At 33.0% G+C, this 72,089-nt stretch overlaps 1 protein-coding gene and 4 pseudogenes across 2 annotated transcripts; 2 read left to right on the top strand and 3 right to left on the bottom strand.

The window, feature by feature from the left end:
• Nucleotides 1-750: 750 nt before the first annotated feature.
• LOC120211368 (zinc finger protein GIS2-like) lies at nucleotides 751-4,722 on the top strand. Of its 2 annotated transcripts, none has more exons than XM_039209912.1 (4): nucleotides 751-859; nucleotides 2,412-2,609; nucleotides 3,379-3,471; nucleotides 3,946-4,722. In XM_039209912.1, the coding sequence occupies exons 2-4, from the start codon at nucleotides 2,497-2,499 to the stop codon at nucleotides 4,496-4,498; spliced, it is 759 nt and encodes a 252-aa protein (XP_039065843.1). In that variant the 5' UTR covers nucleotides 751-859; nucleotides 2,412-2,496; the 3' UTR covers nucleotides 4,499-4,722. The 2 variants fall into 2 exon arrangements, with proteins under 2 accessions (XP_039065843.1, XP_039065842.1); XM_039209911.1 differs by having other exon boundaries at nucleotides 756-855; nucleotides 2,402-2,609.
• Nucleotides 4,723-6,914: 2,192 nt separating this feature from the next.
• LOC120211367 lies at nucleotides 6,915-10,795 on the top strand (annotated as a pseudogene).
• A 969-nt stretch (nucleotides 10,796-11,764) lies between these two features.
• On the bottom strand, nucleotides 11,765-12,380 carry LOC120211277 (annotated as a pseudogene).
• Nucleotides 12,381-27,033: 14,653 nt separating this feature from the next.
• On the bottom strand, nucleotides 27,034-30,076 carry LOC120211366 (annotated as a pseudogene).
• Nucleotides 30,077-34,475: 4,399 nt separating this feature from the next.
• On the bottom strand, nucleotides 34,476-35,731 carry LOC120211281 (annotated as a pseudogene).
• Nucleotides 35,732-72,089: the final 36,358 nt, after the last annotated feature.

The raw sequence follows: 72,089 nt of genomic DNA, 5'->3' as shown, positions 1-72,089 counted from the left end.
CTGAATGATTCAGCAAAACAGTGCTGAATGATTCAACACAGAAGTACATTCTGAATGATTCAGAGCCATTATCAAACAGCATGTCACATTCAGATCTAATTCATACAGAGCCTCTGAAACATTCAACATTTGAATCATTCAATGCTTAATCATTCTGAAGTAAACAAACAACCCTAGTCTTGATATTGGAGAAGCAAAGGAGTATCCAAAGGGTAGAATTCGCCCAGTGGCATAGGTGGGTTAATTATTTAACCGAATATAGCATTAAGCGCATTATTTAGGGATTTACAACAAGAGTTACAGTGCAGTGAAAATTTATTATGTCGACGTGATAAATTTTAATAAAAAATATTTTTTATTCGAATTTTTAACCTCGATGAGATAAAATCTAATAAAAATTATATTTTATTAAAACTCATCACATCAACGTGACAAGTTTTCCTTGCACTGCAACATTTATCGTGGATTCCAAAATAATTTTGAAAATAAACTATTGGGTTAGATTTTTTACCCGAGTAACCTACTGGGTCAATTTTGCCATATCCAAAGAGTGTAGGTAAGAAGATTTCACGGGCTACGATATGTTCTTATCCTGTACCCAAAGATGGCCGAAGTTTGGGTCAAGAGGCTGAATATACAAGAAGAAATGTTAAACTCATCGGCCCAATCCTCCAACGAAATGCAAACTTCCATGTAACCCGATCCTCACTTTTCTCTTTTATCTTCGAAATCCACGTTTATTAGAGGCTGCTGTCTTCTTTCTCCAGATCCAATTTTCTCACCAGCAACAAATCTCCCTTTTCATCCTTCATTTACATTCGCGAACTACGGTTAAATTGCGCCCGGTAACGTCAGGTTCGTACTTCCTTTATTTGTTTACTTTTCTATGCATTCGATTATGCTATTTGAATTTCGTTTTGTTACTTTCGATAGGGTTGTGTATTTCTATCCTTATCTTCTCTGCTTCCTTTAATTTGGGTTCTGAATCTGGTAGTTACGGTTTTCTCCGTTGAAATCTGAAATTTGAACTATATATCTTCGTCTGTTTGCAAATATTTGCTTTTATTTTGTTTAATGCTCGCTTCTATGATAATGGGTTGCTGGTGTTTCTACAATTCATGCAAATTCGAACAACATGAATTTATCGACGGAAAGAAACATTGAGCGTGAACATGTGAAAGATAGTGGAAGATAAGTAATTGGCCTCCCTGCCTCACACTTATTGCTGTGGGAGCAAGGTTATAAACTTAAACAAAAAGCTATTGTTTCCATGAATTTTCAATGGGATTGCATATTATGTTTCTTTTGTTTCGTTTTTCATAGCTTTAAAGAGTCACTTGGCTTTTGTTTTGTAAGGTTAGAAATTATTTGAATTCTTTTCCCTAGTTGGACTGGATGTGATCTCATGTATGAATTCTTTTCCCTAGTTGGTGGCGGTGAAGTGGTGATTTAATGTGTTTGGGAGTAACTGCAGCTTACAAAATTTAGGATGCTGCTATGGCACTAACTTATGTGAAGTCGTTATTTTTAAAGTTTGCATCAATTGTCACTGCATATAGCTTTTCTGAAAGAAAACAATAGGGTTTAATCTTATATTGTATTGTTGTGATTTGACTTTTGAGAAGGGGGCATTTGTTGGAGTCCTTTGGGAAGAAAAGGGGGTCCAGGTGAGAAACAATTTCACAGGATAAGGGTAAATGAGGAGGCAGTTCACTGGAGGTTTTTAAACTTGGAAATGGATTTTACTGGCATTGTTACCTGTTTTTTCATGTAGATGGTTTTTAACTGATACACTGGCTTTTATTGCTCTCTAACCACTTAGATGGTTCTAATAATCCCTCCCCCCAATTCGTAGTGTGTTCGAACTTTGTTGAAGGTTGCTACAATTAAATTTGAAACTCTCAGAGAGATATTAGGAGTTTATCTGCTATCTTATGTGTTTCTCTTCAATCTACTTGTGTATTCTTTTGAACTACAATAGTTTTCCTTATGCACATAGAATCTTTATGATCAGCCATTCCCAAGTTTTCATATGGCTGAATCCCGTTATTTTCTTTTAATCATCTCTTGGATGCTGGCCAATGAACTTAAGTGTAATAGAATGGATGGATGGTTCTGAATTAGATTTTGTGTGCCTGTTCATGAGTCTGTATCTGGAATGATGGCTATTCGAAAGAGATGGTTGAACTTTTCATGAGGAATTTGGTTTGGGTGGGGGTCATCAAGTACTTGGTGCCGACTGCCGAGTTGCGTGGTTTGTAATCAATATAAGATGTGGATTGCTTGTTGATTGTAATGTGTCTCTTACTCATGGGATTTGGTGTTTATATTTTGGAGGGAATGGTAAGAGGTCTGATATGGCTCATGGATGATGATGGGTGTGTGGTTGTGCTGTGGACAGGGTGGAGCAGGAGCAGTAGCAGTTTGTGTGTTGGTAGAGGTGGTTTTGTTTTTGCTGATCTGTGGAGGTAGGTGTTGATAATCTTAGATTTGAACATGAGTTCAGACGGCAGGAGCAGGAGCCGGAGTCCTATGGATCGTAAGATTCGATCTGATCGCTTTTCTTACCGTAATGCACCCTACAGGAGGGAGTCTCGTCGGGGTTTCAGGTTTTCTAATTTCCAAGCATTTAGTTAATTTTCTTTTCTCGGGCAGTCATTTGGTCCGAGGAAAAATGTGTTAACTTATAGTTCTCAAAAATGGTTTTGCCTATAGTCGTAATATAAATATTACAGGATATCAAGTGTTATTACTCTAGTGAGAAAAGTACATGGGTCTGTATGTCATTTTCAAACCGATCTATTTTTATGTGTTTGTTGGTTTCACAAATAAAAGGACTCATTTCTCTTCAAGTGTTTTAAGTCATGGTGGTTGGCTGAAAATATTTTGAGTCTCGATAATTTGCCCCCGAGTCACGCCAAAACAGAACCTATAATGTTGTTATCGCTTTCTGCTTCAGCAAAAAAGATGATGAAGAATATTGAAATGCCTGGTTTTATCTTTCTTTGAACTGGAAACTACAAAATTACTTCACTGAAGAGGGGTATTGTTTATTTTGTCTGTGGCTGTTATCATATATTGTGTACAATCTTTTATGTCAGTAGTCTTGGGGCATGTGTGGGTTGAGGTTAGGCTTTTGTGTACTAAGTTTACCGCTTCTGTTGTTGTATACTTTCTGTGGGATGTACCGGAAAGTTCATTTGTAACCTGGCTTCTGTTTGGTATATCTCATAATCTTTCCCTAAATATTTTTCCTGATTTTCCGTTCTTTTTTATTTTCTATGTATGTACATGTGTTCTTTTTTATTAACAGAATTTCCTTAAAGAATAGCAATATATCAATTGTTTGATTATTTAATTTGACTTCTTTCTTTCCAGCCAAAACAATCTATGCAAGAACTGCAAACGACCAGGTCATTATGCTAGAGAGTGCCCTAATGTGGCAATTTGCCACAATTGTAATCTCCCTGGGTAAAAAACCTTCTTCTCCCCTTGCTGTTAACCTTGAATCTGATAGATCTTTTGAGTTTATTTATGTTTGTTTTTCTTTTGTCTGTATGACCTTTTATTTGGCATTATTATTTTCAAGGTGTCTGATAAAGCTATAGGCTTTTGTTTTGATTAAAAATGTATTTTTCTGTCAAAACTTAATAGTGGCTCGTTAATGTCATTCTGCATGCATCAAATTCCTATTATTTTGCGGTTTATACTTTCGATTAATTGTGTTTCACGCCTTTTCTTTAACATTTTCCTTTTTCAAATGAGGACTGAAGCAAATGAACTAGATCTAATTCTGGAATTTTAAATGCAAAATGTTTATTCTTTTGTTGTCTCTCGTTTTATGAGTAATCAAGTAGGGTCTTTATGATTTAGCTGTTAGGCAAAGCTATGTTGCTTTCTTGCAGTTGTGGAGCGGTTCTAACTGTGCAGGCACTATATGAACAGGCACATTGCTTCGGAATGCACAACCAAGTCTTTATGCTGGAACTGCCGTGAACCTGGCCACACGGCAAGCCACTGTCCAAACGAGGGAATCTGCCGCACCTGTGGAAAGTCCGGGCATTGGGCCAGAGACTGCACCGCACCCCCGATGCCACCTGGGGATGTGAGGTTATGCAACAATTGCTATAAGCCCGGTCATATTGCAGCTGACTGTACGAATGACAAGGCATGCAATAACTGTAGGAGGCCAGGTCACTTGGCACGTGATTGTACAAGCGACCCCATCTGCAACCTGTGCAATGTAGCTGGTCATATGGCTAGGCATTGCCCAAAAGCCAACATGATAGGAGATCGAAGCAGTGGCGGTCGTGGTGGTGGTGGTGGTGGTTACCGAGACCATCGAGACATTGTTTGCCGTAACTGCCATCAGCTTGGTCACATGAGCCGGGATTGCATGGGGTCTTTGATGATCTGCCACAACTGCGGTGGAAGAGGACACATGGCGTACGAGTGCCCTTCTGGGAGGTATTTGGACCGCTACCCTAGGAGGTACTGATGATCCATGCAACTCGTGGCGGCTGCAATTTATGTTAGAATTATGGTTTAATTTTTGATTGAAGGCTTGGAACTTGATCAACTTCGAAATTTGGATTTTCAGTGTAGTGATTTGCCGGAGCTTGTTGAAGTAAGCATACATATTATTATTTAGTTACTTTTGATTATGACGAACTGCTGTGTATCATAATAAGATGCTTTATTAAAGGCTAAACTTGGTGTGCAGCTCCTTTACAATATTTTCGCATTATTAAGTACCAATTTAGACAGTTCATGGATAGGTTTACATGTATGAATGGCGATAATGGATGTGACTTGTATAATAATAGACTATCGCAATTCGGCTTTAATATTTTTATTACGTGTGGTTTAGCAGATCTATCTGTTGGTACAATTCACAATTAGAATCACTCAACTCGTATCTAGCTAGAATGCATACGAAGAATTCGGTCCCTGAAATGGGGATTGTCCGTATAAGAAACTTAAACTTTGATATTAATTAGTAGCCTACTCAGAATCAGTTGTCCTGCAGGAAATTTGCAGGCCTTGGAGGAATATTGATTCATGCAGACCAACTGACTGGTACTGCAGCGAGAGATATTGGTACAATTCACATTCATTCATGGGAATGTAATATTGAACTTTCATGTTAGTATCGTAATAGTCTATAATAAAAATCGTTGATTAAAGATTGTATTAATTTTTCTTTTCAAGTTTGAGAATTACATTAAAATTTTCTTTTTAAGTTTGAGAGTTACATTGAATATAAAAATAGTTTAAAAGCTACATTAACTTTCTTAAAAAAAGTTTGAGAACTCTTGGGGTGATTTTGCTACGCAGCAATCAATTTAAAGGCTAATTTAAGATGATTTTTAACTTAGAATGTTATCTTGTTTAACCTAAAAAATTATACAAATTTATAACATTTTGTCGAAAATGTTATATTTTGGAGATTTTAAAGTTTATAACAAAAAAAAGTTAAATAATTTGTAATAATTTTAGTTATAATAAAAAATGTTATGAAAAAGATAATTTTTTCGGTTAAACCTAAAATATTACCCTGTACAACCTAAAAATATTAGGTTATTGATAATATTTCAATTGTAATTGACATTAATAAGTTATATTTTAAACTTTCCTCAACCTGAAAAAAAAATAATAAAAGGGTAAATTGCATCATTCCTCATTGAACTTTACTATCTCTCTTATTTTCCTCACCCAACTTTCAATTTGATCAATTTGCTCACTGAACTTTACATATTCAATCATTTTGCTCACTCTACCGTTAATTATTTAATGATGTTATGACGTGGCACAGACATCAAAATGACATCAGTTTGAAAAACTCAAATATACTCCAAAATGACGTTATTTCGATGAGTAAAATAGAAGAGAGAGTAAAGTTCAGTGACTCATGACATACTTTACCCTTTTCCTTCTCTTCTTCATTTTTTCTCCGTTGACCAACAAGTCATTTTCATTTCGATCACCGTCGACCGTCTTAGATGGTGTCCGTTCGGTACCAAATTTCATGGGTCAGTTCGTCTAGACCCCTTAGTCCGAATTTGATGGTTGTTTCACTGGGAAATGTCCCAAAATCCGTGAATTTGGACTAAAATATTTCGGTTTCCTCACTTTCAAACTGAAATTCGTGAACTTCGAAGCAAGTTCTGAAAAAATGGAGGTCGGATTTGGACTCAAGGTGTCAAGGCGAAATGACTCATCTAGGGATGGACATGGGACCTGAACCCGACCCGATCCGGGTCGGTTGGGTTTTTTAAATGTGATGTTCGGGTCGGTTCGAGTTTATGGTGAAAAATACCCGACCTGACCCGGAAAAAATATATAATTTTACCTTATATATTTAGGAATAATTAAAATAATATCTCTCTATATATTATTTTTTTAATTAAGTCATTGTTTTTATTAAAATAATTTTTTTATTATTATTTAGGTTCGTGTCGGGTTTTTAAGTTATATATCTGGTCGGGTTCGGGTCGGGTCGGATCTCGGGTGGAGGATTCCTTGTTCTCTGGTCGGGTCGATCAAAAATCCGACCCGTGCCATCCCTAGACTAATCCCATTTTAGGACCGAACGACCACTATCTACAGCGGTCGACGGTGACCGACATAAGAATCCAACCACCTTTTGTTTTTATTTTATTTTTTAAAATTATTTTATATTAAATAATAAAATATATCACATCATCATCCGTTAGAGAGAAAATGGTCGAGTGAGCAAAATGATTCGATTATATAGTTTAGTGATCAAATTGATCAGATTAAAAGTTGAGTGATGAAAATAGGAGATAGAGTATAGTTCAGTGAGAAATGGTGTAGTTTACCGATAATAAAAACATTTAACTTCCATTTCTCAACGAACCAACCATTTTAGTAAGCCGCGTCTCTCGCCTCCTCTCTGGAAGAATTTATTTTCCATTATACGCCCCCGTCACTTTCTCTTCTTCCTTCGGCCTCCTACTCAGTTCCATTTCGTTTTCCTTTTTTTGGTCCCTTCTCCATCAGTTTTTCCTTTTCGATTCAAAGCAACGATGAACTCCTATAAGCGCGTGGTTCAATTAGGATTCAATGCGTATTCGAGTTCCTTTGTGAATAGGGTCGGGCATCGACAGATTTCTGAACTCGTTAAGTCCAATGGAAAACGTACATTTCTCGTCGACACATTAGCTCTGGTACTTCAATTGAACTTTATTTCATTTCAATTTCCTGTTTGGTTTTCGGAAAAACCTAGGAATATGAAGGACGTGTGAGCATGCTTTTTTAATCTTGTTTCAATTAGGAAAGTCGAATCGAATGCCCCCCCTCTTACTTCTGTTAGTTATTATACTCAATTCGATTGGATTTGTTTTCTCGTTAAAGGAATCGGTGTTTATTCCGTTTCTTTTCCGATATATTTGGATATGGAACTCTTAGAGTTGGCCCTTCTGTTACATTTGAGTTATTTTTACACTATAATAGGTTCGAAGTTTGGAAGCCCAAGGCCTGCCATCGAAACAAGCGGAGGCAATAACGGCTGCGATCACCGAAGTTCTAAACGACAGTTTGGAGAATGTATCCCATTCTTTTGTTTCGAAGTCAGAAATGCAGAAAGTAAGTTTGGTTGATTTATTTGTTACCGTCTTTTTAATGTTTCCTTGATCATGTATGTTTATTGCAAGTATGTATGTACTAAAATTTGCTTCATTTTACCTTTTGTAGTCTGAGATGCTTCAAGAAGCCAATTTGTCAAAGTTTAAATCGGAAGTAAAAAGTTCCCAGGTACTAATCTATATGTTTAATCATGAAAAACTTAGTTGCAAAGGAGAAAGAAGAAACTTTTATTATGTGCTAATTTTGTAATTTGACCAAAATGAACACTCCAATCAGTCTCTTATTGATTCCAAATTTCTAATGTTTCCAATTCTTTAGAATTTCTACTGGTGGTTGATGCTTTGCAATCTTGTTGAGGGTTCAATTTGAACTAATGATATTACAACACTGGAGTTTTTATGTTTCTTTTCTAGCATTCTTGTTTATTAACCCAATGTTGCTATTTGTGAGGCTGGTCAAGCTTAGGGTAATCAAGATTTTATGTGCTATTTTAAATCCCCTTTGCCCTATCACTTTTTCCTTTCCCCCTTTTTTGACAATTGCTCTGGTGTATGTAAGGAAGGAGGTAAAGAAGAAAGTGTAATGACAGATTTGTGTCAAAAGTTAGGTGTAGGTTAGAGAATGCTATTAGGTGGGTTTAAAATTAGATGAATAATTTGAAGTTCAGGTAAAGATATTTTGACTAAAGAAAACGGATGCTTTGCAACTAAACTACGCTTAGCTATTGACAACATATCAAGTTTTGAGTTTAAAAGTTACTCAAAGATGGAGAGTGTGTAGAATGGGGAGACCTCTTGGTAGTTTCTTAAAGAGAGTATGATACTAGCTTTGAAATTGCAAGAGCCAAGAGTGTTCTTGGCACTGGATTTGATTAGATAAACTTCTTTTAACAATATGAACCCTTTCTGGAAAGGTTTTCTTATGAGTAGACTTCATAGCAGAGTTCACTTGTATTTAACTTCCGTTGGTAATTAGCAACTTCATTGATATAAAAAATGCTTAAATATGTTCATCCTTGTATGTATTATTTGATTTGGTCCTTTCCATCTTGATTAAAATATTACTTCTTGGGCTTCACTCGGTGTTTTAAAAAGCGTGCCTGAGGTGCTTTGAGGCGCTAGGCGTTTAGAAAAACGCCTCCGACCATCAAGGCGGCGGCGAGTACATGAGGCGGCGATTCAGTCGTCGGAGGCGGCGAGAGGCGACGCTTTTAGCGATTCACGTACAATGACCCATTTCACGTACAATTATTTGCTTAGCAAATAAACAGGCCACTGTAACAGAAAGATCAACAGCCCTATCCCTGTTTAGATGTAGGAGAAACCTTAACAGAAACGACGAGAATTCATAGGCGAAATGAAAAGCTGTACCTGAAAGAGAAGAACAGGAGAGTAGAAGAGGAGGCACTCTTTGAACGATATTGCCGATTGAGAAAAACCCTAGGGTTTCAAGATAAGTTGACTATTTATAGTGTGACCTTGAAGGCCACGATTCTTTATTTCACACGTGGACAGCCTGATTAACGTTGACGGTCATGGGAAGTTAAAATTTGGGCTGAAATTTTGAACTCTTTTTTAATGGGCCTCTTTTTGGTTTTATGGGCTTTTTTAGAATATGGATACTAAACTCACTTGTTTTATTCCGTTTTGAATTAAATCTAATTAAATAATAAAAATATACTAAATTTGATTGATGAAGACGATGAAGAGATAGAACAGGATATTGAACTTTCCAAAGATGATGGGGAGGAGGAGGTGCTTGGGATTGATGTTGATGACGATGATGATGAAGATGAGTCTTAGGCATTTTGATTATTGATGATATTTTTTGTCTTTTTTTAGATACAATATGACATATGCTACTTGGTGTTTTTGCTTATTAAGTTAATTATTAAGTTGTTTTGTGTTTGAGGTATGGTTATAAAATATTTACAAATATTTTGTAAAATTAAGCGCCTCGCGTACGTGAATCCCTCGTCTCAAAGCGCCTCAAAAAAATGAGGCTCTCAGGTAGCTAATCGCCTTTTAAAACATTGGCTTCACTGGAATGTTCCACTCCTCGATTCTGTTATTATTATGTTATGATGTTATTTTGGGCTGTACTGGTGAAACCAGAACTACCCTTTCTTCATTTTAAAATATGGTTGTCTTCATTGCAATGCGGAGCTAGTTCACGCTTATTGTTCTTTAATTGTCATTTTTGTTTTGTTCACTTTCTCTCATGTAAATGTCTTTTTCAGTATAAATGCTTGTAAATGTTCTCTTTAGTTCTAACTCATGTATTCTTAATTAAATCTCCACACAGTACCATCATGTGGTCATACTGCAAATACTTGTGGACTTGTAGTCTTTATGTGGTTTCGTTATGATCATTTCCTTTTAATGCAGGAGCATCATTTTTCTATGTTGCAACGTGAAACTGAGAAACTTCGAGGTGACAGAAAAGATGCGAAATGAACTAAGGTATGTTTTCTGGATTATAATGGAATTGTTTCCAACTTTTCCTAAAATTTTCATGGCGTGATTTTGTAAAACTGATTCTAGGCGCATACGTGATGAACTCGCCAACCAGAATGCCGAAACTACCAACCTAACAAACAAGCTAGATAGGGTGAGCATGCTTGTTTATTTCATTCGAAAACCTGTGTTTAGATGCTTTGACATTAAGTATAAGCATGATCTTTTGAACCATCTACAGGAAATTCATGCATTAAGAGCCCAGCTAGAACCTGCAAAATATGATGTGATAAAGTACTGCATAGGTACCCTCGTCTCCATATCTGCGGTTGGGCTCGCTGTAGTCCGCATCTTAATGTAACCTCAAACCTCTTTAAAGTAATGCCAACTTTTCCTACATAAAATCCCAAATTTCATTTTTTTTTTCTGGCGACTGGATTTCTAGGGGAGTAAAAAGGGTGGAAAGTACTTTTATCATTGCAAGATTTTAGTATAATTTGCAAGGAATGGCGAATCCTAGTCGATCGGAACAATTATTTGTGCTTCTTTTAGGAGTAAGCACGACTTATTCTATGAACTCTGTTTACTTGATATGCTTTATTGTGGCATTTTAGGGAGGTAAAGTTGAGGATATATAACCAAAGAATATTGCTATAGCCTAGGCAAAGGTACAAGATGGCTTTTCTTTTATTTTATATGGAACAAATGATTTGCCTTCTGTGCTAGTTGATATGCGCGTAAAAGAGGGTGGGGGGGAGTTCGAAACAATTTTAATGTAGAAGTATCATTCATTACCTTATTCATGATTTGATTAGTTTATTGTTGTTATTATTGTTTGAATATGCCCCTCGTTATGATAGATGTTGCTCATTAATTTATAGTTGAAATCAAATTATTATAATAAATTATACAAAATGATATAAACATTTGATGTGATATGACATGAAAACAATATGAAATTTACATTGGTTTGCGGCAGGTGGTGCTTGAGTGTGATAACCAGGTGGTGATCTGCATTAAGATGATCCCATCTCTGAAATCGAGAGACCTAAAATTTTAAGGTAGATGATAAATTTATAAAATTTTAAGAGTAAAACTTTATGATAGAAGATAAATTTATAAAATTTTAAAGGTGAATAAAATATCAATAACAATATTTAAAATATATAGAAAATTTTGAAGACTTTCTTCAATCCGTCCCTATCTGAAACAATGAATGTGTAGAGGTCCTAGTGATTTGGTAGATGTTGGATCAAGGTTGGCAGCAAATTCTTCGTGAATGCAATCGAGTATTTGAGCATTCATTAAAAATGGGTAAGAGTTTTTAGAACATATATTATTATTTATAATTATCTAAATCAATTAAAAAATGTTTTTTTTAAAAGGCAAACTACATAAATAGTAACAAACTTTTAGAATATTTACATCTTACTCACCAATTTTTTAAAGCTTACAATACAATGACTAGATTTTTAATATGTATTTTTACTAGGACCACTACAACAATAATGGGAATTAATATTATGTTTGTTAAAAAAAGGAATTAGTATTATGAAGTGTCAAATCAGCGTAAAAAAAGTTTGAGTACGTCAAATACTAATAAGATTTTATTTTATTATAAGGTAGGCTTCACTTCTAAAACAAACAATACAACCCATTAATTTTCTCTGCTTTGGTGTGGCTTTTTTCTTATTTCTACCTTTCATTTCCCACGAAAAGGACAACTCAATCTGTAACTCCGCACAGCAACGAGTCTAGTGGCTCGTGGAGCAGTGAGTCCAAATGAATCGTTCATGTCAAGCTCACTCGGCTTCATTCCATCCGGCAACTCCCAGTTAAAACAATGAAGCATATGAGCCACACTCAATTCCAACCCATATAGCCCGAGTTGCATTCCCGGACAGGACCTTCGACCCGACCCGAATGGGATGAACTCAAAATTACTGCCCTTAAAGTCAGGTGCATTACCATCCAAAACCCTGCTCGGTTTAAACTCATCCGGGTCTTCCCAAGATGACGGGTCACGCCCGTAGCCCATGCATTGATCATTATACGCGATTTCGCCGGCACCCGATAGCCGCCGAGGATGGAGTCCACGGAGGTCTCGTGGAGGAGGAGAGGGATGGGAGGGTGTAGACGTAGCGTTTCTTTAATGGCACTTTTTAGGTAGGTCAATTTTTCGAGATCCGATTCTTGAACGACCCGATCCAACCCGATGACGTCACTGAGTTCTTGCTGAACTTTCTGGAGTTCCGCCGGACTCTTCATTAGCTCCGCCATGGCCCATTTTATTGCCGATGCCACAGTCTCGGTTCCACCAAACATTACGTACGTCTCACTTGCATTAATTGGAAAAAAGGTACAATTGTGGTTTGGTTTCTACTATTTTGGATGAAATAGAAAGGTCAACATTTTTCCTTGGTCCCTCAACTATGCTAAAATTTGAAAATTAAGTCTTTATGTTTAATCTAAATTTGGTCTTATTTTTAACCGTTAACAATATTAACTATTGCATCTTCATGTAGATCTTTCTTAAAAAAAACCAAATTTAATTTTTTAAAGTGATTTTTGAAATATCTCGTCTCGAATAATTTAATGACCTTTTAATTAATAAAACATGGTTCGAGGAGCTGCCACCAAACTTTGATTAGTGTGTGATTACGCACCCAAAAACATATTTGTCATTTTAATAAAAAAATATTAATTTTAATTAAAACAATAAATTTATGGTATGAGTTACCATAAATTTGAGCTCGAGAGTCGATTATACGTGGGGAAGGATTAACACCCCCACAACGCCCTAAATCGATACCTAATCGATTAATTAGTTATCTTTGCAATGAAATTTATGATTCAAATTTAATTTAGTTTAAGATCCCATACAAACAATATTCTTTGAATTTTAGTACGAAACACAACAATATTTAATTATTTCCTATCGAGAAGAATCGACATCTCATGCCTTAAAGCAATCGATTCTTACTCCAATCGAAATAAATAAATATTTCAATTCCATCTTCAAATCATTATTAATTTCAAATTTAAATGCACAAATAACAATACAATAAAACAAAATAAATTTAAGACTTTCTTTTTAAAACATATTCTTTGAATTTTAAGATGAAAACGATAATATTTAATTATTTCTAATAAAAAAGAAATGACATTTTATGTCTTAAAGCAGTCATTTATTACTCCAATCGAAATAAAGAAATATTACTATTCTTGTTCTAAAATTATTTATTTTTGAAATCATATTAAAACATATACAAAAAATAAATCGAAAGTTAAATACATATATCAAACAAATACGATTAATTAATTATTTTTCTAACCTTTAATGAGAATAAGGATGTTCAATTTTTTAAATACATTGAGACGACACCTTAGATTCGATCTAACAGTCTTTATATGCGTATGTTTTGCACTTCTTAGATATAATTATTTATATCCTAAGTTATATATATATATATATATATATGAAAACATATAATTTTTTATATATGTTACTTTTTATGAATTTAAATTTATACATATATGATATATTATTAATCTTTCCTTACTAAGTGTAATATACTATATTAAATAATATTTTATATATTAATTATGTTATTATTTTATATATGATATATAATTATTATTTGGTGCATATCGGTCTAAGTTCTATCTTAATTAATTTGCATGGTATCATAATAAGCATTTCTCGACGAGAATCAAAATAATTTGACTAAGGGAAAATTCGTTTATTTTGAGATTAGGGGAAGTGATTGTCTTAAAGAATAAGATGTCGCTTTCAATAGTCTTAAAATAAAAGTGTATTCCATCAAGTGAAACTCTAAAAAATTGATTACATTTAAAATTTTGGGGACTGAGAAAAAGATTATGTTCTTTTAATTAAATTCACCAAAAAAAGATTGTTATATATATGCACATATGAAATCTAAGTAAAACAAAGAAAACTATAAGGATCAAATTTTAATAATTAAAAATATAAAGGCCACTAAAGCAGTAAAGATCAAGGACCAATAATGCAAACAATACAAAATAATGTACTAGAAATGTAAATAATCCAAACACGCATTAAGGACTAAAATATAAATAAAAAATTACATATCAAATATATAATCACACATAAATTAAAAAAAACTAAGCCTAGGGACTAAACAAAAATTAATCCATTCAATATATAACACATATGAAAAAGGGTAAATACCAATTTTGGTCCTCACATGTGACCAAAATGCAAAAACGCGCGGGGACTTAAACATGATTTTGCCCAAATGTTTTTCTATAAAACATATTTTTCTTTTTTCATTTTAACCAAAAACACCAAAAAATTCCTAAAAACTTTCTCCCATTTATCTTCTCTCTTTCAGTCGGCCCACTGCCGGCCACCTCACACCGTCGCTCCGGCCGTCACACACGATAGTCAGAACTCTTAAATAAACCCTGAAATAAGCCCCCTTCACTCTGATATACCCTTTTAAGCCTTGATCTAGGGCCTAAATCACTTAAAAGACCCCTAAAAACCCAGAAAAATGTTTCGAAGTTTCGGCTCCTAACCTCCTCCAACTGTGAAGATGAACCGGCTGTTCGGTTCAACCTCCCTCTCAGGTAACTCACTAGATCTCCTTTTTTTCTTTTTCTTTTACTGTAAAATGGATATTAGTTTTGTTTTTTATTTCAAAATTGAAAAGAAAGTAAAAAAATACCTCGAAACTTTGTTTTTATTACTTCTCCAAAACGAAAAAGTCCCCTTTTTACAACTGAGATTCAGGTCCTTACCGATTTTTACTGAGCTTTAAAATAAAAAAATATCTAATCCTACTATTGAATCATTGTGCGTGATATTTTTCTCTTTAAATGATCTGAATTTTCGGGTTTTAGGTTGGATTTGTTCCGACTTTTCCTTTTGTTATGTTGTTGAGGTGATGATTGTGGAACAGTGGATGTGGCCAGCCTTAAGGATAACAGACGACGACGTCGGTAGAGCTGATTGTTGGAATCGGTGGCGTCGGTACAAGCTGATGGAGTCTTAGGGTAAAAAAACCTAATCAGGGGTGATCGAGGCTGATCTCTCTTAGATCCAACAGTTTTGATTGTGCGGCGCCAGGAGAATATAGAGAGCTTTAGCTAGGTTAGGGTTTTCTCTTGGCTAGGGGTTTGTAAAATTGGGTCGGATGGGTTTGTAAAATTGGGCCAGTTGTATTTGTTGTAATTTGGGCATGCAAAATAATAATAATAATAATAATGAAATGTCCGAGCAAAAATGGGTGTAAAAAATTGCCCTTATTTGCCTATTTTTGTGTTAACAAGAATAAGGCAAAGACGAAAAGACAATGAGTTTTCGTCCGGTCAAATATGTGCTTTGAAATTTAATATTGTCTCAAGTGAGACTGGAAATGAACAACACCTCAAGATAAATTTTTGAAGATCAAATCTGAAAAGAGATATGCTATGCTGCTCTTCAAGGTAGATCAGTTCTGGAAACGTTGATTCATTCCACTGTTTTTCAGGGAAGAGTGAATCGAAGTAGATTTATTTCACTGCTCCTCAGGGAAGATCAAATTTGAAAAAGGGATCTGCTCTGCTGTTATTCAGGGTAGACCATAGTTGGAAATGTTGATTAACTCCACTTCTTTTCAAGGAAGATTGAATCGAGGTAGATTTGTTCCACTGTTCCTCAGGAAGATCAAATCTTAAAAAGGGATTTTCTCCGCTGCTCTTGAGGGTAGATCAGATCTAAAAACATTGATTCACTCCACTGTTTTTTAGGGAAGATTGAATCGAGGCAGATTTGTTCTATTGCTCCTCAGGGAAGATCAATTATGAAAAGGGATCTCCTCCACTACTCTTCAGGGTAGATCAGATATGAAAATGTTGATTCACTCCCCTGATCTTCAGGAAAGATTGAATCAAAGTTGATTTGCTTCACTTGTCTTCAAGAAGACTAAACCTAAAAATTAATCATTACCAATAGTTAGTATATGTTTGAGAATTTGAAAACGTCATACCTAAAGGTTTGGAATTCAAAAGAATCTTTAAAAATCAATTTCTATTGTAAACACTCATCTCACAACCACTAAGTATGGTAATCTGTCTCGACTTGAGTGTTATTTTAACCTCTCCCTTTTTGGGACTTTCAATTGGTTACTTTTATTTTGGGATTTCATCATCTTCCACCTTCAACTTTCATTTGGAAGACATATAAGTACTCAATTGCATTTATTGTCATCATGCATTTTATGAATGTCATTATCCTATTAATGTTTAACATGTATGTAATGATGCAACCTTTGGTATATTTTCATCTTTAAAAGAGAACCCTCTCTTGTCAACTGCCTTATGATTCAGTCAAATCTTGGGCACAAAAATCACCAGCAGTTCATCCCTACTGAGAATCTTGATCAGATACTCTTTGGTTGGACATGACCTTAATTCTATTCCTTCTTGAACCCAAACATTATTCATGGCCAGCTACTTGATCAATGACAAACATCTTGGATTATCCCCAACTTGTTGAACTTTTTATGTAGCCCAAAGTTTTAATTTCATGTAGCTCATCATCATGTAAGCCTCATGCTAAAACCATTTTTAGTTTTAGAACACCTTTACTTTTCCAAAACTTTTTGTACAATAATACACAAGTGTTTCCCAAGTTAATCTACATGTTTTTATTTTTATATTAGGATGCTTGCAATAGAGTGTTAACAAGAAAAATACTTATTTTAATTTATATAAACATAAAGAGTTTTTTGGGTAAATACATGGCAAACTTTTAACTAGAAAAAGTAAAACAAAATGAAGTAGGCGTCCCTATATATCAATAGTGCAAATGTTTTTGAACTGGCACACCGCAGAGTGACTCAAGTGTAGCTTTTGTTAAGGGGGTCTCGAGGATTGACTACATAGTTTATGAATAATTGAGATTAAGGGGAAAAGAACTACACTTACCAACTTCACAGGCATGTAGTTGGTAGGAACGAATAACATGAGTTCCTCATTCCAAATTGGATTCATGTCGCTTGATTCTATAGCTGATGATATAATGGGAGAGGAAGAGATCGATATTTAGCCCTTAAAACATCTGCAATGTTGTACGGTGATCCGTTGTAACATCCTCAATATCGGGTTAATGACTAAATTGTAAAACTTCAGAATTTGGTGATTAAAATAAAATAGTTGAATAGTTCAAGAATTTATGTAGAAATATTTTCTGAAAGTTATTAGTAATTATTAAAAAAATTAAAGGGCAAAATGATCATTTGACTTGGAAATGATAAGAAAATGATATATAGGTATATGGGGATAAGGATAAGGAGATATTTTCTCCACTTCATCATCTTCTTCTTCATTATACGAGAGAGAGAGAGAGCCAAACAAAGGTGAGTTTTCTGATTTCTTGATTGCTTGTTGATTTTAAGTTTGAGTTTTGATCATTAGATGATAACTAAGCTTAAGAAAAGCTTAAGTTGTCTTATAATCAAAAGATGAAGAAGTTATCAGAGATTAAAGGGAATGGGTTTCTAAATAAATTTCTGGAAAAGAGTTGATAAGTTAAATTTGAAACTAAAATTGACTTGTCATAGGTATGAATAAGAAGTTATTAGTGTTAAATCAAAGTTTTGATTACATGGAAAATTTAGTAAGATTCTTGGTTTTATGAATTTGGATGAGATATGGGAGATAATAAGATGTTGAGATAATAGAAGTTAATTAAATGGTTGTAGATGAGTTTAGTGGTATGAAAGGAGTTTTATATGAGGAAATTTAGTGAAGAGTTGAAGAATTTTCGGGTGAAAAAGTTTGTTCTGTGCAGGGTGCATCGGTACACTATGAATGGGTACCGATGCATTAAGACAATTTTTGAAGGTGCATCGATACATTAAGGGGTGCATCGATGCATGAGAATTTCGAACCTAAATTGTGTATCGATACACTCATAGTGCATCGGTACACTCATAAAGAAAAAGTTGAAGTTTGGTTTATTAAATTAGCCTAAGTTATTTATACCAAGTTATAAGGTTTAGGCTTCTGATAATTGTCTCGGAAATTATGTTTATGTAGATATTAAGCCTAAACGAATTCCAGAACAAGTGACAAGTAAGATTGATCGAGGGAAAGGCAAGGAAATATAGGTGAGTGCAATTTAATTTGTACTTATGTTATTGAATAAACATTGGCTTGCAATGAGCTAGTGACGGAGTTACTATGGTAAGAAGTGACTCCTAAAATATTATATGATTGATGTGATTGTTAGGTGTGCATGAGGACATGAAAATGGGTATATGTTATTATATATGTGACCATGATCGGTATGAACATATATGAATTAGATATGACATACATGTTTACATGAACTCATGAGAAATGATATAAGCTATATGATACGATTTATATGATTACATGTATAAACAATATGTGATACTGAACTATATGGATATATGAAATTATAATACAAGTTATGTGGTATTAATATAAGTGATTATGCAAAACTGTGAGGTACGTTATATAGCATTGACATATGGACTATGTGAAAATATGTACATGAATATATGTATAAGTTATATGTTATTCTATTTGTTATGTGATGTATATATGAACCTATGTGATATGGGTTATATGACAAGAATGATATACAAGTTATATGAGAACAAGTTATGAGATTACATGTTATATGATATGGGATAGATGTTTACACATACATGTGGTATGTGACAGAAGAGAAGGAACATGCGATTATAAGAGAAATAATATGAAAACATGAATATATGAAGTATAATGATAGTGCCCATGTTATGTGATATGAGATCTAGGGGTATAGTTGGCATGCCAAGAGTCGAGGGTTACCTATGTTCTTCGGAACAAATGGACTGTTTACCTATGTTCTTCAGGACATATGGACTGTTTACCTATGTTCTTCGGGATATATGGACTGTTTACCTAGGTTCTTCGGAATCTATGGACAGGTCCTTCGGGGCATTTATATGAGATGTGGTGACAACATAATTGTGCACAACTTCAATGTACTCACATACCTTCAGTTCTCAGAAGTGTACATGGGTTTTAAAGAGAGAAAATAAATCAATTGATATGATGCTATGTGTGCTTTGTTGTGAAATGATATATGTGTTCGATGGTATGTATAGAAATGTTCAGTATATACTTATATGATAAAAATGAATCAGTGATAGCAATATAAGTACTAATAAGTATATTAATGGGCTTACAAAAGGTATCAAAAGTGTTTGCATTATCATATGTTATTATGCGGTTATTATTTATACTGAATCATATGTGACATGATTGAATTCATAGATTGCATATTTATATTTATGAGAAATGTATTATTATGTTTATGTCTCACTAAGTCTATGACTTAGCGTGTAAGTGATTTACACGTAGGTATTGAGAAGTAGGAGGATCAAAGCTAAGTTCAAAGTAACAACGTATCTCTGCTCAAAGATCAGATCAGAAGTAAATTATAAAATATGTATTGTTATGTGATAAATAGGTTGGCATGTAAACAAAGTTGGTAAATTAAGTATTTATGATCTGATTGAGTTTGGTAATGTTTTAAACGTATTTATGTAAATGGTAACTGTATAGTGATGAACGATTTAATTTTTATGAGTTTTATATAATTTGAGCTGAAGTTATTGTAGCAGTACATCGATACACAATTTATATTCGATGTTTTTGTGCATCGGTGCACTGTAGCACTGTTCATGGTACTGTTCATTACTGTTTACGGTAATGTTCACACCGTATATTACTGTTCATAAAAGCGTATTTTTCCTTAAATTGTTATAACGAACATAATTCAACGGTATATTATCGTATTTTCTTAATATAAGTCGAAATGTTTTGTTATTTTGTAAGAATATTATTTTAAAAAGTCAATGTGACATCTCGGACTCATATCCGGGTCGGGTACGGGTTGGGGTGTTACATCCGTAAATGTTCGGGGATATGCAAATTGAAAAATAATTTGATTTCACAAGTTTTGCTTGGTTTGAGTTTGAGGGTTTTTTTAGTTGTTTATATCCAATATTCTGCAAAATAATTTGTTTTGAGTTTTTTTTTGGGTTGTTCTCATTTCTGAGTTTTGTTTGGTTAGAGTTGGAGGAAGAAGAAGAAGAAGTTGCCACGTCAGAAAGTTAACATGGTTAACTACCACGTCAGCAAAAATTAATGGGAGGTAACGGCAGGGACAGAAATAAAAATGAACTAAAAGTTCGATGACTGTATTTTAAGTTTCAAAAGTTGGATGAACAAAATGCAAACGTCTTAAAAGTTTGTGTACTATTTATATACTTTAAAAATAAATATATAAATTATATCTAAAATTAATTTTTAGAGTTTAGAAAACTTTTCGTTAAAAAATAGGTGGTTAATGTTTTCTCTATTATATTTTTAGATGTCTATTGTTAAAAAAGATTGTCAATTGACACATGTTATATTTATATATATATTTTTTAAAATTTTAAAAAAATATTTAAAAAAATATTTTTTTAAATTCTATATTTGATATGTGTCACTCAATGATTTTTTTAACAATATGTACCTAAAAGTTTAACGAAAAAAATATTAGGTACTTATTTTTAACAAAAAAATCTTTAAATATCAAAAATAAATTTTGAATATAGTCTAGGCAATTATTATTTTTATATTAGGCCTTGCATGTATTGAAGTTATGAGATTTAAATTTTAGTTTTTGTATTTTTAAGAATGCAATTATTTTTTAGAATGACATTATTTATGAATTATTTTTAATTTTCATTTTATTTTTTCCCTTAGCAAGGTTTTAAACAATTTATTTAGGGAATATCTCCTAATGAGATACTTGTTTATTCAAACATTTCATAAATTTTATTTGATTTTTTTTATCATGTTTAACCTTTTTAGACATTATGTTTAATCATATGGGATGGAGAGGCATGTATTTGAAGCAGCTGATCGTATATTATGAGATATTATGTGCGATATTGATCTTGATTTTGATCGACAAGTGTTTGGAGGGATAACAATGTTGTCGGGAGATGATTTTAGGTAATTTTTGCTAGTTATTTGTATAGATCTAAAGTTTCGAATCAATGTTCATAAGTTAATTTCACTCATAAACGAATTAATTAATTAAAGAAATTAAATTGGTTGGGTCTGGTTCGAGTTTGATTAGATGAAAATTGATCAAAAAGAGTATAAAAATCGAATTTTTGAATTGAAAATAAAAGATATAATTGGACCAAATATTTTTTAAAAAGTTAATTTTCATTAATCTTGATTTGTGTCTAAGTGAGAAACGCTGGGATAAAAGCTCAGTCATATGAAGCTACAAATATTGTATTCGATTTAATTGCCAATTTTTGTAAATGATTATTGGACTAAGGTGAACTAATTAAATGATCTTAACAGTTAAAAGGAGTGTTGTCCTTTTTAAAGGTCTTGATTTAAAGCACACGTGTCTATGAGTATGCGCGTTGTCAATGATTAAGAAATATTCTAAACATATATTATTTTATAATCACCTTAGGCTATTAAAAAAGGGTAAAGTATATGTTTACTACCTAAACTATCGGTTTTGATTCGTTTTAATACCTAAACTTTCAATTTGGTTCATATCCATACCAAAAGTTTGATTTTTTGTTTGATTTTAATACCCATGTTCAAAATTTAACGTTAAATCTTGAAAAGAATTGAAAATTTAGGTACTAAAATGGACAAAAACTGATATTTTAATTATTAAAAGCGTTAAGTTTTTAACAGTGTGATACTAAATGAAACAAAAACTAAATGTTAAGTATGATTTTAAAAAAATTAAAAATTTAGGTACTAAAACGGATCAAATTGATACTTATTATACTTGCATCTTCAACGGGCGAACAGTGATAGTTTAGAGGAAAAAGGTCACCAACTGTGAATTTAAAAGTTTAAACTTTTCAAGAGAATAATATTAGAAAAATTGATTTTTACGTATCATGTTAGTATTCTAACGACAAAACCGATGACAGTAACCATGATAATATCGAATAAAGAATTTAATGATTGTATTATAAATTTTAAAAGTTTGATGATAAAAATATAAATATACTAAAAGTTCATGTACCATTTAACAGCTTACCTTAAAAAATGAAAACGTGTTCAAATATTAATTTAAAAGAATCCAGTGTGTACAACTACCTTGATTTCAAAGTTTTCAAAGAATTATAATTAATTTCGTATTATTCAAAAAATTAATTAAAATTATAATATGAAGTTTGATATATAAATATATTTTTTAATAATTTCGGACGATTACAAAATAATATCTATTCATAATTTTTTTTTAATTATTGCATCACGTATATCTTATAAATGTAAGTATTTGAACATATGACTTTAAGGAAGAAGAATATTTTGTTTTTAATGTGCCTATTATTTTACTAAAGGTTAAACTACACATTTAGCATATAAATTATTAGTTTTGATTTGTTTTAGTATTTAAATTTTCAATTTTTTTAAAACCATGCCTTACGTTTAGTTTTTGTTTCATTTTAGTATCTGGTCGTTAAAAACCTAATGCGTCTAGTATCTAAACTATCAGTTTTGGTTCATTTTAGTACCTAAACTTTCAATTTATTCAAAATTTGAAGTTAAGTTTTTAACGAGTTATTAAAATGAAACAAAAACTAAATTTTAAGTATAATTTTGAAAAAATTAAAAGTTTAAGTACTAAAACAAATCAAAATTAATAGTTTAGATACTAAATACATAATTTTCCCTTGACTAAACTTAGAAACAAATGGGAAAAACTGGATGCATCAAAAGATAGCGATTGCCTGTAGAGCACGTTGGCCTATCCAAGTGTATCATTTTGTTATCATCAATGTGGTCCACTAAAATGGTGTTCATTGCAAACAGATGGTTCTTCTTATAATATTTTAAAATTAAGAAAAAAATAAAATATGTTTTAAAATAAAAATAAAAATAATAATAAAGATAAATTATATTTAACAATTTAAGATAAGACTAGAAGATATTTAATAATTTAAGTTAAGAATATAATATATGTAATAAGTTAACATAAAATATTTTTAAAAGTTAAAATAAAAATAAAATATATTTTAAGGTTAAGATAAAAATAAAATATATATAATAATTTAAAATAAAAATAAATTTTTAATATTAATAATATATGAATTTAAGTTAAAATATATAGTACTATATAAAATATTAAGAATTTAAGTTTAGATTAATATAAAAAAATAAGTTATATGTAGTCTATCCCAAAACCAAATATTCTGTTGGTTCAGTGGTTGAAAGGTTACTTTATCAACCCTAAGACCCAAGTTTGGTCCCACTCTCCCCCTCTTAACAACTTTAATTTTCTTTCTACGGTAGTACGTGTGATTTTTTGATTGGTAGAAAAAAATCTATTTAATTAAAATAAATTAAATCATCCATTAAAATAAATTAAATCCTCCAATCGAGTTGTGACATGTGTCATTATCTCTCTCTCTCTAAGCAACTTTAATTTTCTTTCATCTAGAGGATGTCATGCGTCATCTTTTGATCGGTGAAAAATAAATATATCAAATTAAAATAAATTAAATCCTCTAATCGAGTGTCGACATGTTTCATGATATTTGACACTAGTGACACATAACACAATATGATTCAAAGATTAAAATTATTTTAATTTATTAAATTTATTAAAATTAGGACCAAATTGATAGAATATATAAGTAATAATGACCAAATGTATAATTATACCAATTTTATTAATTGACACATCAACACTTTCATTAAATGTTAACGACAAATGATTTGATTAAATGTATTTAAATAGTTGGGTTTGATTGATAAAAATTCAAAAATAGTGGTCAAAATGAAAAGGGACTATGGTTAAATGGTCACTAGTATAATTTATCATTTATTTTAATTATTAAAAAATAAATAAAATTCATGATTTATATATTAAATATTAAGAGTGAGTTATATAAAATATATTTTTATCATATTTATATTTGTATTTTTATTATAATTTAAATTGATATAATTCATATATATAATAATAATTTTTTGAATTTATTATAGTTCAAATTGATAGGATTCATGTATAAGTGTAAATATAATTTAAATGTTATATTTTTAATTTATAACATAATGTCTATATAGACATTTTATCTTTTCAAACTTACATTTTAACATTAATCCTAAATAGTTAAAATTTAAACTGCATTTTTATACAACACTTTTAAAAATTCGTTTCTACAACACTTTTAAAACCCACTTCTCGAAAGTTATACCAAATTGGCTTTAAGGTAAATTATACTGATGTGTTTTTATTTAATGTTTTTGAAAGATTAGTTTTGGAATTAAAAAGGTAAATTATGTTGATGGTTTTTTATGGATAAACTACATTAGATACTACCGAACTTTAATTATTGTATTGTTTATATCATTGAATTTTTAATTTTGTTAACTATAGCATTGAACTTATACCTTCATTTCAATTAATCACTGAACGGTTAAATCATTAACAACCAGATCGAAACTACGTCATATTGGTGAGGTATCTACGTCGACATTCATCAATTACATCGACAGTCATCAGTCACGTTTTTGTATCGTTAATGATTTAACAGTTTAACAGTATAATTGAAATGAAAATCAAAATCCAATGCTATAATTGACAAAATTAAAAGGTTAATAATATAAACGATACAACGTTTAAAGTTTGATAGATTCTAATGTAGTTTAACTTTTTTTTTTAATTTAATGTTTTTGAAATATTAATTTTTGGAATTAAAAAGGTAAATTATACTGATGGATTTTTTTATTTAATATTTTTGAAAGATTATTTTTGGAATTAAAAAGGTAAATTTTACTGATGGTTAGATTAACCGAACCACAGAGACTGTTAGCATAAATTAACCGAATCCCAGAGTGTGTTAGCATGGGACAAAGAAAACCACATAGAGAAGAAAGCCAATAGAAATAGAGGAAATGTGCGGTAGATTTTTTTTTTTAGATTAATCTGCTATTCCTAGTCATAATGGAAGCAAGATCTAAGTGACAGTCATGGATGGATCGAGGGTGCTGAGAAATGCAATCGTATTCTTTAGAAATTTTAATTTTTTACTTTTTAATTTTTTTCTTTATATTTTATATTGATTATCTAATTTCGCACTTCCTAAAATTTTATAATTTTAAAAAAGAAGAAATGTGAATTATTTTTTAATTGTCAATTCAAACTTTTGTTAATGTGTTAATTAGAGTAAATGATTAAGAGACAAAAATCGAACGGATCAATGAAGAAGAAGAAATGCGGATTATTATTGTTTTTTTAATTGTCAATTTAGACTTTTGTTAATTGGTTAATGAGAGTTAACGTTTGAGAGATTAAAATCGGACGAAATGATAATATATGGGACCACTTCAAACCTGCTTAGATTATATATGACTATCTTTTTTTTCTAGATCATTGTCCCATTAAAATTGCACCAAAAGGCTAAAACTATAATAAGACCTATTTATACATAAAATGTTATTTAATTTATTAGTTAAAGTAAAAAATAAAGCAAATAGTTGCTTAATTCGAATATCTTGAATTAAATAAAATATGTGATTATTTATTGGTACAAATACAAACAAAAAAGTTTTTTACACATGTTATATATTAGATACAAACATTCAGTATATTTGGTTGAGTGATTAAATTATTCGTCTTTATTCTTTTATATATTCGATATAATTTTGGTTTAATAGTGTTTTGATTCATGTAAAAATAAATATTTAAATTTAAAAAATATAAAAATTTATTAAATATTTAATCAAGTAGGGGTCGAACTAAAGAATGATAAGTTTGTGTTCTCAAATTTTTGGTCTAACTATAATTTAAGTCATTGTAAGTTTAAATATTAGACAAATTAGAAGTTATCTTTTGAGTTTTGAGTTTTTTTTTTAATTTAGGGTGAATACAAGGTAATATATGTACAAAGACTTTCAACTATTTGACAATGAACGCTCATACCCCCCACATACGTGCTTGAACTCAGGACCTCAAGGATAACAACAATCCCTTAATCACTAAGGTCGCCTGATTCATGCTGAATTTCGAGTTTAAATACCTAATAAGTCTTTATATTTTTCTTAAATAGTCTAATATTTCGACCATGTATGTCAATATTTAATTCTGGCTCTGTCCCTATATGACACTAATACTAAAAGTAATTGTTACATATTTTTATTTCGCCATTGTTATAGAAGAAATTGTGACAATTAAATTTTCTCACAACTAAATTATCACTAAAAATATATATATTTGTTATATAAATTTCACCGTCACTAAAACTTTGACACTATTGAAATATGCGAATTAGCATCAATTATTTTCTTGGTGGGAAATGATATAACTTTTTAGCTTGGCATGCAATATTTATATTAAAATCTATCGCAATATAACGTTTTTGATTGTAACATAAATTATTATAATTTATATAATTTTTTTAAGTTAAACTAAATAATATTTTAAATAAAATCTATTATAAATTAATCTTAGATTAGTTTGCCGCACAGCAAGAATACCCAAATCTTTTCGTAAACGGGAGGAGGCATGATTTTATAGTTACTTTGACAAATAGTTTTGATAATTAAAATAAAAATTTCACAGAAAATTTAAATATAATATCATGTAATATATTAATATTTTAAAATGTATGTAACAATTTGTTCTAACATATGAAATTTTGTAAAATTACATCAATTTTAGATAAAAATATATAGAGGAAATCGAAAATTAATTTAAACTGTACTGTTTAATTTTAGTTCAATTTATATTTTTAGATATCTATCACGAGCAGAAATTTAAATAGCGATATAATATTAAAATAACGATCGTTATACTACGTTTACATTGTTGTCCAAAATCGTTATTGCACAACTACAATACCTGCAATACAATAATCATGGACTTCACCAAAAACAACGGCTCCATACACATGCTGTCACTAGCCATATTGTATCTATTGGCCACCCTTCAAAGCCAACAACGCAGCTCCATAGGCAGCCTCGGTTTGAGTTGCTCGGCTCACCGGTAAACTGAGTACCCTCTCTCGAATCTTTGTCCATTTTTCGTTTTTCGAACCGCCTCCGGCAGTGAACACTTCATCGACTTGGGTCGCGCCTAGATCCTTCAACAAGATGTACGCCTTTGCCTAAATAACAACCACCAAATGAAGGTGCATTTTAGAGTTAAAGGTCTACCATTACCAGCAACGCATGCTTCATTTCAACAAGCAAATAGAATCTTAAACAAGGAGCTATCCCTTTGTACCTCTATGCGGGCAATTGATTCCAAAATACCATGCAAGTACTCCACATCACTTTCGGGGCGTGGATGTAACCTGAACAAAATCGAAAACTCGATAGCATTTTGGTCTGCCGTAATGTTTGTGTAAATCTATGTTTCAAACAAGCATTTTCAGGTCTAATCATATAAAACAGCCTTTTGAGCAAATTAGCAAGCATCGGAATCGAGAACTGCAGAGGATATATCGATGTTCTAATGCGGAGAAAGAGAGATCAAATACCTAGGCTCCATATTTGGATCTGCCACTGGAAATCTCTCTCCAACTGATCTTAGGGGATAGTAGTCTAAGGGAGAGGCCTTCAAGGGATTAATATGTTCACTCAGTTTTTCCAACTGCTCATCGGTGAAAATTTCCTTGAGAACTGCTCCACCAGTATTCGAAGCTCCTCCGACAAGCCACTTATCGTCGAGGCGATGACTGTACACTCCGTATCTCGCGTCCTCTATCCTAGTTGTACTTAGTAGTTTAATTGCAAGGGTCGAACCCAAAGAGGTAGCCTACATAAAAATATTAAGTACAAATTCGTGAAACTGGTAGATAAGATGACATGCTAAATGCTATCGAGTTCTCCAAAAAAACAACTGTAAAATGCACCATAGTAGGTCAGATTAAACAAGACCATTATGCTTTATAAACAGAATTACAGCAAAAAGATGTCAGAGTATGTTTACTTCGGGAATAATGAAACCCATATATGACACATATTGAAGAAGATTATCAATGTCATAAAGGGACAGCTCGATGAATATCTGTATGACAACCAAAAAAGAAGATACTTCCAATTTCCTGATGAAGCACAAACTAAAGCCAGAATCTAAAAAAATACGAACCGCTTTCCCAGGTTCTGTTGCTCGTGCTGCAAGAAAGGCCGCTATGCTATCGGTGGTCCCGGTACATACAACACAATCTTCTGAAAAACCTGATACGAATGTATATTTGTAAAATATTAACTGCAGTTTCAGAAGCCTAGGGCAGGTTTAACTGGCAATAGAAGATCAAAAACATTCATAAGAAATAAATATAAAACTCAAAGCTGTTATCAATTCATAATGCTTAACTCTTTAAGAGGTGCTAAATCTGAAATTGAACTTTTATCCAAATACAAATGCAAAATCTCACATTCTGACTAAGGATAAATATCATGCTTCAACTCTTCCTCTTTTTTTTTTTTTTTGCTCTTTGAACCATCTAGGGAGGCATAGAAATCTATGAAATGGGAAAAAATTCATACCAAATTGTGTTCTAATATTGCCTTTCAAATGGCCGATTGCAGTTCCAGGCGCCTTGACCGTAGGTAATAGTCGTGCATAAGGCTGAGATTACAGCCAATCTGGATACAAGTCGACTTCAGGATCATAACCAACCTAGACAGATATGAAGCAATTTCTTAGTCATTTCTTAAATTAGAAGAAACCCTAAACTGTAACTAATGAGTTATTGTATATTATACCTTCAAAGCATTATTGTAATCAGATATTCCGAGCTGCCCGTGAAGAAGCCACAACAACCAATCAGCTTGGTGCAATAACATTGTGGATCTCTTGTCTGAATCGTCATTGTTCCACCATGAAACAAGCTTGCAAAGAGTAGAGGAACCAGAGCACACTGTATGGTTTATAGGAGCAATGGACTTAACTAATGGTAAAGCATCGGGACAACTCTCGTTGTAGAGGTAGGGTCTGGCTAACAGTTCTCCTGTATTACTGCAGGTGACTAAATGCAGGCACCATATTGAAATTAAACCCAGCAATTGAGGAGGAGAACGCCACATGGATCAGCAAATAATATATTGCGTGTTTAGGTAATAACCTGTCGATAATAAGCGTAGTTGCAGAAGTCCCATCGAGCGAAATGGAAGCAACGAGAGGACAGAGATGAACGGGAACATCTCCAAGCAGCGAGAAAAGGGTTGTTTTCCATGACCGTCCCCAATCCCTTGAATCTTCCTTCTTTCTAGACAAAGAGAAATAACTTCATCAAATATGGCAAAGCAAACAAACTATCACAATTAGGAAATTTCGAACTCCAACACGTGCAATTCTAAGGAAATTTTAAATCACTTGAACATTCAAGCAAGTCAATGCTGGTTCTTAATTCTTACCAAGTATTGAGGGTACTCTCTCTTTCCTTCGGCATGAATTGTCCCTCGCTTATCAATCAAAGCATACCTAGCACCCGATGTACCAAAATCCATCCCAAGATAAAGCCGTTCACTAGATTGGAAACCCGTTTCTTGATTCTTAATCTTACACCCAACAACCACAGTTCTCAGCTTTACTGATTTCCCAGCACTGTTTTTCCATGCCCGAGTTCTCACATTCAACTTCCTTGAACTATAACATCCTGCAGAATGGAGATACACATCATGTTATAGTATACTCTGGTTAAGTCCCTGAATGAACACAGGGCTTGAGTTTCATGGGAGCCGAAGAGCTACTTATAAAATAAATAATGTACAAATCTGCACAGAAACATTTTATCAAGCAGAATGTGTACAAAACTACAAACTAAGATATGTATTTAAATTTATCGAAGGAAGAAATGGTACCTGGTTTGATGGACGACGGATAAAGCAGGATGGAGATGGAGGAATGGTGAACTGAGCCAAGCATGTTTTGGCAATTGGCACCTTCGTTGTTCTGTTTTCGCTCTTTTGAGTTTGTAATGGATAAAGGGAAAATGATTGATTACCGTTGGTGGAACTTGATTGATCGTGGTTTAAGTTGGACCCTTTAATTGAAAAAGGTTTGTGCTAACTGGGCTTGGCCTATGATCGTATCGTAGAATTTAAAAGGAAAAAAAGTAAGGAAATTATTCTAGGATCTTTAATATATATGTATACACGTGTGTGGGACTGTATGCTATTATAAATAATAATATAGTGTAAAATTAAAAAGTTTTAGATTTTTTTTAGAATCATTGGATAAGGAAAAATAAAAATTTGAGATTAACGGTAGGAAATAATAATATATTTACTAAAAAAAATTAATGAGTTAATCTTAGTATTTGATTTCCTTTCATCAAACGATCATAAAATGATGTAAAACTAAAAGTTTATAATAAGAGTACGTTTGGTTCGTGGAATGTAAGATTATATTTGGTATACCTTGTTTGATTTATTTAGCTGGAATATAAGATTACAATGTTTTGTATATATTTTTTAGCGATGTTTTATCAAATTATCATTGTGATATATATACTTTTACCTTTGGGATATATTTTTTTAACTGTACTTGGATGCATGTTTTACCAAATTATCCTTGTAATATATATTTTTAGAGAGTTAAACTTTAATATTAAATTATAAATATTTAAATAAAAATTTATAAAAATATTTTAACTGCTACACTATCAAAGTCTAAAGAAAAAAGGTAAACTACGCCAATGATCACTAATATTTGGGTTAGTGTTCATTTTCATTATTGATGTTTCAAAAGTTACCAATCGATCACTAACGTTATCGTTTGTTACAAAATGATCACTCGACGGCTGTTACAAAATGATCACTCGATGTTAACAGACGTAAACAGTCGTTACTGCAATAACATAATGCTGACGTGGCACATTAAACCAGCTAACTCAGCATGTTTGACCAACCATTTGACTCTTCTTCTTCTTCTTTTTAAACCGGTGTACCTAGAATGTTATACACATGTGCAGACATTTGACATACAAATATATATACATATACAAACAAAGTTGCTTGATGCTATGAACTTTAAGTGGCTTCTGCAGGTTGAGAGCAAACCTATAACACTGTGAGCATGTTGTGAACCGTAAAGAATGGTGGCCAATCCGAGATCACTGATCTTAACTTGTCCAAGGTGACCATCGACAAGGATGTTATCTTCAAACATCCTCAAAAGTTGTCGGGCTTTGTGTAATAACTATATCTTCAAAACAACAGATATATGAATCTATCTAGGTCTAGTATAATATAAAATTTAAGAACAACGCAGAACAACGCAGAACGAGGGTGTTATATGATGTCAGGCTTCCATTCATGGTTTTCATATGAGAAAACACCAAACAACAACAAAAGAAAAGTCTGGAATAATCGACGCTAAGCATAATCCAAGCCATCTCCTATGCTCTTCAGATTCTGCAGCAATGTAGGAACCTAACTGCTCTTTAGTTGCTATGCTTAGTAGCAAATCACTAACAATTTAGAAGAAGAAGAAGAAGAGTCAAACGGTCGGTCAAACATACTAAGTCAACTGGTTTAACGTGCCACATCAACATTCCGTCACTACAATAACGATTATTAATGAATATTAATGTCGAGTGACCATTTTGTAACAAACGACAATGTTAGTGACCGATTTGTGACTTTTAAAACATTGGTGATGAAAATAATCATAACTCAAACATTAGTGAGCACTGGCGTAGTTTACCTAAAGAAAAAAAATACATTTAACATATAACAAGATAATACAAAGTATCTTACTGAATTGTAAACCTAGTCGCTTTCTCCCTCTCTTTCTTTCTCTCCCTTTTTTTCTCCTTACAATTTGTACCAATTTCTATATATCGCATCAATTTTTCTTCTTTTATTTTGTTTAGCCAGTGGCAACACCGATACTAGTTGTCGACTTTCGGTTGTTTTTTCTTTTTTAGTTTTTAATAAGAATGATTATGACTTTGTGACATGTTTATCTATGCCTTTATGTCATGTTTATCACTGTCTTTGTGGCACATTTTCTATATCTTTTGGTAATTTTCGATCGTTTGGTTGTTGTTTTCATTTATCTTTTTTCTCAGAGTTGGATTTGACATCATCGCAATTGATCAAGATGGCGCACTTGTTATCATGTTGATCTTCTTTGGTTTGGATCATCGAATTGATTCGGATACGCGTTTTGCGTTCGTGGATAGTTTTCTCACATCGCTTGACTCTGATTTGCAATTTGTCGGTGTGGTCTTTCAATAGTTTCATCATCTTTTATGGTTCGTTGTCAATGCAGTCAGATTTTTTCGTATCTTTATTTTGTTTGAGCGTAATCTTTTCATTTTTTGGTCATTGTGTGATCTAGGTGGCTAATTTTTGTGTCAATAGTTATAAGAAAATTTCCTAATTATAATGTAGTTTACGTTTATGGCTATGTTTGTAAATCTTTATTGTAATTTTGGATATTTTATATTTTTAATAAAACTAGTGACTTTCTATAAAAAAATATATCAAACTTATATTTTTAAATAATTTTCACAAGTATTATATTTATTTATATAAAATATAATATAATATAAAAAAATATTATGGTCTATGTGGACAAATATATTATTTTTCATTGTATAAGATATACTTTTCAATAACTCAAAATTATATACTCATTTTGTCCCATTAAATTTGTCTATTGTTAATTTTTTTGGTCAATTTTTTTTAACTTTGACTCATTATTATTTAAAATTTATTATTTATAAAAATATAAAAATATATACTTTAATAACCTTAAATCAAGTAGTTTTAAAATATATATTTTATAAAGTTTAATTTTCTTAAAATAATTAAAATAATCATGGTCCAAGTTTAAAATTTTTTAATTCTAAAAAAATTAATAATGGACATTTTTAATGGAACATGGAGTATTATTTTAAATAATTATATATTTTTACAATAATAACATGTTCACCTCATTAAATTATAAAATGATTTATATATAAATATTAAAAATATGAAATAATTGTAACTATTTAAATTTATTAATATTTTATTAAATTAAACTTTTTATATATTATTACCAAGTTTATAATTTTGAGCAAAGCACGAAGAATAAGAATCGAGAACGATACATATGAAAAAAATTCATTATTTTAGAGGTATTTGTGTCAAAAGTGGTGTAAATTATTCATTACCTAAGAATTTGTAGGTAATGACATTCTCACCATTTTAACAAAAAATGCTACCATTAGTAATATGTTATTACATTTTAATAATCTTTTTCACGAACCAAACATGAGAATACAACTTCAAAAAAGATTATTCCCCTTGATAATATTTTTTTTCGTGAAACAAACATCCTATGGATAAGTGGATCCTATTATATGCAGTGTAGGAGCTAATTACATGGGATGGAGAAAGAGCTCAAATCCCTGGGAAATGGAGATGCCAATTTCCATACGAGTAAAGTATGTTTTGAATCACCAACTGCAGCAATTCTTCTCCCTTGTCGGCATTTTTTGTTGTCACTTTCTAAGTCATAAATGAATTCTCTCACCTAAATCAACATCTTCTTCTTTTGAAAATGCATATGTTTTGATTATTACAGTATGTAAATCTTGCTCACTCGCTAGTTCCGAGTGCCTAATATGTCGAAGCTTTCCCTTCTTGATACAACTATTTCTACCTCCTAATGAAGGCCACGTAAATCACTATTCATTTTTTTTTTCTATTTTCAGTATCCCACACTGGATCTTCTGTTCCGAAATAAGTCAGATAGATCGAGCCAAGATAATTCCGATTAATCCCAACGTCGGGAAAAGCTGTTCAAATCATGAAATGTTGACACTGTTTTTGAACCATTTGCAGGGGTTCGTGATCACCTGTTTGATATTTTCAGTGTGAGAAGCAGAATGATTCTCACAAAGTTTGTTCTCTACTCAATGGCTGTAAAATTAGGAAAGGTTAAAGGTTATAACATAGAGAGCAGAATGATTCTCGCATAGTTATAATGTTTAGGAACTTCTGTACTGCTATAGAAATAATTATAAGTAAAGGTCGATGAAATAAAATGAAATCCACAGCTGCTGGAATATAAAGCAAAACGAACATTACACTGATTTTAGAGACAAATGGATTGAACAAACATTTCCATGTGGACGTTCTCCCTCCAGCTATGAACACAGATTTGTACCCAAGTTTGCTGGAGTTATTGGAAGAGGAAGAGCTGATTTGAGGAACAAAAAAGAAAACGTCACCGTTCTAATTCCACAGTCGAAACGTGTGCCATTTTGGAAGTGTTGAATCCATCAACCGAATAAAAAGAGAATGCTGAGGAGATTGAGGATGAGAAGCTTGAGGTGCCAGAGTTTCTCCAGGTGATTGAAAAATGGAACCTTGTTATTCTCCTCCCTTTACTGGCAATAATTGTTTAAACGTCTGCATGAATCACATAAGCAAACATTATTAGGAAAAAGAAAGTCCATGAATTTGGACCCATAATTTTATATTAAGGGATGAGGGATGAATTTATAGAGATAAAATTAAATTAATAACAGAAAATTTATAGAAAAACTTAAAATATATAATAATTTAAAATTTTTAAACGAAAATTGGGTCACCGATCCGTCCATGATTATATTAATTTTTAAAATATTAAAAAATGCATGTTCTAAAATCTTATACAAATAAAAGTATCTAATTAAAAAGATAGAAATAGATAAAGTATTATAACAAGTTATAGTAACTTAAAAGAATCTAATTAAAATATTTTATAATTAAAGGTGGGATATTTTTGAGATATTTCTTGAAGCCTTCGGTGTGCGTCTGATATAAACTTGAAAATTTTTAATATTAAATCCGACTGGTTTAATTCAAACTTACAAGTTTGTTTTCCGTTGTCGTCGATGATTAAAACCAACCAAAAAGAAAAGCAGTGTTCTTGAAATTACTTAATTCAATCAGTGAGTAAACCTTACAGAAACCATTGGCACCACCAGATGGAGGCTCTGGAAAATCATCCACATGCCAACCTGGTATCAAGTACTCATTGTTCGTTGAAACCGAAGCATTATCTTCAACCCTGTAAGTCGTTGAACTTGAAGCCGATGGTTTATCAGTGGAAGGAGAGCCTAAGTTTTCATTGTTAGAAACCGAAAAACGGAATCTCTTTGAAGACTGGGACGAAGAGCTTTTCGTCTCAGAATCAATGGTTTCAGCATTATTATTAGCATTAGAAGACGATGAAGTTGGAAGAGAAGAAGAGAGCTTAACACCCGTGAGAAGGAACCTGTTATGTTTCTGGGTATTTTCATTGGCTCCGTGAATTGAAAGGTCACATTCTCTACAAAAGATTGCTCTATCTTCTTGACAAAAAAGAAACGCTCGTCTCTCCTGCAAGTTTTAATATACAATTTTTTTTTATTAATTGAACCAGACATCTTCCAATGAAGGAAGAAAAGGTTAGTTTACCTGACAGATATCACAAAGCGGGGAGTCATTGCAAGAAGGGCGAAGAAGAGAGAAACGAGAGTGCTTGGTAGCAAGCTTGTTTGCATGTGGACTCGACGATCACACTCTCCACAAAGAGCAGCTTCATCGGCACAGCAAAACACAATGCCTTCCTCTTTGTCGCACACATCGCACCAAATCTTCATCCCTAATCTCCTTTCCTCCTTTTCTTCTTTTTTCTCTCTCTCTGCAGTCTGCACCAATCCACTGTTAGTTTTTTTCTTCTTTTTTCTGGATTTTGCTGCTGATATGGTCGTAGGGTTCGGTATAGAAATGGCTCTACTGAGTTGAAGTAGGAAACAGACAAAAGTATTATGGGTATAAGGGGGTGGGCAATGATTTAAACAGCCAAGTTCAAGGATCTTAAACCACCCCCTTCTCTATAAAATATCAATATATAAATAATGGAATTAGATATGCATCCGTATTTTCATTTTATTTATTTATTTATTTTATTAGTATGAGATAATTATAAAATAATATATATTCGATTTTTTTAATTATTTGATAATAAGCGTTCAAACACTACTGTAGATAATACGTTCAAACCAAAATCTTCAAAAAAATAACAACTATCATTTTAACTACCGAAATCATTCGATTTATACATGTGATTTACTTATTATACATTGCCTTATTTTATTTCTATATCAGTTTATTATAAAAAAATATTTACTAAATTGGGATTGGAGGTTGTATAAAAGTATTTACGGATGATTATTTTGGTTAGTGGTGCAAGTTAATGGAAGGTAAACTTTGATATTATAACTGAATGATTTTTATAATTAAGAGATTATTATTATTTTTTAATGATTTTGAATCCGAATATCGTATATATAAGATTTGAATGATCATTTTCAAATGATTAAGAGTTTTTAAATAAATATTATTTTATATTCGTCCTATATTTATCATATATATTGTACAAAGAGCAAGATGGGTTCCTAGAGCTTTTATTAGAGAAATTATTGGATAAAGAGCAAGTTGGGGTTTCTAGAGTTTTTATTACGTTGTTCTTTTTTGCTTAAGCTTTCGCTCTCAGTCTGATAAATGATAAATGCTGAGAAAGTCTAGGGCAAGGCATGGCCATCGGCCAGCCCAGCATTTACACCCCTAACACCAATATTTAATATTATTTATTTGAAGGGCTCGGAGTGTGTGGATTAATTGCAGTTTCTGTCTCTCTCTTTAATGGTTTCCAGCCATTCCCCCCCCCCCTTCAAAATTATCACTGTGTTGAACACAAAGAAGACGGTGTTTAAACTGCTATATTTAGAAAAGGTAGGTGAGACTGGAGGCGTAATAGATAGTTGAGCTCTGACAATAAATTTACTAATTTAATGCTTCCCCTAAATGGAAATATATTCTATATTTCATATATGCAGTTATCCCTAGTTAAGTTCTAAGATTGTTTTATTAACTAAGGATACTTATAAGTCATAATATATATTTAAATTAATAATAAACATTTAAATATAATTTATTAAATCACTAAATTATCGTTAATATTTGAATAATTTTTTCTTTATTAATATTTTAAAAATGGCGATTTTTTTACTGATATTCTTAATTTATAACAAATCTATCGCTCAACATTCATAATTGTTACCAAAATAATATAATACTAATGTAATGTATTAAACCGATTTAGCATTATTTAGACGCATAAAACAATCACATTAAACCCTTTGCTTGATCTACAAAAACGAGACAGTTATATTTACAGACCACCGTTAAACATAATAATTTAATTAGTGTAATCCCTTTGCTTAAGAGTTATTACAAGATGAATAAATAATTATTTAAATTTAAATTTGTGATCAAAGGCTAAGTTGTTTGATCGTTTTTTTTAATCTCGGAAGGTAGGTGACCATATTTGTAAGATGGCGATATCAGTTTTAATGTTAATTGTTTTCGTTGGTATTTTTAATTTTTTAATTTTATTATCTCGTTCTTTTATTTTTAATAATTTTATTTTTATGAAATAATTTTTTGTGCTATTATGACGTGTTTTATGTATTTTTTTTGGGTTTCTCTTGCTTTGGTGTTTTTGTCATTTATTTTCTTTTAGGATTGGATTTGATACATCGTGATTGGTCAATATGACACTCATTTGTTATCTCGTTAATCCTCCTTATTTTGGATCCTCTTATTCGATTTGGATGCATAACTTGTGTTCGTATAGATATTTCTCACAACCTTGATTTTGATTTGCGTTTGTCATGGGTCTTTCAGTAGATTAATCCTATGTTGTGGTTCATTTTCGTAACATTCAAATTTGTTCGTACCTATTTATTATTTGAGTCAGTTTTAGATGAGGTTTTCATCTTTTTTTAATATGATCCTTTTATGATATTAAGTCTTTAATTTCTTGTGTAATGGTTATAGTAAATATTCTAATTATATGTTTAATTTACGATTTTAATTGTAAACTCATTATATTTTTCATATTATTTATTTTTTAATAAAATTAACTATTTTTGTTTTTTTCCAAAACAAAATTGAAATATGATATTAACAAAAATTTAGACAATAAAATCATTTATCATTATATCAGTAACTAGTTAAATAAGCTAGATTGAATCCATTTATGTAGCCATGAATGATCATATTTTATTTTTTGTTAGCTAAATTTTCCAATAAAAATGTCCAAACTCTAATCGTTTCTTAAAAGTTGGAGCCTAAATGCTAAGCTAAAACGTAAGTGTTTTTTTTTTAAAATAACTCAGTAAAAATCCTATAATATACGATTTTAACCAATTTTTTCGGATTTGCCAAAATGACCAAAAAATCGCAATGCGATCGCTAATTCGCAACGCGATCTCCATTATCGCAAATCAGTTTCCAGATTCGCAACGCGATTATTACTATCGCAATGCGATTTTCCAATTTCGCGTTGCGATTTTCCCAATTCGCAATGCGAATGGAAAATCGCAATGCGAATTTGGAAAATCGCAATGCGATACTGACTATCGCAACGCGATAATGCAAAATCGCAATGCGATACTGACTATCGCAACGCGATAATGCAAAATCGCAACGCGATATGTTCGCAACGCGATACTGACTTTCGCAACGCGATTCTGACTTTCGCAACGCGATTCTGACTATCGCAACGAGATAATACAGAATCGCAATGCGATTTTCAAAGTTCGCAACATGTTTTAGTTTCGCAACACAATTTTTTTTTGTATATATCTACGCAGCAGCAACAACTCATAACCTAAATTGCAACTCATTCCATCTCCATCTATCACTCTCTCCGGCGACATCCGTTCCTATATCCAACGACATCCTTCCCCATCCGACAACAGGTCTTAGTTTCGCAGCTCGTTTGTTTAGTAAATTAATTTACAACCATGAAATCATCTAATGTTGATCATGTTTGGATAGATTTGTGTTTTGGAGGGTCATGGAGAATGTTCATGGTGTTTTACAATATATGCCTTTACCCATGAATCTTCAACTAAAACTGTCATTAAAAAAGTTAACTTATGAAACTCTAATGTTACGTGTTTCAAAGAAATTGAATTTAGAGCCCCTAAGTGGATTTAGGCTATCTTATCAGAGAAATGGTAAAGTTTATTTGTTAACCGACAATGAAGATGTTGAACGATTCATTGCTTACATTAGTGTTTCAAGTGATGATGTTACATTGTATGTTGTTGAACCTAGAAGTAGTATTGTTGGGTCAGTAGCGGGTAGTAATCAACTAAGTTTTTCTCAAAACCCACAACCTTTCTCTAATCCAAATCCCAATCAACTTTCAGCACCAAATTCTGGTTTTCGTATTGACCAATTAGACGATGATGAGCCAAGAGAAAAAATTGTGAGTACTAGTCAGTATTCGAAATTTGATCTTGGTCAATACCCGGACTTTGATATTGGTCAATACTCAGATTTTGATGATGTTTCAGAAGAAAAGACCCTGCGTGTAATGATTTTGATATTGGTCAATACCGAATTTTGATGATGAAACAGCCGTTGCCGAGGAAGGTGTGTTGATGATAATGAGGAGGAAGTTACGACTGTGAATGAACATGTTGAACATCCATTCTGTAATTCATATAATCCTGAAGAAGAAAAGAAGAAGAAAAAGTCCCCGAAGAAAAGAAAATGCCACGGGAGTATAACTGGAATATGCCAATTACTTCAGCTACCGGAAGAAGAGTTGGTAAAGAAAGCAGTTGATTGTTACACAAAAGTTATTCGTATCAAGAAAGATGATTGTTTTGATACAAAGGAAGACTTGAAGATAGCTTTGTATACGAAATGTGTGGAAGATGGCTATCAACTAAAATTAACAAATCAAGAAAGATCGTTTCGAAACAAGGTGCATGATTGACAAAAACTGTACGTGGCGTATGATTGCAAAGAGGATAAAAGATTGCGAAATGTTTCAAGTTAGGACTTTTATTGATAAACATACATGTTCAAGAACCCAAGTTTTTCCTCACCATAGACAGGCAAACAAAAAGGTGTTGGGTGGTTTTCTGGCTGAGTTAATGTTTTTGAATGGCAGGGTATATCGGGGACATGAAATTATGACTGACATGAATGCTCGGTTCAAGATTAGTATATCATATTCTCAAGCTTGGAGAGCCAAATGTTATGCCTTGGAATTGTTGAGGGGGTTGCCAGAAGCATCGTTTGCCCAACTGCCGGCTTATTGTCACAATTTAAAGCTGAAAAATCATGGGTCGGTAACTCATATCAAAACAGATAGAGATGGACGCTTTGAGTTGCTGTTTATCGCCATTGGTGTTGCGGTTAGTAAATCAATATAATTCTGTTGACTCATTTTTGTTAGTTACATGCATTTCACATTTAAATGATTATATTTCTTATGCATATTATTTTGTAGATTCGTTCGTTTATTACTTGCATGCACCCAGTTATTATAGTTGACGGAGCACATTTGAAAGGTCGATACCTTGGAGTAAACTTATTAGCAGTAGCCATGGATGCTAACAATGGGATATTGCCAATAGCTTACGGGGTTGGCAAATATGAAACCTCTGATTCATGGACATGGTTTATGGGGCATCTTAGGGATTGTATAGGTCCTATTAGCAATCTGACAATCATATCCGATAGGGCAAACTCAATTGACAACGCTGTTAGAAGGTGTTTCCCAGATACTTTTCATGGACTTTGTGGTGTTCATTTGTATAGAAATCTAAAATCAAGGTCTGCTGGTATAAAAAATCACAAATAGACATTCTGGAAGGCTGTAAAAGCTTATCGGGAAGTGGATTTTAATAAGCATATAAACTGTTTAAGACGTGTTTTGCCTCAGTGTGCTCAAACACTAGAAGATGTCGGGTTTGAAAGATGGTCAAGAGTACATCAACTTGGAGCAAGATATGGTTTCATGACGTCTAATAGTGCAGAATCAATCAACGCTCTAAGTCGTCATTCCCGGAAATTACCCATTACTATGTTAATGGAGTTTTTTCGAGCCTCTATTAAACAGTGGTACTACAAGAAAAGAAACCATGCAGGTATTATTTCTTTAAATTCGTAACTTATCATATATTTTACTAAGTATTATTTATTTAAATTTACAGGAACATTGGAACATCGTGTTACACCATGGACAGAAAAAAAGATAACGAAACCTGTTGTGAAGTCAACGTCATGGAGAGTTGAACCATGTTCAAAAACTTTGTTTGAAGTACTGGATAATAACTTAAATGGGCTTGTCGATCTAAATGCAAAGACGTGTAGTTGTATGAAATGGCAAACATCTGGTTATCTGTGTGGCCATGTTATAAAAGTTTATCTTCATCTAAACCAAGATAATTCAAGCGCATACGCTATGGATTTCTACACTACAAAAGTATATCGACAAACTTATGGCAAGATTGTCTACCCTATTCCACATCCTTCTGAGTGGGACATACCAGATGACTTACTAACAGTTTTGCCACCAGCCATGGACAGAAGGCTACCTGGCCGACCAAAAAGTCACGATCGTATACCGTCTAAGGGTGAAGAGAAGAAGAGATCGACATGTAGTCGGCGCAAGGAAAGTGGTCATATAAGGTTGACATGTGGATCACCAGTGCCATCACAATCATCTTTTCCTCTACCAAAATATGGATCTCATCAAAATCCAAAGCTCATATGGTGTCAAGAAAAAGGTAATCAAAATCACAATCATCTTTAAAATCCCAATCACAACTGGCTTCACCTTTTGGGACTGTTAACTTAGGTGATTTTTAAATGCAAAAGTTGTATTATGTAGATTTTATGTGTGAACTTTTAACATTTTCAGTTAGAAATGTATTAGTAACTTGAGTTTGAAAATTGCTATGATCTGTTCAGTTGTTATCACTTATTAGGCAATCATTTGACTATCGCAACACGGAAATGACGTTCGCAATCATCTTAATGTCTATCGCAACGCGGAAATGACTATCGCAATGCGAAATGAAAATCGCAACGAGAGAATCGCAATGCGAAATGAAAATCGCAACGAGGGAATCGCAAAGCGAAATGAAAATCGCAACGCGAATTTAGTTTCGCGTTGCGATTTTGTCGTTGCGATTTTATTTCGCGTTGCGATTCTCTCGTTGCGATTTTATTCGCATTGCGATAGTCATTTTTGCCTTCAACATAATGCAGATTGAAATCAACAAAATCAACATTACATTTCAATCAATTAAACAAGCACAAATAAGAATTATGTTCACATCAATTAAACAAATCAACTTTTACAAATCATCTTTTACAAATCAATTAAACAATCAAAAAATAAGCAATAATTCTTATTTCCTCATCTACTATTGAATCAACTTTTGCAGCCATACATCATTTTCACGCACTCACTTCTGAGATTAACCTGCATAAACCAAACATTTGCTCAAACAACACTTTCTAACATCTAAAACCTACAAACAACAAATTATGAATTCTAGGTACTTAACCAAACATTTTCAAACCACAAGCCTATAAACTTACCAATTGTTATGGACATTTTTATAACGCGGATGCAGGTAGGCATCGTCTCGTATATCGATCTAGCCATATAATGCTGAAACCACAAGCTACTGCAGCTCTATCTCTATCGGTGGAGGTAGATACTTTATACTTCTGTGATCAAACGCTCCAACGCCAAGCATACGAGAGGACCACAATCCCCTCTGGGTCCTTTCGTTTGTTGTGGTGCGGTCTCGTCTCTGCTAACTGTAATATTGAGCTTCTTTGGCTTCTTGTTTCCAGAACGAGTCCAATAATTTATCGCATCCAAGAATTTAGCCAAATGAGAGCTCCATCCCTTAATAATATCTCTTAAATCAGCCAATGATATGTAATTTATCATGATGTCATATACTATTGCCTTAAGGGATGGGAGCTGAAGCTCGACGAGAAGCCAATGTTTACGTTCCAAAACAGGGATAAACACCTGCAATCATAAGTAATAAGTCATTCATTTGCGCACTTATTTATGAATACCTTTAAACTCAATCTAAAATAAATACAAACCTTATCGACCTCCCACCATGCAGGATAAAGTTTAGCTTGTCCATTGCCCAACGCAAATGATTCATCTCGTTGATTCTTCAAGTGAACGGCGTTAAAAGACGTCGGCATAATTGTATATCGTGTATTTCTTACATAAATATAAGAAAAATAATCAAATTAGAAGACGTGACACCCACGCATCGATATGCTGTTTTACAAAAAAAGACATATATTAGTAACTTACATAAATTTAAAAAAAATAATCAAATTAAAATATAAGAAAAATATAAGACTTACCCCTCCATCGAAATAGCCATTGTCTTCGACCCTAATAATACGCCCACCAAGACCAATCAAGCAACAAATAGATATCATCGTTGAGCTTGCATATGTCAGTGAAACACCCCTGGCTCCGCTCATGTAGATAAAAATCAACTGCGGTCTTAGCCCAAAGGGTGTTATCCAGAATTGTGTCCGGTAGTTGTCTCCTCTCCACTTCAGATACCGGTATGGTACTGGCCGGTAACTCATACAAGAGCCAACTTGAATCCATCATGTCCGGCACGTCAGAGGGTTTCTCAAGAATCTTACATATGACGCCATATGAATCGGGCTCTTAAATGGTGGGAGGGACCTCTTCAACGATGACAGTGGCCTCTTGAACGGTGGGAGGGGACTCTCGAGGAATGATAGGGCCTCTTCAACGATAGGAGTGGACTCTTGAGGGATGACAGGCGAGTCGGGCTTCTTCTTGCGGTGTCTTCGTACTATTGGGGTATACGGAGACTTAATAGCACGTGCACGCCGTCTGATGCGTGAACTCTGTCGTGCAAGAAAAAACCGACGTAAAGCATCCACCTTATCGGTCCGCTAAATAATTAAATACAAATATCAGTAAATAAACAGACATGATTTTTAAACAGTGAAAACAAAGACAAATATGTTTCAAACTTGCATTGAATTCACCCAAGTCATTATTCTATCATAATTCACAAAATACATCAGATAACAAAGGCAAATATGTTTCAAACTTGCAACACTGTCAACTTAGTATTTTTCTTTGTCTATTGGTTGAAGTAATGCAATTCATTCAAGTTTCAATTTGCAGAAGAAGAATAGTTTCAATTGGCAGCAAATGAATAAATTTACTTTCAACCAAAAGACAAAACAAAAGACAAATACTAACTTCACAGTGTTAATAAACAGTTTAGCAGTATTGGCAGCAACCGAATAAATTTACTAAGCAATCTAAGTGAAATAGTTAATCTAAGTGAAATTACGAGTAAATTTATCATCAAGTTAAATATGGAAAATCTTAAACTTACCTCGTTGCGTAGAGTATAAACCTCATTCTCAAGATACTACCATCTCACGTAGAGCGCACCTCACACGTAAAGTAGACACCTCCACACGCCATGCACCATCGTTATCGCGTAGAGTACCGATCTCCTCACGCAAGGCATTGACCTCATCACGTAACTCCCTTGACTCATCCCGTGGAGGTGGAGGTGGAGAACAGGGAGATAGAAGTCGTGGTATCTTTGCCGGTCGCCTATCATGAGGTGATGGTGGAGAAGAGGCTCGATGATGTGACGGGATAGGTGATGGCTCTCGTTGTAGAGGTGTATAGTCGGGTCGATCAGGTGAGGGCTCTAAGTGAGGTGATGGCTCTCGAAGTGGAGGAAGTGGAGGCTGCTCATCATTCGTGCCATCAAGAAAATGTTGACTAGCTTGCCACCAATCAGTGGCAAGCTCAGCCTCCGTGGGTGTCAGTCTCATTAATGGAGTGTTGGCCTCCTAAAAATATAAAAACTCAAACAAAGTTAAACGTCTACTATTAATTGTGTTATATATGATAGTATTTGTGTTAACTTACATTATTTATTGTCGCATATGGTATTAAGTCTTCCCATCCAACAGACGTTTCCTCTTCCAGGAAATAGCCCTAGGAATATCATTTGAGGTTTTAATGCATATGTCCGCATGCTGGGGAAAGCCTCGAATATCCAAATCTACAAACAATATAATAACAAACATTAGTAATTGTTAAATAATTAATTTAATTTTGAAAACATTATATAGAAATTCTTACCTTAAAGGCCCAAACAAAGCCTGACAAAGTGTATTTCGACCCATCGCCCCATAAACTTTTGCGGTCATCAAAGGCAGACGACAACTTAGTCCAGGTAGCTTTCCATATATACGAACCCCACGGAAATAGATTCCATGCATTTAGGTCCTCTACCATAATATTAGCTCCTGAGAATAGGTGTCTGGCCTCTCTGCCTAAAATGCCGGCATACAAAAGTAGTAGAAGGCATACTCGGACAACATCGACGTCATTCATCCGAGTAAAACCATCTTTCTTATTAAACAATTTCTTCATGTCGTCGACGTGTAAGTTCGGCTTCTCTATTGACTCATCAGGAAAAACCCTGGATAACCATGATGGGCGGGTGATATGACGAGTGTACCGGCCTACATCATCGTGTCCGAATCGTAGACCAGTGATTTAGCAAACTCTTCCGCCCAAAAAAGTATACGCCGGTGGAAAATGAAACCATATCTCTTCCTCACCACGTTGTATACTGTCGGGTAGATCGCTAGTCATGGTCTGAAGCCACAAATAGATCAAATTAGCATCTCCACCCGGATACTGTACTCTCAGCTATGGCCCGAAGCAGGTTTCCTCAAACAATTTTCTTTGTGTAGGTGAAAGCTTCGAAGCAATTGTAGTGGCTAGGCTAACTTTATTCCTTAATGTCAATGAAGCCGAAAAAAAATTCTACAAAAACAATAAACATACCAAGTTAGATATACCAAAAACTATACTGTGAAGATATACAAAAAATAATAAACATAAATAGTAGTTTATTATTGAAACTAAAATTTACAACACTGTTTTGTCTTTTGGTTGAAATGAAAATCGCAACGAGAGAATGAAAATCGCAACGTGGAAATGACTATCGCAACGAGAGAATCGCAACACAAAATGAAAATCGCAAATCGCAACGCGAAATGAAAATCGCAATGCGATTTTGGTTTCGTGTTGCGATTATCTCGTTGCGATTTTCATTTCGCGTTGCGATTCTCTCGTTGCGATTTTCATTTGCGTTGCGATTTTCATTCTCGAAACTATTCTTCTACATTACTTCAACCAAAAGACAAAACAAAGACAAATACTAACTTCACAGGGTTAAATACTAAACAATTTAGCAGTATTGGCAGCAATCGAATGAATTTAATAAGAAATCTAAGTGAAATGGTTAATCTATTATTGAAATTACCAGTAAACTTATCATCAATTTCAATATGAAAAACCTAAAATAATGCAAAAATTTCAAAATAAAAAAAATTAAAAAAACTAACACTCGGAGGTTGATTTTCTATTTCTAAATGATTGTGAGGGATTTCTGACCGTGAATGGTTGTGAGGGATTTCACCGGCGATGGGGACGGAAATCTTCGGAGATGGGGACGGATTTTGCCGTGGAGAGTGAGAGATGGAGATGGGACTGAGTGTTGTGATTTTAGGTTTGAGGTTATGAGTTGCGATTACTGTGGACGGTTCAGTTTCGATATATTAAGAAAAAATTCGTGTTTGGAATTTGAAAAAAAAATACGCGTTAATATGAATGGCGCTATGTAAATCGCATTGCGATAGTCAGATTCACATTGCGATTTAGTATTCGCATTGCGATTTTCGTAATTCGCATTGCGATTTACTTAACCGCGTTGCGATTTACGTATTCGCATTACGAATTATGAAAATCGCAATGCGAATACGTAAATCGCAATGCGAATTAGGAAAATTGCATTGCGATAGTCAGTATCGCATTGCGATTTTCCAAATTCGCATTGCGAATTGGGAAAATCGCAACGCGAAATTGGAAAATCGCATTGCGATAGTAATAATCGCGTTGCGAATCTGGAAACTGATTTGCGATAATGGAGATCACGTTGCGAATTAGCGATCGCATTGCGATTTTGTTGGTCATTTTGGCAAATCCGGAAAAAGTTGGTTGAAATCATATATTATATGAGATTTTTGGTCACTGAGGTTATTTTCTCTTTTTTTTGGCTAATTGCCCAAGCGGCTAAAATAATTGGCCTGATAAGTCACTTTCGAATTTATTTTGTAATTTACGGTAAATGTTATAATAAAGCACAAATTCGTCCCGTCAAATAACGAGATTTATCAAAAATATTTTTAAATGGTATCATATCTGTGGGCTCACGTAAGATAATATTATAATATATTTCTAGATACTCGTCAAGTCCGCATGACGAGTCCTTTAGAAAGTTAATTTTTTTTTAAAAATTCAGTAATTATTTTAAAAATTTTAAAAAAATTATGGAATTCGTCATGTCGAGATGACAAGTTTCACTTGAATTAGAAAACAAAACTAGTCATTTATAGTCGTTGTGCAACGGGCAACTGCAACAGTCAGATTTTAACAGTCAAGGCGAAACTCGTCACATTGATGTGACGAGTTCGATTAGAATTTTGAAAAATATAGTCGTTGGGTTTAGGGTTATAAATAGGAGTTTAGGATTTTTATTGTGTATTGTTAAGAAAAAATAGAGAAAATTTCATATTTTTTGAAGAATTCCCGAAAAATATCTACCAGAGATGAAAAGTTACGTCTTGATGCTGTTCATATTTCTTCGATCAAACTCAATCCGGAATAAGAATGAGACATTCATCAATGAGGAATGACACTAATAGATCTGCATCAGCAAATTATTATATACTTAATACAATTTGAGTTGTATGCAACCACATTTATGTGTGGTTTTAAGGTGAACTCAACATTGATTTCTGCTCTGATTGAACGCTGAAAGCCCAAGATGTAACCCTCTATACCCGACCTAGGAGTTACAACTGAATCAGGATAGCCTCGTTGATCACATTAACAATTTACGGATAAAGTTAGTTTAAAATAGTCATAAAGACATTTACTAATTATAAAATCAGTAATAAAATTGTGCCACAATTTTATAAGATTGAAAACAAATAATTAACCTCACATAGTAATAAATTGAAGCCACACATTCAATAGCCAAATTGGTCCTATAACTACATAATCTAAAAAAGGAAAAGGAAAAGGAAAAAAGGAGTGAGCTACAAAGTTCAGTGAGTCCACTACAGTAAAATAGATATATGTGACATATCATAAATAAATAAACATATAAATACACAGTTTAAATTCATATATTAGTAAACCAATAAACCATCACCAGAAGGTTATAACAAAAATTCATACAATATATCTTTTGTCGCGGATAACAGGATGAAGATGTTCCCCTTAAGAGGGTTCCATTCAGAAACAGAAATTGTTAGGGGACTTAGCCCTCAAAAGAGGATCCCAAACAGAAACAGAACGGGGAATTAATCCAATGCAAAATCAAAACGGGGAAATAATCCCATGCAAAATCAGAACGAGAATTAATCCCATGTAGAATAAGAACGGAGAATAAATCCCATACAGAATCATAACAGTGAATAAAGCCCATGCAGAATCAGAAAGGTGAATAAATCTCATACAAAAACAGAGCGTGAAATAAATTTCATGCAAAATCAGAACTGGTCCTATAACTGGATAATCTGAAAAGGAAACAGAAACAGAGTGAGCTACTGTCATACGATGGATCAATTTACAAAATTTTGATAAATTATGTATTGTTTCATAAGACTCAGATTTGTTATGGAACTTGAGCCATAATTGTTATATAAATCTTTGGCTTTTGAAAATAAAACCGTGAAAAAAATACATTTATGATTCAAATAGTTTGAACATGTGCCTCTTGGAATCATTATCCCGGGTCTTTACCATCTAAACTAAGTTATTGTGACTGGTGGGAAATGGGAAAATATCTATTGAATATATTTGTGTTGGATTTTAAAGCCTTTTTAATTTATTTGATTAAAGGAAAAACATTCCCCTTATGAACAAACTGTTCAAGAACAAACCATTTACCCCAACCTTTGCCATCGTCGTTCACCCACTCCGGTCGGCGGTGGCTTGCATCGCCACCACCAATAACTCTAGTGCCACATTGTGAGTAAACCTCAACTACTCCGACCAACCCGACGTACATTGTAAAATCGTGGAAAACCCTTTCAAAGATCTGATGTCGATCTCCATCGCCATTAGAAGATGAATGTCACTGCCACCACTAACAGAAGTGTTACCTCATTCTGATCAAAACGCTAGTGGCCTATTGTGAGGGTGGTCTCCATTCGTCGTAAGGAAGCGTTCAAAGCTTCACTGGAGAAATAAACTTTTGCCTCGATTTTTCATCATTTTCGGTCGCTTCCATCGTCATTTTATTACACTGCCACCACCATTGGAGTCCTCCCCATTTTGAACAAAGCCCAAGCAACTGTGTTTCTCACTACCCCTCTGTAGCTCCACCGTGGGTAAGCTCCAACGCTAGTGGCCTATTGGTGAGGGTGGTCTCCATTCGTCGTAAGGAAGCGTTCAAAGCTTCACTGGAGAAATAAACTTTTGCCTCGATTTTCATCATTTTCGGTCGCTTCCATCGTCATTTTATTACACTGCCACCACCATTGGAGTCCTCGCCCCATTTTGAACAAAGCCCAAGCAACTGTGTTTCTCACTACCCCTCTGTAGCTCCACCGTGGGTAAGCTCTCTGACTGCCCCTTTTTCGGTTATTTTGACTCATTTTTGTGTGTGTATTTTTTAGTCATTGTGTTGATTTCAATGGGGAATCATATTTGGATTAATAGGTCACTCAAAATTGACCTCATAACTGTCTCACGTGCCTCTATCGCGCGTAGGGTAACTCTTCCAGCTAGAAAATTCCAGAATCGATCCTAGTCAACTCAGACCAGATTGAGTTAACTCAGATAGAACCAAGTCAATTCGAACTAGTTTGAGTCAACCTGAATAAGTCTAGACTGTTGATCGTTGACCTGACCGTTGACTGTTGACATGCATAGAGTTAACTTTGACCTTTAACCGCGTTGACCATTGACTTTGATCAAAAAATCATTTTTTTAAATTCTTATTTTATGTTTTTTAACATCCCGAGTCCAAATTATGAAGTTCGTTTTGCCAAATTCAGACCAAATAAGTTGTTTTCAGTGTTTTATCTTTCATTAAATCCAATTTTCACGTTTAAGTTTCATTTCTGATACAAATCATTTTCTCATATATCTAAGATATTATTAGACATCAAATCCAATTCTAAGGGCAATCTAATGAATTTGAAATGACTGACCGATGTGGCTTAAAAATTGAGGTAATACTCTACTACCCTATGCATGCTTTACAATACATGTTGGTAATTTATTTATACATGATTTAAAATGTTTGATCTCGTAAATCCTAATGAATAATCTTAAATTAGTACTGAAAATGGAAAGAATATATTAAATTGGTTAAGACTCGATCGAATTGTTTAGAAACTGAAAGACCATTAATAAATAATTTCAAGATTGGTAATTAAGTGATAAAATAATTAACCGCAGGATTCGTAAACTCTGATTGTTTTCGTTAATGGTTAATTGTAAAAAATACTTGGATAAAAAAATATGAAAATACCCAATGTGATAAATTACGAAAACAACCCTATGGGAAAAATTAAAAAAATACACTTGTGTTGTAAAAAGACTAGGATTGTCCCTGAAAGTGGAAAATAACCATGAATAGACATATTAATCCAAATTAAACTACCGATGCACCTATTAAATTATTGTTTTGTTTAGAAAAATTTTTATATTTGATTTTAACCTCCGAGATGGCAAAAGATTTAGAATTCTAGTTATTGAATAAACAACTGGAGACTAATTTCTCGAAAGTAATGCAAATTTTAGAATTGAATGAAATGACTTAAATACCCTTGAGATGAATAAGGGGTTGTTGCGTGTTGTGAGTACTATAAAATTATACGCAAATAATGTGCAAGTATACACAATCACTCAAGTAATAAAGTGATGAGTGAGTATCGTCTCCACAAGGATTAGTGAAAATTACAAAGTTTAACCAAAACAAAGCACGACTCTATCTAAGTATAGTAGATGATATGTACTAATGGAGAATGTCATCGCAATGGAAAGTGTTTGTTGGTGGATACGAATTGATTGTCTAATGGGATAACAAAGGGAAATGTAGTGGAAAGTGCAGATTGTAATGTTGAAAATGATAGAAATGTCAAGGAAATGAAAAATAGTAAAAACAACAAATATATGATATTTTGATAATCCTCACACAACAAGCTTCCACGAGAATGAATGGTAGAGATTGATTTAAGGATGCTAAAACTTATCTCTCAATAATATTTAATTTATCTAAACTTCACTTGATCGACAGGATTTGCTGAAAGTGCTCCCACTATCTCTAGTCAAAGGAACCTAATATAATAGAATGACACATCATCTCCTCTCATTCTCAACTATGGAAACATACACTATTGATAAAAACTACCTCTCTTAGTCATTGAAATCCTATCTTGGTCTCTCTAAAGCACTAAGGGATTAGGATATAGTATTATTATGATGGTTCAAAGCTTAAGAAAATACTACACCTTATTGCTTATACGGATCTTACTTGTGTTTCTCTCGAATACTACAAGTATTAATAGCTAAGTTTCTCTCGAACACCTATCCTTCATCTATGTAATGGATACTCTCATTCCTCCTACAAACTTAGACGATGAAGCATTCATAAGCAAAACAAGTAAATGCAAAAGATAAATGTAAACCTACCATTAAAATAATATCAAACATCCATAAAATCAACCCCACCAAATAAGGTTAGTTCATGGTGGGGTTCGAATCATCCATGAAGCAAAACATGAAATTTATATGTTCCAACAACCCAATATCAAATGGAAAATAAAAGCAAAGGGGAAGGGAGAAGAAGCCTTCGGCGTATGCAGCCGGAGCTCTCTTCAACTACCACGACTCGCCTTAGCTTGCTAGCTCCTCTCGGACGCCTAGCTCGTCACTCCTTGGAGCTCGTAAATGGAGGAACACCACTAGAGAATGAAAAGAAGGATATAAGAAGAATGTGAAAATCTAGTTGAAGATGGTTAATTCTCCTCTCTCATATGCGATGTATAAAAAATAAATCCAAGGGTAATAATGGGCTTTAATATTCCAATTCCCCGTATACCATAGAATCACTCCTTGGGCGTGAATCTTATCCCCAAGTGGCAGTGGTCCCCAGAAGGCAGTTATAACCATCAGACATGTGCCTTGCCAACTATCCTTTTACAAAATATCTTTTTGTCCTTTCTGTGCCAGAAATGCCAAGGCATTTCAATCTACTCAGCAACGTGTGATATCATGAAATTCCTTCCCAGTGCAACCTTTTGCTTGTTATTTCCTACACAACATAAACACCACACCTTCCCTCACACAATACCTTACAAGATAAAATAACAATACCACTAATGCATTTATGCACTACATGATCCTAAAATGACTAAAATGAGCTTCTAAACAACAAAACTTAAGTGAAAATGCCTTAAAAATAGACTTTTAGAATTAAATAAAATGATTGAAATACCTTGAGATGAAAAAATGACCTAAATTTCCCCTAATAGTGGAAATGACCTAAGAATTCTTGTCTTGATCAAACTACGTTTGTAGATTAAATTAATGATCTGATTAGAAAAGTCAATTAATGAATCCTAGCATTCGAGATCGCTATATATTCGGATAATTTGATTTTAGAATAAATATATGAAGACCAATTTATTGGAATTACTATATGAATCCAAATTGTTTGAAACGACCAAAATACCCTGGAACTCCGAAATGACTAGGATAACCTAGAGTACCGAAATGACCTAAATACCTAGAAATAAGTGGATGCCATTGGATAAACCCTAGAAACACCCATAAACTTAAGTGTTGTACTACCCTTAAAGGTTTTGGAGCATGAACCAAGCACATTAGCCATTCTTGATACTATTGTAATACATAAATAAATAATATCATCGGAATACATGTTCATCCCATCGAGATCTATTCAATGGTGATGTTGATGGTGATCAGTTCAGCTAGTGGTTTCAATATTAAGGAGTGAATATTCTGAAGTATATCAGTCCGAACGATTGACAAGTATTGTAGTGTTAAGATCTGTTTAGTACGGTTTAACTCAAATCCTGAGAATGTGATATAAATTCGGCATATTGCGAATTATTATTTTACCCTTATTGGGTTAATTTTACTAAGAATTATCCCTATAAAAAATGAATAAAATGCCCCTGATGGCCTAAATAATGGAATCACTCTGGTTATATCTGAATTTTAATTATTCTGATGTAAAGGTTCTTAAATACTTTTATGATACACTCGAATCCTATATGGTCCTGAAGCATCAGTTTTAAAATTTTAATTAGAATTGTTAGTAATCGAACCCTTTTAGTAAGGATCTCATTCCTGAAATCTGATCAATTTTATGCAAGTTCATGTTTTCTATTTCTTATAATTATCAAGTGCCTCCGAAATTTATCTGGATCCTATAGTGTGTTCCCTATGCAAAAAGATGTTTTCTCTTATTTACAAAAAGTCTGACTTTGTTATTTGAAATAAAAACATGATTTCTGATCTCTGGTTTCTGATACAAGGCACATTATACTAATATTGATATATAATGGCGTTTATAGTAGTGTTTTAACTGAAAACTCCAATAATACTATAACTTTAGTGGTGTTTCTGTACAAACGCCTCTATATAATGTTAAAAGGTGGCGTTCTTGGAGAAACACTGCAATTGTTTATTACTTTAGTGGTGTTTTTTGGAAAAAAAATACTACCATAGACTGTTAACAGGTGATGTTTTTGAAGAAACATCGTAATAGTTTGGTACCTTAGTGGCGTTTTGACTAAAAATGTCACAATAGTTTGATACCTTAATGGTGTGTCGATCAGAAACATCGTAATAGTTTGGTACTCTAGTGGAATTTGTATAAACAAACGCAACAAACTTTAATAAAAATCCAAAACTCATCTGCCTTATCATTCATCTCTCCCAATTATTTCAACCAACTATCCAAACCCTAACCCAACACAACCAGATCTCCACCACCACCAGTGTAGTATCACGCCATTGTTGATCTATTCTAGTTGTCAACTACCATCCACCAGGTATGTCTTTCTTCTTCATTGCACCCTACTTTCTTTCTATAACAATCGATCATGGTGGGTATCCAATTTCTTCGATCGTTTTGTTTGAAATCGACACTTCAATTAAAACTTATAACATTAATACTTGTAATTTAGGGTTGAAGAAGGGTCAAACTCATGTCATCCAATTTCTTCGAGCATTTTCTTTTTTATAAATATTTAAGTTTAGTACAAAATTAATAATTGGGTAAATTTGAAACTTACAACATTAATTGTCATTGTATTACTTACAACATTTTCATTTGTTGCATTGTTTTAATTTTGAAACATGTTTCTTAACTTTTCCTTAGTTTTTTGGTTTCCTACATTTGTCATACATCTATTGAAAAAATATGCAAAAATTAGAATTTGAAATATAGAAAATTTAATCCTATCAATAAAAGTTTTGTAGACACTCATTTTTGCCCGGGTTTTAATTGTTTATTATTGTTGTTGTTGTTATTATTATTATTATTAATTACATTTTGCAGGCCTGATTACAAATCAAAGTTGGACCCAAATAAAACATGTCCAAATTAAAATTGGATCAAAAATACCTACCAGGCCCAAGGATGAAAGCCCAAACATATTAGGGTTTTATCATATTCTGGGATAGCCATCTAATTTCCACCGTCAGATCAAGATGAAGATCAACGGTCCAGATTATGGTCACAAAATTAGGGTTTTCACCCTAATATTTTCTATAGTCATCGTCGAGAAAAAGAGAGACTGCTCAGTCACGCGTGTGGTGCACGCGTCACCCTTTCGGCTTTCCCGTCGCGTAAGCTGCTGTCGATGATATCCTGAGCTGTCGTCGTCAACAAATCCGTACAAATAGTGTAAAAAATGCACCAAATCAGTCAAATAACCAACCAAATCTAAACCCATTAAAAATATCTAAATCTCGTTAAATCTGAGATAATAGCTAGGAAATCATTACCCTACCGAAAAATCTCACTATTTCACTCGAAAAAATCACCATAAATAAAGAGACATCAACAATTTTTTTTTGGAGGGGGGTAAGAAAAAAACAAGGGGATAAAAAAGCCCAATAGTAAAAACTATTCGAACCAAAAAGGTGAAAATAAAAAAGGAGGAGCTTCCCTTTCAATCGGTGGGCATCCACAGCGGTTGGGGCTTTTTGTTCACAAATCTGAACGGTGAGACGAAAGAGAAGGCTGTCGTGAACAACATACCTCGGCGACAACTCCATCAGATGAAGAATTTAGCAGCAGCGGGAGGTAGACCCTTCGATTCTCTTTGTTAGATCTAGGCTTTTAAGGTCAGTTTTAGGGAAAATGACTTATGTTTTGGATTTTGGAGAGTGAGAGGCCTTTTTGGGTCGTTGTTCCAAGCGTCTATAGCCATGCGCAACCGTTGAGTGGCGGCTGTTCGTGATTTGGGGAGAGAGTTTAGAACTCTCTAATTTTTCTTTTCGAGCAACTAAAATAAATTGAAATCTATGGTTTTCAAAACACTTAGTTAAGGTTTTATATTAACCCCAAACAATACTGTAGTTAAGGTTTTATGTTAACCCCAAACAACACAGTACAAAAGAGGAAGGGTCAACGTGTTTTTACTTGGGGTTAGTTACGCAATGAGGGTATCATATTTTGTAAGCCTTCCATTTAGGACACTGAATAAATTTTCATTCTTTTGACTTCAAGCTTCAAATTTTTACCCTTTTACATTTTAGTCACTTCTTACTCTTGATTACATTGTGGTTAAATATTTGTTCTTAATGGATAATTTTATGATTATTCTATTTTAGTCACTAAATGGAATTTTAGAATGATGTATTTTGAGCCTTTAATTTCTGCAAGTTCGTATTGTTTTATCCCTTTTTATGTGTTGTAGCATTTATGTTGATTTTTGACTCTAGTCATGATATTTATGATGTCTTCATTTTAGTCAATGTTTTTGTTATAGTGTTTAAAGCTTGAGGGGTTTATTGCATTTTTGATCCTCATTGTCATGTTTGTCTTATGATTTAGTCCTTGTAATTATTGCATGACCTTGTTTATGGTTTATTTTCATTTTTATCATGTATCTTCTGCTTTAATACATTTTAATCCTTATATGTTAGTTTACTTTTTGGTTAGCTCGTATTTTTTAAGAACATTTATTGTAGAATGGGTGTGAAGAGAACTACTGGATTGGAGTAGTGCGATTCGAGACGATATTCAAATGAAAAAGTGAACTTGAAATAAATCGAGTTTATTTTATAAAAAAAATAATTGTTCCATTTTTATTTTTCAATTTAAATAATGCCAATGCATGTTTACAATGGTATGTTTTGTTATTTCATGAAATTACCGATATTTAATTTATATTCAATTGGTTCATTTTGACAACGTTGATGAGGGGACATTTCTCGTATAAAGGAGAAATATATGGGATAGCCTTCCCATTGGAGGATGTGCAAATCCCGTTATTTCTTCTAAAATTAAGGAGTGTTCCCTAATAATTAATTTAAAATTAATTAATTAATGTTCAATAAAAAGGATCGTATTCTAAATTTCAATTTAAGTTTTCAATTTCCACCACCACGACAACATACAAGCGATTAATTACCAATTTTTTGGCGTTGTGGGGGTGTTTACCTTTTACAATGCGTAATTGACTCCTGAATCATTCAAAATGAATCTTTGATAAACAAAGACCAATTTTTGTCTTAAAAATGATTTTTCTTAAAATTGTTTTAAAGGACGTTTTTAGGTATTCGACCTACCTGACCCAAAGGTCGATGAAGACTCCAAATCAATTTAATTTTCCCAAGTAAATCATAAATTTGAGGTTTTCATTGAAAACTTATTTATTCGTCAAAAAAGACATTACGACATCTTGGCGACTTCACTGGGACACTTTACATAGTCAGGTTGAGTCTATAGTTAGCTTATGATCCATTTATTGAAGTTTTTCTAATTTCTTTTTTTTAATTTGTCATACTAATGCTTTAGTTTATGTTTTCAACTGTGTCAAAGTTTCTATCGAGAGTTTTTTTTGGTTAAAGGTTTGTATGTTTCTACTCACACACATCACATGCATTCACATGACATGGGCCCTATACCCGAGCTTCGTCACAAGCAAGCAGAAGTGAATGCTTTACTCTCGTAAGAATTTATTTTCGTACGAGTTTTAGCAAATAACCCCTGGGGTACACATACCTTATATCTTAGTAGGGATTTATTCCTTGTATAGGTATAAGAGAGTATATCCCCTTGAATTGAACTCGATCCGTTTAAGCTTATAATGGGTGAGGATTGAGGGTTTGGCAGCCCAAGAAGGCATTGACAACAAGGACAATTCGAGTACATTTCCCTGTTAGAGTCGAAACCATACATATAGTGAACCATAGAGTGGTCACCCTAGGTAGAGCCATACAGAACCTCTGTCCATTAATAGGTATCGAAATAAGTGTACACGAAGGAGGAACGACTCTAAACCATTATATTTTGCTTTAAATTAATAGAATATATTTATTTTCGAATGAAAGTTGCGAACTTACCATGCAGTTAGGATCAATTTCTTGAAAATATATCATGCCAGGTAGAAAAAATGTCTAGGTAGGATTGTTATTTAATAAAAGTATGCTCGAGTAGATACCATTATGGGGTAGGAGTTATATTCATATATAAATAACAATTTTATCTGTATCGATTATCTTTCCTGAACTAACTAATTTCTTCTCTTTTTTGTGTCAATCACTTTTTTTCCATTACATTTCATCGACATGACATAATGCGAAAGTATTGATCCGTAAAAGGATATTTAAGTGAATTTTTTCACAATGAGAGATAAAAGTACCACCCTATGTATGTTTTAGGATACATGTTGGTTATTTGTTCAAGGCATGATTAAATACGAGTTGGATAGGTGTTACACTGATTATTCTGAACTTGTTCTAATTTCGATATATTGTTAATAAATTGTTTAGGACTTGAATGACCCATTTAAGGAACTAAAAGACAGTATAAATATTATGTTGAAATAAGTTAGCTTTCAAACTCTAAAATCTTGACTTGTTCCAGTTAAGAATCTATATCATCATCTCCCTCTTGAAAAATGACTAAAATACCCTTAAAGCTTATAAGACTTTTGATTTACTTGTTAAACTCCTAATCTATTGGGAAAGCTTTCGACAGTAACTTTTAACCTTGAGGAGATACAATCTAAATTCCTGATCTTTGAGTAATACCTGGAAATTATTCCTACTGAATACTTTTCGTATGACTGAAATTACTTATGACAAAAATACCGCTAATCATTAAAATGACCAAAATACCCTTGAATTTTAGAAGGGCCCCAAATAACCTTATGACTTGGATTAAGTGAATTACTAGAGATAAGTTTTATAATATCGATAAAACCTTAAATGTCATTTTTGGCCGTAAGGATTATGAAGTACAACTCGAGTATGGCAACTATCTCTATCATGCCGAAAGTATGGGAATAAAGTTGATTAATTATATACGAATACTCTTGAATAACTTTGGGATCCATGCAAAGAAATTAAAAGGATAAGTTGTTTAACTTCAAAACACAGTTCGAAATAAGAAATCTGCATCGGTGAAGTGTACTTGTCAGAATTCTAGATATGTTCCACATTGATGAGACCTTTGTTGTTCGATTTGAATTGGGAGTCAGTGTCGTTGTTAGGGATTTCGAATGTTACAAATTTTTGTTTAACCTCATTGGGTCATTTTGTTAGAATTCCTTTAAGATTCAAAGTGAATAATGTGTCCCTTGATGCCTGGATATCGGAACATTTTTCTAATATATCTAAAATCATGAATATCTGAATGTTTTAGTTCCTGAATACTCTTTGGATGTTTATCGACTCCTAAATTTCCCGACATATCAACCTTGAACGTCTTATTTGATCTGTTATTTTACCGAACTCTTTAATCGGGACCTCAATCAAGGAATCAATCTGAAATCTTAATTTATTCTAGTGTAAAGGTTCATAAATACCTTTCTATTGCACCTAAAATCTTAAATGGTCCTGAAACATCAATCTCTGAACATTTGTTTAGATTCGTTAGTAATAAACCCTTTTAATATGGACACCGATCCTGAAATTCGATCAATTTTTGCGTAAGTTCATACTTTGTATTCCTGATAATATTTGAACGCCTTAAAAAATATATAGATCCTCTAGTGTGTTCACTATTGACAAAAATGTTTTCTCTGATTTATATAAAGTATGGTTTTTGATATATGGTTTCTGATTTCTAACAAAAAGGTACAATTAGCTCTTGATTTTTTATATTACTGTCTGTTATCCAAAATGTTTTATTAGGATACTGTTTGGGTAGGTGTCCAGAGACTCTGAGGTTTAGCTAGCTGGTAAATCCTTTTCTGTTCTGATCATTCATATTGGACTCCTAAATCTTAAGGGTTTAGGGTAAGTCTTTATGGATGTCTGTTCTGAAGTACTGCATTTGGTGTACGGTTGGAGGGAAACTCTGTATTTTAAATAAAAATCCAACTTCTGTTTTCTGTTATTACTGGTTCTACCTGAACCTGTTTTATTGAGGTATTCATTGGGTAGGATTCTGGAGTCTCTGAGGTTCATCTAACTGGTAAATCATTTCTATTTTGATTATCCATATTGAACTTCTAGATCCTAGGGGTCTAGGGTAAGTCCTTATGGATAATGTCATAGGGAATTTCACAAGGAGTATTCAGATGGAGGGTACTACAGTGATTTTAAAACCCCGATTTACTGAAATAACTACTGTTGTTTTTAAACTATGATTACATTTTATTATGGTTTTGAAAGAACACACTAGACACCTGTTTCAATCTATGAACCTGGTCCTCTGAATGTTTCCTATGAGCTATAAGCTACTTGTCTGTTACCTAAAGAAATATCAGTGGAACCTCAGCTCTTCAAGGAAACCTGTAGATGCTTGAATCAATGAGAAAATTTTTATGACTGTCATTTATTTGCATGTCCTTCAGCATCACCTGATAGTTTTGTATTCCTGAGCTCCCCAAAGCTCACTCTTTTACTCACCATTTCAGTTAAAAGAATTGATCTAGCGCAGCTATCGATTTCAGTAATGGGAGTTCATTCAGCTTGCCTTGCAGAGTACGGTACAAGCGTAATTAGGGGCATATAGGTAATATTTGATTTTTATACTAAGTTTGTAACTTGTATGATTTTAATTTTGTTTGCAATATATGAATGATTTTCTGAACTTATATTTTATTTATAATAATTTTATGATTTTATATGTTTTAATAAAAAAAATTAATTTCTCTTGGATTTTTACTATGGGTCACGTTAGTGGCTCTTATGTGACATCTCAGATCGGATCAGATCACTCTTATCGGTCCGAGGATGTTACATTTAATGGTATCAGAGCCTAAGTTGAGTCAAGTCTATTGGGTAGATCAGTCGATTGACAGTTGTGGGACGGCTGGTCAGTATATGCCCCTAGATTATCGTCGTACTCCTCGGAGCCATGACTCTGATATTAAATCCTTCCTCTCTAATAAGTGCACCTCAATGATCTGACCATTAAGATTGTTCTATGAAAGAAAAAGAAAGTATATTTATGTCAATCTTTAAAGGATCAAAATAGCAATGATGCATAGTTAGGTGAGATTTTCAAGAGATACAGTTCTCTTGGCGTTACCAATTGGATGCATGGTTGTAGAAGTATTCTTGAAATTGATCTATAGTGGTTTAATTTCTAAGGATATATTGATTTGGAGCTCGAACGAAATACTCAAACTAGTTGAAGCCTATGAGATTCAAGGTCTGATCCAGATTTAGAGTAAATGTTTGACTAGGTAGATGAGGAAACGTAACAGATTCTATCAAGATTTTAGGTTGAATTTAATTTAGTCTTGGAAGTTTAGAGAGCATTATGATACAAGAATGGGTCAGAGCAAGTTAAAGTGAAGTACATGGTTTAAAGTTAAAGTAAAAAGGTGTCATTCTTAAGTTATGCTTCGATAAACTGATTAGAGAACCTCTGGAATAATTGGGAGATCCAACGAAAATGATTGCGTACATAGTAAAAGTGTAACTGTCAGAGGTGGATTATGAGTTTTTAAACAACAATGAGATTTGTTGTGTAATGAATTAAGTTGAATATGAAAATATGAGTTTCTTCTGTATGTCTTTTAATTGAAGTCTGCTTAGCTCTACTAATAGAAGTTTGTTCGAAGTTTGGATAGTGATAAGATATGGTTTTGTTAAGTAAACTCGTTCTGATGGATAAGGTTCAGTAAGTTAATCAAGCCTTGTTGTAGTAGCCTAAATAATTGGTGAAATCAGTTTCTGTATCGTTCTGATCTAGGTAAATTTTGACGAAATTTTTTTAAGGAGGGAAGAGTTGTCATACCCCAAAGTAGGCCTAGTTTTTTTTTCTTCTAATTTCTAATAGACTTCAATTCTAAAGTTCGACTAGATTTGGGACTAAAATGAAATTTCTGGTAACTTTCAAACCCAATTTTAGAGATCTTGAAAACTCAGTGGCCAAATTTATGATTTGACCTTTTTTCTAAGTGGGATTTAAATCCCCATAAAGCTGGAACCAATACTTGGTTAGAGAAAAATAAATAAAAACCTCTTTCTATTTCTTTAAGTTTTCTTTATTTTTCTCTCTTTAAGAAATCTTTTACCTCTGTTTCATCGCCGTTCTTCACTCCAGTGATGACACCGCCCTCGCCATCGCCTTTCTCTCATTGTCCAGTGTCTATTGGTACTAGTTGCACCCCCACCATTGCTGGCATGTAGAGGGGTAAGGAGAAGGAAGTTTCGGTGAAGCTTTAAGGAGTTCTTCATCTTTCTCCGTTGCCAACTAGCATCAACAAGTGTCACCCTATGTTGTAAAATTCAATTCTACGTATTTTGGTGCCCGAATAACCACCAGAAATGGCTACACACGCTCGCCCGTGTCATCATCGCGTGTGGCCTTATTTTTGGTCAACTTACCGGTTTGAATTTTCCCTCCGATCCGACTCGACCTAACCCGACCCGAGTCGAGCCAAGCCGAGCTGAGCCGAATGAGTTGTGTGCATGATCCGTTAACTGTGTTAACCCGCGTTGATCGTCGTTGATCGGCATTGATCGGCATTGTCTTTTCATTGAGACCATATATCCTAAGATTTTTCAACGTTCTGAGTTTGATTTTATGGTCTATTTTCCAAATTCCAAATCGTTAAGCTATTTTTTAGCATTTTATCATCCTATTCGACTCGATTTTCACATTTAAGCTCCGTTTATGATAAAATCCATTTTGCCTTGTATCCGAGATATTTTAAGACATTGAATTCAAGTTTAATGGAAATCGAATAAAGTTTATTTGATCAACTAGTTTGGTACTAATATTGAGGTAATATTTTATTATCTTATGTATATTTTAGGATACACGTTGGTTATTTGTTCAATACACGATTAAATACGAGTTGAATAGGTGTTACACTGGTTATTTTGAACTTGTTATGATTTTCGTATATTGTTAATGAACTGTTTAGGACTTGAATAAGTTAGCTCTCGAACTATAAAATCTTGATTTGGTCCCGCTAAGAATCTATATCGTCAACTCTTACTTGAAAAATGACCAAAATACCCTTAAAGCTTATAAGACTTTTGATTTACCTATTAAACTCATAATCTTTTGGGAGCGACTTTTAATTTTGATGAGATACGATCTAAATTCTTGATCTTTGAGTAATACTTGGAATTTATTCCTATCAAATTCTTTTCGTACGACTGAATTTACTTAAATGACAATAATACCCCTGAGCATTAAAATGACCAGAATACCCTTGAGTTTTAGAAGGATCCCAAATAACCTTATGACTTGGATTAAGTGAATTACTGGAGATAATTTTAGAATATCGGTAAAACCTTAAATGTAATTTTTGGCCATAAGGATTATTAAGTACGACTTGAGTATGGCAGTTGTCTCTATCATGCCGACAGTATGAGAATAACGTTGATTAATTATGTACGAATACTCCTAAATAACTTTGTGATTCATACAAAGAAATTAAGAGGATAATTTTTTAACTTCAAAGCACAGTTCGAAATAAGAAATCTACATCCGTGAAGTGTTCCTGTTAGAATTTTGGATATATACCACACTGATTAAAACTTTGTAGTTCAATTTGACTTGGGAGTCAGTGTCATTGTTAAGGATCTCGAATACCCTCGTTTGGTCGTTTTGTCAGAATTCCTCTAAGATTCAAAGTGATTAAAGTGTACTTTCATGCTTGGATATCGAAACCTTTTTCTGATATATCTAAAATCGTGAATATCTGAATGTCTTAGTTCCTGAATACTCTATAGATGTTTTTGGATTCATAAATTTCCCAACATATCGGCCTTGAACGCCTTATTTGATACGTTATTTTATCGAACTCTTTAATCGACACCTCACTCGAGGAATCAATCTATAATCTTAATTATTCAGATGTAAATGTTCATAAATACCTTTCTGATACACCTGAAATCCTAAATGGTCCTGAAGCATCAATATATGAATGTCTGTTTAGATCCATTAGCAATTAAACCCTTTTAATAAGAACCTCGATCTTGAAATCCGATCAATTTTTGCGTAAGTTCATACTTTCTATTCCTGATAATTTCCGAGCGCCTTTGAAAATTATCTGGATCCTCTAGTGTGTTCTATATTGATAAAAATGTTTTCTCTGATTTATATAAAGTATAGTTTCTGATATCTGATATTTGGTTTCTGATTTCTGACACAAGGTACAATTAGCTCTTGATTTCTGATATTTTTGTCTGTTAGCTGATATGTTTTATTGGGGTACTATCTGGGTAGGTGTCTAGAGACTCTGAGGTTCAGCTACCTGGTAAATCATTTTTGTTCTTATCATTCATACTGGACTCCTAGATCCTAGGGGTCTAGGGTAAGTCCTTATGGATGCATGTTCTGGAATACTGCATTTGGTGTACGGTTGGTGGGAAACTCTGTATTTTAAATAAAAAACCAACTTTTGATTTCTATTTTCTGATATTACTGGTTCTATCTGAAACTGTTTTATTGGTGTATTCATTGGGTAGGATTCTAGAGTCTCTGAGGTTCAGCTAGCTGGTAAGTCCTTTATGTTCTGATCATTCATATTGGACTCCTAGATCCTAGAGGTCTAGGGTAAATCTTTATGGATGATGTCCTAGGGAATTTCATATGGAGTATTTAGATGGAGGGCACTACAGTGATTTTAAAAACCTTTTTTTTTACTGAAATAACTACTACTATTTTTAAACTATGATTACATTTTATTTTGGTTTTGAAAGAACACACTAGATGTCTATTTCAATCTTTGAACTTGGTCCTCTGAATCTTTCCTCTTAACTATAAGATACTTGTCTGTTACTTAAAGAATATCAGTGGAACCTTAGCTCTTCACGAAAACTTGAAGATGTTTGAATCAATGAGAAATTTTTTTATGCTTGTCATTTATTTGCATGTCCTTTAGCATCAACTGGTAGTTCTGTATTACTGAGCTCCCCAAAGCTCACTATTTTACTCACCATTTCAGGTTAAAAGAATAGATTCAGTGCAACTATCAACTTCAGTAATGAGAGTTCATTCAACTTGACTTGCAGAGTATGGTACAAGCGTAATTAGGGGCATGCAGGTCATATTTGATTTTTATACTAAGTCTGAAACTTGTATGATTTTAATTATGTTTGTAGTATATGAATAGTTTTCTGAACTTGTATTTTATTTATATATTGTTTTATGATTTTACATGTTTTAACAAAAATTTAATTTCTCATGGAATTTTACTGTGGATCGCTCCGGTGGCCCTAATGTGACATCTCGGATCGGATCGGGACACCTGTATCGGTCTGAGGGTGTTATAGTCTTCCACATCGATCTTCACATTTTCCATTTGTTCCACCAATTTCATTTGAATTAATTCCACTCTTTTGCACCAAGGCTACTCGAATTAGCGCACGAACCACCTTAAATTAATCTTTGATCGTTTCTCATCAACTTCGAACAACCCAGGCAAAAAAAAATGAATTAATTCGATACACTGGGAGCAAGTTTGCCAACCTATTACTCATGGGGGCTTGGGATTAGGAGAATGGTTGCTCAAAACGAGGCTTTTCTCATGAAGCTCGCCTTTCGCCTTATATCCAGCAAAGGACAACTTTGGCTGAAGATTCTTCGTTCAAATTATAAAATGGGCAATTCGATCCCAATTAGTCTACATCTGAATGGTTGCTCACACACTTGGCATGGAATTACGGTAGTTTGGTTTGAAGTCTGAAATGGTATTGCGTGGAATTTTGGTAATGGGATGGAGGTCGATCTTTGGAAGGATGAATGGGTGGATGATATGGTCCTCTGATCGAGCATTGTGAAGGCAATATGTCGTGTACTGATTCCATCGTGCCGGTAAGCTCAATGGTGGATGATAGTGTGGGCTGGAAATGGAACAAAATCAAGTATTTTTACCGGACACTGTACTCTTATCCATCGCTGCAGTTAAGCCACCTTTTATTGCAGGGAGAAGACTGTCCTGGGTGGAAGTGGGATACGAGCCGTAGATTCGCCATGTCTAGTGCTTGCAATTGCACAATCGAGAAGTTGAGTATTATAGACCCTGAATTATGGAAATATCTGGCGCATTTCAGGGGCATTCCTCGTGTAAAAATGCTCTTATGGTTGCTTTGTAAAAACAGGTTGTTGACGAATACGGAGCGACTCTGTCGTCATCTTTCGGATAATGCATCGTGTGGTATATGTGGTAATGTTGTTGAAAATGTCTCCCATCTTTTTCGAGGCTGCATCACAGTAGTTTCGGTCTGGTCGGAGCTTATCAAACCTGCATTACTTGATGATTTTTTGCAGATGGATGTTATCGACTTTGTTAAACTGAATTTAATGAACCCTATGCATTTCCCGATTAAGGATGAAAATTAGGATCTTTTGTTTATTCCATCCTTTGGTGTCTTTGGACAAGAAGAAAAAGAGTTATCTTTGAGTCGGAGTACGTTGAAGGTGAAAGTATAATTCACAAGGGGCTTCACCTCACGAAAGAGGCTGCTCGTGCCTTGAAGCAAAAAAGAATTTATTAAGCTAGGCCTCATTGCTTTCAACGGGAGACTGTTTCCTGGAAGTTGCCGCCGGTGGGTTGGTCGAAGATTAATGCTGATGGAACTCGTAATCCTTATACAGGGATGTCGACTTGTGGTATCGCACGTGCTCCGTGAAGGAAATAAAGTTACAGATTCGACGGCAATGCTCTCCTAGACGCTTCCTTATGGTTTTTGCTACCCCTCCTGCAATTGTTTCTCTTTAATAGTAAATTTTCAATACTACAACCTTCGTTACAACGAGATAATTAATCTTCAGCACCTTCTTTCTATGTCAAATGACTTACAAAATGTTTAAACCCTAATGAATTTAAACTTTCTTTGGATCATAATCTATTTTAACGATAACCTTGTTCATATTTTGATGTAATAATTATAATTTTTAACTTTACCCATAAAAGATAATCAATAGATTGATTATCAATCAACAATAATGATAGAAGGGTCACACATTCCTTAATTCTTAGTTTATTGTTCAAACAGGAAAAAAAAAGATCCAGGTCACATTGAATTTTAAATACGTAAGAACTGAATTTTAATTTTGGGTTCAATTAGGGTACTGAACCGTTAAATTGTTAGCGACATGATGAGGTGATTGTTGTTTTCCATTTTTTTCTACAGAAAATTGCCAAACTTCTCCGATAGTTATTGTCGGACAATAGTCACCCATCATCGATCGACATTCGGTACGAAATCGATACAGAAGCTTTGCATTCTACTCCTATTTCTTCTCATCGAGCTGATTTTTCACGAAACTCATTCAATCAATGAAAATCCATCTAAACGTTCAACATTCTGTGACCATCTAATGATGTTAGTTTTGAGGTATGTTGTTCGCCTTCTTCAAATAATGTTTCTTACCATTAAGATTTTCAAATAAACGTCCCAAGCTCCTTGAATATGAGAAAACATCTAAATCCCAAAACAATAGATTTTTATGTTTAATTTAGTGAGTTTTAAAGATGTTCTACGAAAATTTAAAACGATAAAGTGGTAGAAGACGATAAGACATGTTCATATAATAAAAAAATAAATTCCTAATTTTGATAAAGAATATGATGTAAAACAAAAATTACTTTTAGATTCAACATCAACACCAAAATTATAATGTCATCACGTGGTTTCAAGTTTAACGGTCCAGTACTTTAACCGAACCCAAACTCAAATTCAATACTTGTACTGAAAACATTTTAAAGTTCAATGTTAAAATCTATATAAAACCTAAAGTCTAGTGACTAACAATATAATTTATTAAAAAATCTATTAGATTAATAATCAATCAAGTATATTTCTTTAAGGGAAAGAATATAAGTTAATCCAAAATTAAACTTGAGATTTTATATAAATTAATAAAATTTTAAAAAATCTCTTCTTAATATACCACACGAGAAACATCTATCAAATATAAAGTTCTAGGTAACGTGTACTTAATAATTGGTTTAAGGATAGTCATGCATATATTATTTCTTAGGTATTATATATTTGTAATAAATTAACAAAGGAACAAATGCACTTATGTCGGGTGAAGAACTTCTCTTCTTGGTGTTGATTGGCATCGTTGAACATTAGAAAACAATATCCTTAACAACAGCAAACTAAGTTCCTCCCGGAAGTGTCTTTTCAGGGACGGTCTGACAATCGGTTGAGACAGTTATATTTCTTAAAAATTTTAAATTATCATATATTTTAATTTATTGATAAGTTATTTTTATTTTTTAAATTTTATAAATTTATCTTTTTAAATTATCATATATTTTAAATATGTAGAGTCATTTTAAGACTTTTTATTTTTTAATTAAAATATTCTTTGGACCGATAAGATATTGACATGTCATACAAAATTAGATATATATTTTGATCAACAATTAATTTAGGGGTTTGAAGAAAAAGAACATAATTTAAGAACTTATTTTGATAAAAAAATAATTTAAAACACTTAAAGTGATTATATTTTATAGTTTACAAATTTATTTTGACAAAAAATAATTTAGAGGGTTAAAGAAAAAACTATATAATTTAATAGCGTATTTATAATAAGATTTAATATAAAAATAAGTACCTAAAGTATACTCAAAATTAACTTTTGGTGCTTAATTTTTTTTTGTTAAAAATAGTTGCTTAATGTTTTCTCCGTTTCAATTTTAAGTGCCATATTAGGGGTGTATTCGGTTCAGTTTTTCACTAAAATATGAATCAAACTGCCCTTTTTCGATATTTAAAAATTGGAACCGAAACCGGATGGTATAAAAACCACGATTTTCGATTCAGGTCGATTTGGGTTGATAATTTTTTTACTGTTCACTATTTTTCAAACTCAACCTCCAAAAAAACTAAATTTAAAACTTAAATTTTCTTTTATTTAAATTTTTTATTAGTTTAATTTTTTTTATTTAAATTTATCTTATAATAAATTCAAAATGAATGTATTTTGGATACTATTTTCTTTTATTTTTTAATCCCGTTTAATTCAGTTTAAATAGTTTTCATATGAAAAACCGAAATCAAACTGAATTGAATATTTATTTTTAAAACGAACTGAATAGTTTGATTTAGATCAAATTTTTCGATTTCCTCGATTTCATTGCTCATCCCTAAGTAACAATTTTCATATATATATATATATATATATATTGGGAACTAAAAATTAATTTTAGTATAGTTTGGGACACTTATTTTGCATTAACCTTTATAATAATGAAAGACATGAAATATAGTCAACGTGATTAAATAAAATAAATTGATTTAAAGTCAGTTAAGTGTTCTTATTTGACGTTTTAATTAATTTAATAAGCCTAATTCGTTTTACTTAGGGATGACAATTTAACTCGAAATCGATGAATTCTATTTCGATTCGTTTTGATAGGTCAAATTTTTTATAAAAAATCAAATTTGGGTCAATTCAGATCGAATTTTTAGAGTGAGGTCAGGTCAGGTCAGATTTTTAAAAGAGTGATGTTGGGTTGGGTTCATGTGGAGGGTGAAAAAACTCCGACCCAACTTGAGGATAATAATGAAATTTCTTCAAATAAATTTATGGATAATTACTATAATATCTCATTTATTTATTATTTTTTAATTAAGTCCTTATTTTATGTATAGTTGGGTCAGATCATATTTATACTCTAAAAATTCGAGTAGGGTCAGAGTCAGATGGATGGTATATATTTTTCGAGTAGGACCCGGGTGGAGGGTATATAATTTTTGGGTCAGGTCGGGTGGAGGATATGTATTTTTTGGGTCGAGTTAGGTTCGAGTGTATGATATATTTTTTTGAGTCAGCTCATTTAACCAAAAACTCGATCCAACCTGACCTGTTGCCATCCCTAGTATCACCTGGTTATCATTTAAATTTAGGGTAAAGTAATCAAATGGTCGCTTGACTATAGGGTGTTGCTTTATTGAGTTATTCGACAATTAAAAGTTATAAAATTGTTCTTCAATTATAACTGAAAATAAATTGTTGAGATTGTATCATTATTTTTTCTTCATGTGAATATTTTCTCAGTTTCTATTGTTAATCTAAATTTTCTATTGCACTCATCCAACAATCACAAAAAAGTGAAATATCAAAGATTGAGATTAACTCTTATTTTTTTCAATGAATATTTCTTCGAGTATATATATATATATATATATATATATATATATATATATATATATATATATATATATAGAGAGAGAGAGAGAGAGATCCTAACCCATATATATATGATTTGAGATTCACTTACCCTAGTATAAAACTTTTAATTTTATATCTTTATGTAATCACGACGAGTGAAAATAGACGGTTTAGATTATCTCTTTGTTTTTGCATGCGAATATCTTCTATCTTTTCATGTCTCTCATATATATATAGTTTTGTGTTTGGTTTTTGTCTGTTTGTTGATGCCTTTGAGATTCTTCACTGGTTTGGTGTTGAAAGTGTGACCCTGATGCTATTTGGTGGCTGAGCTACTGTCGCTGTTAGACTCTCTTGATATGGCGTCGAAACTTCTTCTTCGTTATCTTTGGTCTTATATGTTCGGCTACATTTCTCTTTATCTTTGCTTTCCCTGCTTTGCTTTGGTCTCAGTTTCTTATATTTTAGATATGTATTCTAAACTGTTTATGAGCGACATATTTATGAGTGATATACTCTAGGTTGTACTTGGATACGAACTCAATTATAAAGGAGGTCTTTAAAAAGATATCCTTCACCATTCATTCATATATGTTGTGGAATTCGGGTTAATTTCCACCAATAATAACAAATTCACTTTGAAAACTATTATCTAGGTGACTAGTGCGAAAATGATTGTACTAAAAATCAACCCAAGGTAGATTTCTAGGAAAGAGGAGGGGTCACAATGGTCCCTCTTAAAACCCATTTTCCTTAGACATAACTACCAAGACAGTTAATTTTAATAGGATAATAATTAACAACAACTATACCCGACAATAACTATTAAATAGACATAAAAGAGAACACCAAAATTTAACGAGGTTCGGCCAAAATTATGCCTATGTCCTCGTACACTACTAAAATAATATTTCACTAATAGAGGAAATATTACAAAGAGAGAAAAAGTACAAATAGCCTTTAATAGTGAAGAAGGCTTATATTTGTGAGATGCTAAACTAAGGAAGAGGAGGGTTTTATTTATAACAAAAGATCCCCTCCTCCTTATACACAACCAATGTGGGATTTTGCCAAAAACCAACAAATCTCCACCTTGGCAAATTCCACACACATCTCTCAAAAAATCCAATCTTCAGTAGTGTCTGCAAATTCATCTTTCAATTTGTAACAATATTGACCAAGTCTAAACAATGTTTAAACTTGACCGCAGTTACCACTTTTGTCAACATATCAGCAGGATCCTCAGTGGTCCGAATCTTCTGGATTATAACTCCACTTTCTTCTAGAATCTCTCGTACAAAGTGATATCAAACATCGATGTGCTTCGTCCTTGCATGGTAAACCTGGTTCTTTGCTAAATGAATAGCACTTTGACTATCACAATGCACTTTAATGTGCTTCTGTTCCATTCCCAATTCACCAAGCAACCCTTGAAGCCAAATTGCCTCATTCACAGCCTTGTAACTGCCATATACTCTGTCTCTGTAGTAGACAAAGCCACTGTTGATTGTAAGGTGGACTTCTAACTGACTGGTGCCTTTGCAAATGTAAACACATAACCAGTAGTTGATCAACGCTTGTCCAAATCACCTGCATAGTCTGAATCACAATACCCAACTACACACTGACCATCTTGTTTGTCCTGCTGAAAGATCGAACCAACATCTATGGTGTTCAGAATATACCGCAGAATTCATTTCACAGCTTGCTAATGCTTCTTTCCAGGATCATGCATATACCTGCTCACAACCCTAACTGCATGTGAAATATCGGGTCTCGTACACACCATTGCATATATCAAGCTACCAACAGCACTTGCATATCGAACCTTTGACATGTATTCCCGTTCTGCATCATCCTTAGGTGACATGGATGCACCGAGCTTGAAATGAGGAGCAAGAGGTGTACTAATTGGTTTTGACTTCTCATTCATGCCAAAACGTTTTAGTACCTTCCTCAGATAGTCTTTCTGAGACAAACAAAGTCTCCCCAATTTCTTATCCCTTGATATCTCCATACCTAGAATCTTTTTCGCTTCACCAAGATCCTTCATCTCAAACTCCCTATTCAATTGAGTATTTAGTTTCGCAATTTCTGTCTGACTCCTGGAAGCTATCAACATATCATCAACATAAAGAAGAAGATATATATAGGATCCGTCTTGTAGCTTGCA

This window comes from Hibiscus syriacus, unplaced genomic scaffold (genome assembly GCF_006381635.1).
Source record: "Hibiscus syriacus cultivar Baekdansim isolate YM2019G1 unplaced genomic scaffold, ASM638163v2 tig00109972_pilon, whole genome shotgun sequence".
NCBI classification, from domain to species: domain Eukaryota; kingdom Viridiplantae; phylum Streptophyta; class Magnoliopsida; order Malvales; family Malvaceae; genus Hibiscus; species Hibiscus syriacus.
Note: the sequence above shows the minus strand (reverse complement) of the source record. Positions and strands in the feature narration are given on the sequence as shown.

Excerpts from the sequence above, each read along its gene's own strand:
- LOC120211368 (XM_039209912.1), top strand. The coding sequence starts at position 2,497 with ATGAGTTCAGACGGCAGGAGCAGGAGCCGGAGTCCTATGGATCGTAAG. Across the intron at positions 2,610-3,378 it reads GAGTCTCGTCGGGGTTTCAG|CCAAAACAATCTATGCAAGA; the intron begins GTTTTCTAATTT and ends CTTTCTTTCCAG. Across the intron at positions 3,472-3,945 it reads CACAATTGTAATCTCCCTGG|GCACATTGCTTCGGAATGCA; the intron begins GTAAAAAACCTT and ends CTATATGAACAG.